This window comes from Mus caroli, unplaced genomic scaffold, assembly GCF_978045245.1.
Source record: "Mus caroli unplaced genomic scaffold, Mus_caroli_1 scaffold_12, whole genome shotgun sequence".
In the NCBI taxonomy this organism is placed as follows: Eukaryota; Metazoa; Chordata; class Mammalia; order Rodentia; family Muridae; genus Mus; species Mus caroli.
The window spans coordinates 11,828,148-11,900,236 of record NW_028227267.1 but is presented as its reverse complement, the minus strand read 5'-3'; the positions used below and the strand labels follow the sequence as shown (position 1 = coordinate 11,900,236).

Below are 72,089 nucleotides of genomic sequence, written 5' to 3'. Positions count from 1 at the left end.
CCCAGGCTGATCTGGAACTCGTGGTCTTCTTGCCTTAGTCTTCCCAATGTGTAAGATTCCAGGGTTTTTCCTGATGTCTCTACATGCTGAAAGTTCCACAAACCATCACTGTGTCTTAAATCCCCAACTTTAATATACTCTTCTATAACATGAGACCATGATAATAACTCCCTGTGGCTCTTGTGATGACTCCAAAATGTTGTTCTTTTGAAAGGGAGTTTTATGTGGAACATGTCAGTCTATTGGCTTCCTCATTCCAATTTCAAATAGTATACGACTTCCTTCATTTATCATGAGGAACACTGCTCCCAGCTGATCTGTGTGACAAAAAGTTAACAATCTGGCTCGTTTTATGACAACTTGACTCAAGCTAAAATCAGCTTAAAGGAAGAAAAAAATAAAACCTCAATTAAGAAATTTCCTCTAATCTGGGTGTGGTGGTGCGCACCTTTAATCCCAGCTTCTGGGAGGCAGAGGCAGGAGGATCTCTGAGTTTAAGGCCTGCCTGGTTTATAAAGCAAGTCTAGGACAGTGAGGGCTACATAGAGAGGGACCCTATCTCACCCCCACCCCTCCTGTACACACAAACATACACAAACACACACACACACACACCGAGAAAGGAAAGGAAAGGAAAGGAAAGGAAAGGGAAGGGAAGGGAAGGGAAGGGAAGGGAAGGGAAGGGAAGGGAAGGGAAGGGAAGGGAAGGGAAGGGAAGGGAAGGGAAGGGAAGGGAAGGGAAGGGAAGGGAAGGGAAGGGAAGGGAAGGGAAGGGAAGGGAAGGGAAGGGAAGGGAAGGGAAGGGAAGGGAAGGGAAGGGAAGGGAAGGGAAGGGAAGGGAAGGGAAGGGAAGGGAAGGGAAGGGAAGGGAAGGGAAGGGAAGGGAAGGGAAGGGAAGGGAAGGGAAGGGAAGGGAAGGGAAGGGAAGGGAAGGGAAGGGAAGGGAAGGGAAGGGAAGGGAAGGGAAGGGAAGGGAAGGGAAGGGAAGGGAAGGGAAGGGAAGGGAAGGGAAGGGAAGGGAAGGGAAGGGAAGGGAAGGGAAGGGAAGGGAAGGGAAGGGAAGGGAAGGGAAGGGAAGGGAAGGGAAGGGAAGGGAAGGGAAGGGAAGGGAAGGGAAGGGAAGGGAAGGGAAGGGAAGGGAAGGGAAGGGAAGGGAAGGGAAGGGAAGGGAAGGGAAGGGAAGGGAAGGGAAGGGAAGGGAAGGGAAGGGAAGGGAAGGGAAGGGAAGGGAAGGGAAGGGAAGGGAAGGGAAGGGAAGGGAAGGGAAGGGAAGGGAAGGGAAGGGAAGGGAAGGGAAGGGAAGGGAAGGGAAGGGAAGGGAAGGGAAGGGAAGGGAAGGGAAGGGAAGGGAAGGGAAGGGAAGGGAAGGGAAGGGAAGGGAAGGGAAGGGAAGGGAAGGGAAGGGAAGGGAAGGGAAGGGAAGGGAAGGGAAGGGAAGGGAAGGGAAGGGAAGGGAAGGGAAGGGAAGGGAAGGGAAGGGAAGGGAAGGGAAGGGAAGGGAAGGGAAGGGAAGGGAAGGGAAGGGAAGGGAAGGGAAGGGAAGGGAAGGGAAGGGAAGGGAAGGGAAGGGAAGGGAAGGGAAGGGAAGGGAAGGGAAGGGAAGGGAAGGGAAGGGAAGGGAAGGGAAGGGAAGGGAAGGGAAGGGAAGGGAAGGGAAGGGAAGGGAAGGGAAGGGAAGGGAAGGGAAGGGAAGGGAAGGGAAGGGAAGGGAAGGGAAGGGAAGGGAAGGGAAGGGAAGGGAAGGGAAGGGAAGGGAAGGGAAGGGAAGGGAAGGGAAGGGAAGGGAAGGGAAGGGAAGGGAAGGGAAGGGAAGGGAAGGGAAGGGAAGGGAAGGGAAGGGAAGGGAAGGGAAGGGAAGGGAAGGGAAGGGAAGGGAAGGGAAGGGAAGGGAAGGGAAGGGAAGGGAAGGGAAGGGAAGGGAAGGGAAGGGAAGGGAAGGGAAGGGAAGGGAAGGGAAGGGAAGGGAAGGGAAGGGAAGGGAAGGGAGAAGAGAAATTGCCTCTATAAGATCTGGCTGAAGGCAAGCCTTTTCTTAAATAGTAATTGACGGGGGAGGGGCCTGCCCATTGTGAGTGTGGTTCCATACTTGGATTGGTAGTCCTGGATTCTATAAGAAAGCAGGCTGAGTAAGCCATGGGGAGAAGGCCGGTAAACAGCATCCCTCCATGGCCTCTGAATCATCTCCTGCTTCCACCTTTCTGCCCTGTTTGAGTTCCTGTCCTGACTTCCTTCAGGGATGAACACTCCTCATTCCCCAATTTTCATTTTGGTCATGGAGTTTCACTGCAGCACTAGAAACCTTAACAAAAATACAATCCCTTTTTTCCCTTCTGGAGCCTTTAGCCTGGAAAACACATCTAACTGAACGAGGCATGTTTAGCACATTATTCATTCCATCCTGATTCTCCAACAGGTGTCACTGAGGCAGGAATATTAAAGGGACATGAGACTGAAAGGAAGCCCTTCAGTCTTGGAATCTGGTTTATTTCCATTGGTCGCTGAGAACACACTGCTTGCAAATGAGTATAATGTATGTTTTGAGAAAAATCTCACAAATCAGATTACGAGTCATATTTGCAGCTGAAACACTGAAAACACCTGCCTTGGGCTGGGGAGCTAGCTTAGTGCCAAGAGATCGGGTCTCCCAAGAATAAAGGAGTCAGGTACCCAGAAGTTGCTTTAAAAAGGCCTGGGTGCAGTGGGGCTGGGGTACCTAGACAGGTAGGGTTGCTCCCTGGGACATACTGGCCAGCCAGCCTAGCCTGCTCTGCAAGTCACTGCCTGAGGAATAATACACGAGGTGTCCTCCTGCCTCAGCACAAATTTGAACACAAATTTGTACACATGCATCCACACACAGGTATACACACACACCAAACAGGCACTGACACTGTAACCTAAGTAGATTATGAATCCCTTTGTCCTTTTCTGGACTATGCATCTTTTTTCAGTCTTGAAACACAGACAACATACTTGACATACCACTTTATAACCTCATTTATTAAAGAGAAGTTCTTTAAGTCAGATGTGATAGAACATGACTGATATCCCAGGACTCAGGAAAGGCGTGAAAATTACAAGTCCAGGGCCAGCCTGAGCTTCATGATGCCACCTCCAAAATAAAATAAAACACAACACAACAAAACAAAACAAAACAAAACAAAACCAAAGAAAAGTTTCATTTATAAGCATTTGTTCAGTTGGTAGAGTACTCATCTAGCATGAACTCGGGAGATGGAGACAGGAAGTCAATGTCTTCAGCTTCATAACAAGTTTGAGACTAGTCTGAGCTACAGGGAAATGGGCAGATGGGAGATCAACAATACTCTGTGTGTGTGTGTGTGTGTGTGTGTGTGAGAGAGAGAGAGAGAGAGAGAGAGAGAGAGAGAGAGAGAGAGAGAGAATTTTTTGTTAAGACATTTAGATGTGACTTTTTTTTTTTTTTTTTTTTTTGGTTTTTTGAGACAGGGTTTCTCTGTATAGCTCTGGCTGTCCTGGAACTCACTTTGTAGACCAGGCTGGCCTCGAACTCAGAAATCCACCTGCCTCTGCCTCCCGAGTGCTGGGATTAAAGGCGTGCGCCACCACGCCCGGCTTAGATGTGACTTTGATAACTTCTCTCTTGAGCAGTCCATGGGCACTGTGGAGGTCTGAATGCGAATAGCCCCCAAATGTTTGGGAAGGCTTAAGAGGTGGAGCCTAATGGAGGAGGTTCAAAAGCCCATAGCATTCCCTGTCACCTATCTGTGGATCAGATGTAAACTCTCAGCTACTGCTCCAGTATGATACCTGTCTGCTGCCATGCTCCCCACCATAGTAGTCATGGACTAGTCCTCTGCAACCATGAGCCCCAGTAGATGCCTTCTTCTATATGTTGCCTTTGACATGGTTTCTCTCCATAGCAATAGAAAAGTAACCAAGACGGAACCGTGATGTGTACAACTACCACACCCACACCCACACAATCATTCTCAGTAAACTCCATTTTTGTTTCATCCAGACTTATACTGAATTTCTCTTTTGTGGTGTAAGTTAAGAGTCTCATTTTTCAGTGAGTGGAAGTCCCCCTAAGGGACAGTTGCCAATGGTGAGCTGTGTCTTCCATTTCCACTGCCATTACTATGCAGCCCAGGACGGCTTGGGGACCTTTCCTGAAGTGCCTTCCCCAGCCTTCAAGTTTCAAAGGCCCTCTCTAGTCTCCTGGACTCCTGCGTCCCTGGTAGATGTCATGCTGGCTACTGAGTCACCTACACCTGCCTTCAGGCTCCTTCTGTGATTATTCTCAGGAGTCTCAGCACTTGGGTTGATTCTTGGCAACCGAGTCTCTTGGCTTTGGAGCTCTAAGCTGGAATCTGAAGTGGCTGGGTCCTACCACTCTATAGAGGGGCTCTGCTAGAAGTATTCTCAGGGGATCATAAGAGCTTGCTTTCCCATGCTGTTCCTGGCTTTTCCCCTGCACATTTGGAGGGAACCTCATACACTCTATTTCTTTAAAAGAAAATGTATTTATTTTCACGTTTATTTTAGGTGTATGAGGATTTTGCCCACAATATATGTCTTTGCACCATGAATGTGCTGTATGCATAGAGGCCAGAAGAGGATGTCAGATCCTCTGAAATTGGAGTTGCAGATGAATGATAGCCATTGTGTGAGTGCTAGGAACCCAACTTGGGTCCCCTGGAAAACAGCCAGTGCTCTTAACCATTAGCTGTCTCTCCTGCCCTGAATGTGCCATTTCTTGAACTACAACTAAATCTGTCACATTTTATATTAATTTTAGACTCAATTGTTTCATCCTCTTTCTGTGGAAAGGAGACCTCATGTTGGTTTGTTCTTTTCTCTGCATTGTTAACAATCTCACCCAGCAGTTATGGAATACTTTTTTCATAGTTTTCTATACTCATCTCTTTGTTAGCTGAATCATTGGTAATTATTAATCATTTTCTTCTCTTATAAGCAACAACAACTGTGTAGAGAATAAAAATTACATGATCTTACCATACTTTAGCCAAAAAGGAAAGAAAAAAATACATGCAATTATGGAATCCTGTTGCATATTAATATCCAGTAGCCATGTTGAGACATAACCTACCAATTCAGAAATTCTTATTTTATCATATGTACACTTTTTACATATTGGGCTTTAGGTACTTAAAATACTTAACAGTTTTTTATTTTTAATAATAACAATTTTTACTATTAGTAATGTGTGTGTGTGTTTGTGTGTGTGTGTGTGTGTGTGTGTGTGCGCGCGCGCAGAACATGCTATCCTGTATATGTGGGGGTCAGGGGACAATTTTGTAGCCTTAGTTCTCTCCTTCCACATTTATGTGCATTTAATGATCTATTTAACTGAAATCCTTAGGCTTGTGTGGCCCAAGCCTTTACCCACTGAGCCATCTCACCAGCCCTATATTGTGCTTTTAAAAAAAATCTGTCTTTCATTTTAAGATGACATTTAGATTTTTTTCTCTTGATAATTAGGTGAGATGAAGACAACAGGAAAATAAGGTCATTTGTAGAATTTACACCTTGAGTTATGAGCTGGAAGTAACAGTGCATGTGGGATGGGCATGGGTACATGCCTGCAGTCTCAGCCCCATGAAGAAAGAAGAAAAAGGAAAAGCTCCATTGTACTCCAAGAAGCACCATAGGAATGGTACTAAACCACACACCTAAAGCATAGCCGTAACTTCATTGTGAGCTCCACAGGGGCTTCAGAAAGTGGGACTGAGACCAGACTTCTCCTTCCTTGTGTCAGATGTATTATCAGTACTGAAATGCAATCTGCTTGTGAGCCTCCCTCAAGGGCAGTCCTCACTTTAGAGTCTTTATCAGATTATTTCCCTGGGAAAGTGTTCTTCTCCAGCATGTTCCACTGAAGTCTGGCTGGAAAGGTAGAAACTACTGGTTTTTGGTGTTTGAATGGGAGATACACATGCCTCTATTCTGGGGGATGCCTTCACCATGGTCTCCAGGGGCTGCATTAGAGGGAAGAAATAGCCCACACTGATGAGCATGGAAAAAAATGGAAACTGGTTGCCTGGAGCATGAATGTCAAAACTTATCAAGTACAGAGTGCATTGTGACAGATTGTTCTAATACACACACACACACACACACACACACACACACACACACACACACATATATTTATATGTATGTATATATATATATGCATGTATATATGTATATATATATATATATATATGTACAGTCATGTATAAATATCTCATCCACATGCTCATTTTACAAGGTTTCTTTTTGAAGGGTCTATGTTCTGGCCCTCTTAGTGTAGGTAAGGTTTTATGACAGTTTTAACTGACTCATTTGGTGACCATGATGCTATGTGACTTCTGAGACTTCAAAGGGCAGTGTGCATATATCTCTCTTTCTATCTCAGAATAAATCTTGGGACACCTGACCTTCGGTGTACAAAGTTCCGTTCAATACTGTGAAGCCAGCATGCTAGAACAAATGAGAGCCTGGCCTTGGAGCTGCAGATTCGTAAGAAGCCCTGCAAGTACTCAGAGTCCTGAGTCTCAAACATTAAGGACTACAAACTCCAGTCAGACAAGGAAATCTGGTGGATACTCGAAAATTCCAGAGCAGACACTTTCAGGGAGACACCTCCAGGATGCATGCTTTATTCCCTACCCTCACCCCTGAAAAAAGGCAAACAACAACAAAAACCAAACCAAACAACCAAAAACAAAACAAAACAAAAAACCTCCAAACTAAAGCAAACAAGGCCACTGAGGAGAACCACCCAGCAAAACACTACTAAGCATGCAAGAAAGCAAGCTGACACAAATGGGGCCCATATGTGCACCAATGGGAGAATTTATTCAGTCAACTATAAATAAAAGAAATATTTCTAAATAAAAGTGCTTAAAATGGTTAATGAGATGCTGGGCGTGGTGACACATGCCTTTAGTTCTAGCATTTGAGAGGCAGGGGCAGGTGGATATCTGTGAATCTGAGGCCTAATCCTAACCCTAACCCTGTCAAAGAGTGGCAGGTTACCCAGGGCTATGTAGAAAGATCCTGTTGTACATACATGCCCGCCCACCCAAGCCCACACACAGATTTAAAAGATAAATAAAAAACAAAGCATATTTAAAAAGACCTAACAGCTTTTTAAAAGAATGAAATGAAAGTTCTAGAGAGATTATCAGTTGAGAAGACAGTGGTTGTATTAAGAAATTAAGAAGCAGGCTAAATGGAGGCAGGAGGATTACTACAAATTTGAAGCCAGTCCCATCTCTGTGGAGACTCATAGGCCAACCACCAGAACTACGTAGCAAAACCTTATCCCAAAGGGCAAGAAATCAGCACTGACAACTGAACATAGTTGGAAACAAAATTAGGGAATTGGATTCTATATCAGAGAAAATTATCCAAGACACAGACACAAACAAAACAAAACAAAACAAAACAAAACAAAACAAAACAAAACAAACCATCTCATCATCATCATCATCATCATCAACAACAACAACACCAAAGAGGAGAACCGTGACAGAAAAATCGAGATTTGGAGGATAGTATAAAAATCTCTGTGTCAGATCTAGTTATAGAAACTAAAAATATACAATATTGCACAGAACAGGAATGAAGCAAAGTAACAGTTGAATTTAAAAAATTTTCAGTCTTCTGTTGAGGAACATCTGGGTTGTTTCCAGCTTAAGGCTATTATAAATAAGGCTGCTATAAACATAGTGGAGCATGTGTCCTTGTTATATGTTGGGGTATCTTTTAGGTACATGCCAAGTAGTGGTATAGCTGGGTCTTCAGGTAGATCTATTTCCAAATTTCTGAGGAATCTCGAGATTGATTTCAGAAGTGGTTTTACCAGCTTTCAGTCCCACCAGCAATGGAGGAGTGTTCCTCTTTCTCCATATCTTCGCCGCATCTGCTGTCACCTGAATTTTTGATCTTAGCCATTCTGATTGGTGTGAGGTGGAATCTTAGGGTTGTTTTGATTGGCATTTCCCTGATGATTGAGGATGCTGAACATTTTTTCAGGTGCTTCATGGCCATTCAGGATTCTCTGCCATTTGATAGTCCTCAGTTGAGAATTCTCTGTTTAGCTCTGTTCCCCATTTTTAATAGGGTTATTAGGTTCTCTGGAGTTCTTCTTGAGTTCTTTGTATAGATTGGATATTAGCCTTTGATAGGATATAGGATTGGTAAAGATCTTTTCCCTCTCTGTTGGATGCCATTTTGTCCCATTGACATTGTCCTTTGCCATACAAAGGTTTGCAATTTGTTGAGGTCCCATTTGCTGATTGTTGATATTATCTGCAGACACCAAACCCAGACACTATTGCTGATGCCAAGAAGCACTTGCTGACAGGAGTCTGGTATGGCTGTCCCCTGAGAGGCTCTGCCAGCTACAGACCAATACAGATGTAGATACTCATAGGCAACCATCTAACTGAGCATGAGGATACCAGTGAAAGAGCTAGGGGAAGGACTGAAGGAGTTGAAGGGGGTTGCATCCCCATAGGAAGAGCAATATCAACTAACTGGACCACCTCGTGCTCCAAGAGACTAAACCATCAACCAAGGAGTATATGTGGAGGGATCCATGGCTCCAGATACATATGTAGCAGAGGATGGTCTTGTTCGGCTTTCGTGGGAGGAGAGGCCCTTGGTCCTGTGCAGGTTTGATGACCTAGTGTAGGGGGATGCTAGAGGAAGAATTGGAGTGGGTGGGGAGTGGGGGGAGCACCCTCATATAGGCAAAGAGGAGGGGGCAGAAAGAGGGTTGGGTGGGGTTGGTTGTGGAAGGTTAATGGAGAAGGGGATATCATTTAAAATGTAAACACAAAAAATGATTAATTAAAGATCCACCCCGCAAACCCAAAAAACATTTTCAGATTTAAAGAAGGATTTATACTTCAGGGTAAAATGAATATCAATTTCATAAGAACAAACAAATAAACAAACAATCCTAAAACTAAAATCCACTTAGATTCAAACCATTAGTCCAAACACAAAATGAAAATATTAAAACTTGTTGGACAGAAACATAGTGGACTGAGAGTAGACATCTCATTGCTGGCCCTAGATGCCAACAGGTTGTTATGAAGGGTTGGTGTTAATCACTTTCCATGTAGAATTCTGTAGACAGTGAAATTATGATTTAGGCATAGGAGGAAATTATAATACAAGATTCAGAGGCCTTTGGTGAAAGAAACTGAAAAGCACATTCTCAGACACACACACACACACACACACACACACACACACACACACACCAGTGTCTGTAGAGGTCAATGAAGCAATGCCCCTCCCTGTCTTTTTTGTCTTGCATAGCAGAAGCTATATCACTTCCCTCCTCTGTATGAGGGCAAAGCCTTAGGAGGTGGATGGTAATGTGGAAGAGAGAACACACCCAACAATCTCCTAAAGTGTACTGTTCCCTGAGAAGGAAAGATGGTGAGGGGGAAGGGCAGCAGCAGCAAAGCTTTCCTAGATAGAGCCTTGTAGTCTGATTAAACCACACAATGAATGAAAACAGTCAGGCTAAAAGTAGTGCTCTTAGGATGGTCTGATAGTAGTGAGATCAAACTGTATTTTTAGGACATCCTTAAAACACAATGACTTGGAAAAGTTGAAAAACAGAACTAGTTATACTGTGCATGCAGGAATAAAGAGAACACTATTTTATTATACAAGACAGAATTTAATGTGATAAGACAATGGAGATGGTATTCTATTTCTTGCTTTATGTTTTGAATTATTTTATGTGTGTGTGTGCCTGCCTGTCTATCTGTGCACCATGTTCATGCAGGTACCTGAGGCCAGAAGAGGGTACTGGATCTTTTGGAACTGGCGTTACAGGTAGCTGTGAGCTGCCCAAGGTGGGTACTGGGCACTGAACGTGGGTCCTCAGGAAGAACACTGAGTGTTCTTAGTCACTGAGCCATCTCTCCAGCCCCTCCACCTACAAGACACCAGTTCCATTTATACAGAATCTGCTATCTTAACCAAACCCCTTCCTTAGGTGCACATGGAAGTGAGGACTTCAACAGGAACTGGGGAGATACCAACATTTAGACCATAGAAACAGCTGTATATGTAGTCATATTAATGAAGCAATCTGGAGTATAACCCTGGCTCTGGGAGTTACACAGGTCCCTGGGGAAGCTGCATTCTTCTTTTCCAGGATACTTAGGCAGCAGGCAAGAGGCCACTGAACAAAGTATAGTCACAAACAAAGAAGACCCAACTTTCCAAGGGCCCTTTTACAGGGAGATTCAGGAATGCAAATCTAGGCAGTCAAGTCATAGAAAGTGAGGGCTGGAAACCATCCAGTGGCTCAGCTCTCTCCACAATCCTTAGGTGACCTTTATAGGTGTAGCTTCAGTGGAATATTAGCCTGGGAAGTTAGTATGACTTGGGAGCATGCTGGATCAAGTAAGTATTTTGATTTTTCGGTTTCAAAACTTGTGAATGCATCTGTCTACCAGACTAAGGGCCAGGAGATGGTGCTGGCAGGAGTCTGAAGTCCATGAGAGAGGAAATGACCCATGCAAATGCAGTCACTGCTCTCTTTGCAACCTGATGGAAACAGTCTCCACTGCTAGTAAAGAGGATTTCAATTAAGATGATTTAAAAACTTGCTCGTTGCAATTTTTATTTTCTTTTTCCCAGAGAGAAGCAGGAGAGACAGTTGGCATTTAAGCTCTCTCTCTGAACTGCCCCTATCCCTAATTTGAGTTGAGTGCTCACAGGTGACCACAGACTGGCTCCTTAGCTGGTTTTCTTTCCAGGAAATCTTTCAGCCATAGAAAATGAACAAAAGCAGGGCTCCCCAGACAGCCCAGCCAGACATCCCAGCTGCCAGAATAGGTGCTTGGGAGTGGCTCATGGGTGTGATGCACAGCCTTGCTCTGTTGAAGCCAGGTACTGTCCTGGGCAATTGGTTCCAGTTTCAGCTCCGGAGGAGGCGCTGGGGGCTACAGGCACCCATGGAGAGGGATGCCAAAAGGAAGGGTGCCAGGTCCTGCTAGCCTCTGGCGAACTACTCGCCCCCAACATCTCCCAATGCTCTGGGGAGCTGATCCCTCGGGAGGCTGCCTCTTTTACCTGTACCACAGCCAGCCAGTGACCACTCCTTGGCTGCTTTCAGTTATGTGCCTTATATGGCCTGGCAGGGGGTCACAGGCATCCCTGGACGCCTGCCGGGAGGGGTCGCTGGGGAATGGGCGGAGGGCGGGAGAAAAGGGGAGGGAGTCCGAGGCGGAGACTGGAGAGAGAGGGGGCGGATTCTGGGGCTGTGAGAGGTGGTGGCCGCTTGAGGAGCCAAGCTCTCACCACTGCACCTTGGAGCTGCACTCCCGTGGCTGCCGAGGTGCTAGCAGAGGAAGGGATCGGTGCGGAGGCGGGCGAGCGCGGCGGAAGCCAGAGAGCGCGGGAGGGCCTGTGAGTGGCCCGGGGCAGGAGCCTGGGCCGCAGCGACCGCGATCCCAGCGAGGGAGGCACAGCCCGCAGCGGCAGAGGGCGCCCGTGTCCGTGCGCTCCGTCGATCAGCGGGCGCGGGCCGGCGCGATGGAGCCACAGCACGTGTGCCCCGTGCTTGGAGCCCAGAGCCCCGCCTGGGAGGAACCGGTGGGTACCGCGCCCGCGCCCACCCCTCCCGCTTGTCCTTGCTCCCTGCCTCCCTCTCCCCGCCCAGGTTCCGTTCAGGAAGCGGTCCGGGATGAGGTCTCCAGCTGCTTCCCAGCCGGGGCAGCGCTTCCACCGGGGCCCGGGCTCCTCCTTGCTCGCCGCCCGAAGCGCCTTTGTCCGGTCGACCTCTCGCGACGGTCCTGAGAGGACGGTTTCCGTGCTTCATCCTTTTCTCAGCTTTGCACTTCATTCCCGAGTGTTGCACAGTGGCCCGGGGAGTGGAGGCGACTGGGCTGCGCGGTCAGCGGGTGGCGCCGGGAGGAGATGGGGCTCACCTCTTGACCGCGCCCTGGCAGTCACCTGGGCACGCAGGTTCCTGAGGACCGCCGCCTGGGGAGGCCGGTGGCTGCCAGAAGTCCAGAGCCACGCCTCAGACTCGGGTGGCCTTGGCCTCCCTGAACTGTTCCCAGGGTCAGGGACCTGGCCCGGGATCCAGCCCCAGCTAACTTCGCTTTCGCCTGGATCTCACAGCACGCGCCATGCACAGATTGAGTCAGTTTAGGGGCTCAGAGTGTTGCGTGTGAGAAGATGAGAGTCGGGGTCTTTGGATTTATTCCCTAAACTCCTTTAACTTATTTCTTGCACCACAAACTGACCTGTGTGTTATCAGTCCATCCCTTCAGGGATTCCTCACAGGAATCCCCGTCCCGCTTAAACCCTTATAATCTTGAGTGGGAAATGAATTTTGGCTCTGCATACCCAATCTATGTATTTCTTACTCCTTTTTGATTGAAGTTTTGGACCGTCTCAAAAGCCTGGTCCAAAATTTCTGGCTTCATCCATGCTGAGGTGCTGTTCTGATGACATTTTCCCAGGGACTTCCTGAGTCTCCTCAGGTGGGCCCTCTGCCTGTTGAGAGCTTGTAGGTCAGGTGCCAGGCTTGCTTCTCCTTTTCTTACCCTTAGACTTCCAGCCCTTTGCCAGGGTAAGATTCCCTGCCTCCTGCTTCCTAACCTTTCAGGAGTGTCCTTCGACTTTGATCCATCTGCAACTGCATTTGCTTTTGTGAGTTTGCACAATAGGTAGCCCATCTGCTCGTGTTCTATTGCCATCATTATTAGGGAGTAAGCTATTCTTGGTTAAAAATACAATTCAGTCTTGACATTTAAGATCATTGGTAATTAAATCCAGCGACCTGTTTTGAACTTTACTATATAAAATCCTATCAGCTTCCACCACTTACAGTGGGAAGCTCCAATGTTATGTGTAGTGGTTTTTGGGTGCTGAATGTTAGGACTTCACCGCAGTTAGAAAATTAGAAAACCTCTGGCTTTCTTCTCCAAAGTGCTAAGAAACAAAGTGCTTTCTTATTCTCCTAGAAAATCATCAGTACTCATCTCGCCACATGAACGTTTAAAGCTAAAACCTTCACAGAGATGCGAGATGGAGCAGGAGCAGTGGCTAAATGTTGAACGCTTCAAAACTTGGCCCATGTAAGTGGTAAGGCATTTTATTAGTTCAGCAGATATTCTTATCCAACACCTATCGTGTTCTGAGATTGTTGGGTAAGCTGTTAACTCTCAGACAAGCGTTGTCCCCAAGAGCCTTACTTTATAGCTGGAGACTGACATCTATCCATGTATGTGTCATAAAAAGTTCTCCCGAGGGATTTTAATCAGAACTTTGTGTAATGACTACAACATGTAAGGATTTTTCAAATGCTCTGTATAACTATTTAAAAAGTTGAGTTACCTGAAGGAATAAAAGAGGAGTGTATTCAAGAGAAAGCAAGAATGCATTAAAGGAAACAGCTTTAAATGTTAAATATTTCTGGCTTGGGCAGCAATGGGGTTGACGATTTAATCTAAATATGTTTTGAAGGAACACTGGGTCCATCTGAATCCGTGTTTATGTTTGGGACAGAGCGTCACACTGTAGGCTAAGCTGCTGTGGGATTTACTCGGTAGGCCAGGCAGGCCTGAAAATGCATGCCCTGCTCTTGCTTCAGCAGAGTACAAGGCATCATCAAATTATTAAAAATCAGAGTCTTTAACTTTGATTCAGGGATTTCAAGAATCTGAACGAAGTGAGTTCTGGTTTCCCTCAAAATGAATCAATATGACTGCCATGTGGTACGCTATACTTAGAACATTAATTGCTTGTCTATATACCTTTAAGAAGCCACAGTGTCTGTCTGCCTGTCTGTCTGTCTCTCTCTCTCTCTCTCACTGCTCCTGCTCCATCTCGCATCTCTGTGAAGGTTTTACCTTTAAATGTTCATGTGGCGAGACTAGTAATGATGATTTTCTAGGAGAATAAGAAAGCACGTTGTTTCTTAGCACTTTGGAGAAGAAAGCCAGAGGTTCTCTAATTTTCTAACTGCGGTGAAGTCCTAACATTCAGCACCCAAAAACCACTACACATAACATTGGAGCTTCCCACTGTAAGTGGTGGAAGCTGATAGGATTTTATATAGTAAACTTCAAAACAGGTCGCTGGATTTAATTCCCAATGATCTTAAATGTCAAGACTGAATTGTATTTTTAACCAAGATTTGCTTACTCCCTAATAATGATCGCAATAGAACAGGAGCAGATGAGCTACCTAACGTGCAAACTCACAAAAGCAAATGCAGTTGCAGATGGATCAAAGTCGAAGGACACTCCTGAAAGGTTAGGAAGCAGGAGGCAGGGAATCTTACCCTGGCAAAGGGCTGGAAGTCTAAGGGTGTGAAAAGCAGAAGCAAGCCTGGCACCTGACCTACAAGCTCTCAACAGGCAGAGGGCCCACCTGAGCAGACTCAGGAAGTCCCTGGGAAAATGTCATCATAACAGTACCTCAGCATGGATGAAGGCAGAAATTTTGGACCAGGCTTTTGAGACGGTTCAAAACGTCAATAAAAAAGGAGTAAGAAATACAGAGATAGGGTATGCAGAGCCAAAATTCATTGCCCACTCAGAGAGAGAGAGAGAGAGAGAGAGAGAGAGAGAGAGAGAGAGAGAGAGAGAGAGAGAGAGATATCAGATCTAAACAGTAGAATCACAGTTTTATTGAAGCCCAGACTGTGTGTGCTCAGAGACTCTCATTTTCAAGTCCTGTGTGTCCCCTCCCCTCATTGCTTCCTAGTAGGTGGCATAGAACAGGCAGGTGGTACATGCTCTGGCAAACACAGCTAGAGCCCCAGCTCCATGCCTTTCCCATCAAGATACATTTATCCTCTGAGCCAAAATAAATCCTTCCTCTCTTAAAACAAAATGAAACAACAGCAAAGAAAGCAAACCTGTTTTCACTGGGATTCCAGTTCTGAGTTGTTTTTTTTTAAATGTTCTTAAAATTTAAATATAGGCAATTTAATATTTTACTATACAAACTTGACTAAATGGGATTACTGTGTTGTTATGGCATGTGGCAACATGCATGCAAGAATTTGGTGTTTCTCTCCCTCTCTCTCTCCCTCTCTTCCATCTATGATCTATTTTTCAGTGAACACAGTTTGAGTTTCAAGAAGATTGGATCTTGTAACAAAGGGTATATTTTAATGTTTGAAGCTATATGTGACCACATTGACTAACAGCCCACATGTGGTCTAGGCTTCACAAGAGAAGGACAGTAAAAGAGCCACTAGCTAGAATCAGAGTACCTTCTGCCCTGCTTTCTATTGTAGGTAGGGACCAAAGAAAATGTTGGGACACAAGTTGAAGTAGGGGAGAGAAAGGAGGTGAGGGGAATGCCTGACCTGGTTCTGCCTGCGTTTATTTTCAGCGCTTGGGAGTATGGCTGACACAAGTAGATATCTGTGAGTTCAAGGCCCTGTAGGCTCTTCCTGGGTGTGCTTCGAAGCATCACTACTTGAGGCAGGTGTTCCTTCTTCATCCATATTCGTCCTGATCTAAGTTTTCAGGAGTATTTTATTTCACATTTATATAAGTAGGGAAATTTTGAGAAAGAAATGAAACATTCCTGGGTAAATTTTTGAAAATAATCAGTTCCCCATGGGGGAATTAGTAATGAGTTTCCAACCAATCTGCTGGAGGTCTTTGGAAGGAGGAAGTACTGAAAGGATTAACACTTCAGTGTTAGGAGTGGTTCCTGGAAAGTGCAGCATGACTTGTGAGGAGAGCTACTTAGCATGGTTGTAGTGTCAGTTCCCCATGACATCAGCAGTTCATTCCCTAGACATTCTTTTGTATCCTGGAGAGGCCTGGCATGGTTTGAGATGTCACCAGTGTTGTGGCAACACCAACTACTCTTGGACCACTTTATGCACTGCTTTCCTAATCACCCATAGATATGTTGGCCAGAGCAAGAATGCTACTTAGGAGAAAGAATGGACACAAGTGAGAGGAAGAAAGATGACCCTTGACCCTCAGACTACAGCATTAAGAAATAAATGGTCCTTGAAAATGCACCACCATAAGTATTGGTGAGAAGATGGGAAATTTTCTGAAGGAGACCACAGTCTGTTTCTGGGTCTTCAGGAATTGGGACTCAGGAGTTAGTCTCTCTGGGAAGCTTCTGGCCTTGCCTGCTTGTCATGGATCCTGAATTTGCCAATGATCCCAGGACATTAGTTTTTCCCAGATCAATGAAGTTTTCAGGCCAAAGCTGTTGTCCTGGGAGTTTCAGGCTTCTCCTCTTACAGGGGAAATGGGTTTGAATGGGACAAAAGTGAAAGCAGCAGCAGGCAGAGGACTGTGAGTGAGATGTCAGCACCTCAGGGCAGGGCATCACTGTCCTTTACCCCAGGGACTCCATTAGGTGAACTGTCTGTCCAGCTCTCCTAAGAAGGAAAGAAATTGGCTTCCCAGGGAAGACCTTTCTTTTCTCAGACGTCACAGAAGAACATCTCTGAACAGTGTTCCCTGAAAGTTGCCCATATAGGTAACAGGTGTGGGTATCAATTTGCTCTCTAGTCTAGCCATTGGACTGTCAAAATAGTGAGCCAAGGTAGAGACTGGTGCTTTCTTGACAACTCTGGGCACACTGGGCTCTCACTCAGTTGACTTGGTGAGTCTGGGAACATGTTGTGCTCCTGCACTCTCTCTCCATCTATAGTCATTTCTAGAGTCACCTGACAGGAGATATGGGCATCTCCACACCATCTTGGTGCTTGTGGACTATGATAATTTCCTGATGGTTTCTATAACCACAGGCTTATGGACGGTACTGCCTAATTAAATCATATGCAGCTATGAATAAGCCTGAGGATCCTGTCCTTGGTCACGTGATGCATGTGCTAAGGAAGCAAAAGAGGTATGACTGGGTCACAAGCATTCCTGTTTTGTTAAATGTCTGTATAGGACCCAGTGTTCTGTCAATGCTCTGTGCCTGGTCAGTATACATATTCACTTGTGTTCATCTACCCATAGGGGCTGCTGGGGTACCACCATCATCCCCAACACTCCTGTTCAGAAGATGGGGGAGGAAAGGAGAGAGCCTAACCACTCAGCCCATGACCAGTGGGAAAAATGAGGTACAAGATCACCTGATCTTCATCAGTGAGAAAGCTTTGCACAAGAGGTATTCGTTCATTCTGTCAAAAACCAAGGTCAATTTCTTGGGTCTATGGTATGGCCTACAATTTATTCTTATTAAATTTTATGGTATTGGGAGACTATAACTCCAGGTTGTCACTGTGCAGAACCTTGTCTCCCTAAACATTCTCAGAGGCTGAACTTGAAGTCTGAGCAGGAGTGAGCTGCGGACATGGGCTATTCTATTTCTTTTATATGAAAATGAAAGCCTACAACTCAGGGATTGAAGAGGCTATGATGTCTCAGCATGTATTAATAGAGGCACTGACATGTGAGGGTTTGAGTGAGAAATTAGCTGCTGTGAGGTTTTGTTTGATTGTTTGCTTGCTTGAGTTCTTTGTTTGTTTGCTTGTTTGTTTGTTTGCAAAGCTTTGTTATTGTCTGGCAGGTGTTGCCTGCTGAAGCTTGCTATATCACCAGGAAAGCTTGGTCCCATTTGGTCCATCCTGATACATGATGGAAGGTCTTGGGCTCATTAATACTCTTCTCAGGTTTTGGGCCTTATAAACAGAATGTCCTCTGCATTTCCTCTGGATTCTATTTCAAGTGTAGTCTCTCATTCTCCCTGCAACACACCCTGAGTCTGTGTGCATGCATGTGTGTGTGTGTCTCCCTCTATATTCTGACCATAAGGGTATGTGGTGGGACCTGAGGAATTGCCTGCTTTACAGTCAGCTGACAATGCCAATGCTTAGGACTGGAAACCATACTTCAAGCAACAATGCACTTGCATTATGTGTTCAACTTGATGAAATATCTGTGGTGAATTCACCATGACCTACTTATGCTGGGTTATTCTCCCAGTCCAAATTCATAGGACTAGGCCAAGGATCAAGAGTCCGTGTTCTGAAAAAAGAAGGGATAAATGTCCTCTCAGTTTCTGGTATACCCACAGCCGTGCCATAAACTATTGAGAGCTTAGAGACCTAGTCTGTCCTTCCAGGCCTATGCGCGAGGTCAAACAACCAGAACCCTAACCACCTGGATACCCCGCCTCTGGAGACCTATGGACAAGATAGCAAGATTAATCAGCTTAGATGATCCTAGTACATAGGAGGTAGAAGGTAACATACTGTGAGCTTGGATAATTCAGAATTCATCCTGGATTCAGGTAACCCTTGAAGCCTGTATTCTTGGGACTCTTTGCTCTTGGGGCCAGGCCCAACCACAGATCAAATCCTTACTATGAAGAATTGAAAGTGGACACTAAGCAGGTAATGTTGGGCGTGCAGAGCTTACAGTATGTGCACACTGAGGCCTCAGAGACATGTGAAGGCCTGGCAAAGAGAAAGACTTCTATAGGTAACTGTCTGCCTTGCTTGGGAGCACATCAGGTGTAGAATTGCATCTCTGCATTTGATCCTGCACAGGAGACTCTGCAGCTCTGGTTCTAGCTTTCTGCCACTTCATACAGAAGCCTTTCGATTTGCTGTTGTTAACCTGTGGGTTGAAACACTTTGGGGGGTGAGTGTCAAAGGACCCTTTCACAGAGGTTGTGTATCACACAATCCTTTATCTCAGATACTTCTATAATGGCTTATAAGAGTACAAAAATTATAGTAACTAAGTAGCAATGAAAATAATCTTATTTTGGGAGGGCACTGCATTAAAGCATCCACAGCATTCGTAGATTGAGAAACTCTCCTCTAGACAGAAGAACTATTTGTATCATGTGCGGTCTTCTTGACCCCTAGGGCTGAGTCAGGGTCTGTAGAGAGGTGGTTACCAGCAGACCCTTATATAGCAAGACTGCCCCTTGTTTCTGTTTTTCCAATTCATAGTGCCTTTGCCCATTCCTTTATGATGATTCTCCATTAGGATGGACAGATAAGGACAACTGTAGTCCACTTCTTGTTTTTAGGAAACATGGTTCCCTCTTGGTGTTGGGACTTTTGGAAGTAGCATGAGTGTTTCTGGAGTTTGCTGTTCTCTAGTTTTTGTCTTCTGAGTGCAGCTCACCTAGGTGTTCTGGGTTCTTATCTAGGTCTTCCTGAGAACCAGGATCTGGTGGGGTTGATGGTGTTTCTTTATAAGTTAATAGGAAAAGGATAGCAGGGGTTTTCTATGCAAAGGGTGTTTGCAGAAACCTGCACAGCCACCTTCTGATGGAACTGAATCAGCTCAAGAAGAAAGTAGCCATGCTGAGGAGGCACAGGAATAAGAAACTGCTGGAAGATGAGGCACTGGTGCAGCAGTACTTGTGGGACTTAAAGGGGCTCCATAAGGACCAACAGGAAGAGACCAGTGACTTCCAGAGTCAGGAACAGCAGGTTTGTTAGGCAGCTTTGTCAGGCTGATGTTTAGCTCCATCTGCCCTGATAACTTCTAGACCTGCTCATCCACCTACCCGTGCTTTCATCCATCATCTTACTCATCCACACACCTATCCAAGTTCCTACCTCATGACAGCCAATTGTTCAGGTCTATGTCCAAGCACAAATATTTCTGGGGAATGAGCTTCTTGTGAGCAAGTGGATTATCAGCAAGCAAATCCACCTCTGCTTAATGCTTCAGCCCAAAGATGAGTACAGTTCAATAAGACACCACACACCTACAGGGTTCAGTGCACCGAGCTTTAAGTGAGTGAAGTCAGGGCTTGTGGCTGATTTGCTTGGCATCAGTCATATAAGTTCACATGTGAGAAACAGCTTGCAAGGGCGGGTGAATCCCTTTGCAAATGCCAAATGAGTAATTCTTGATGTCATCTTTTTGGGGTGATATGTGGGATTTCTCCTCTTTGCTGTCTACATTTCAAGGCAATATTTTTAATCTACCCAGGACAGACTCACACTGACAGAACTCTGACTAGCAGAGTGTTAGCCATGTTTTTTGTGAATGAGGCTGGAGTACTCTCCTTTTCTGTAGATTGCATTCTCCGGTTGACTGGATGACTACGGATGTGGGTAGGGATTCTGACAAGCTAGGGACATGGTGTCAGAGATTTAAGATTGCAAAAGGAAATTTGATGCACCCACTTCAGCATAGTCTGGCCAAGCATAGCATGCTCACCATAGCAATTGTATCTTCCACCTTTTGTTTAGCATAGTGAGTGTAAGATACTGCTCAAGAACTGGTATGCTATAACTAAACGAATGTTTTCTTGTAGCACGAGGTTGCTTTCTTTTCTGTATTTTGCTCTCATTTACATACTCTGTGTGTGGTGCATAGGCTCTGGATATGTGTGTGTTTGTTTGTGTATGTTTTCTTTTTTGTATAGTATAGGTATGTGGTATTTTTTTCATGCACTTTCTTCATTTTCTTGAAGATCTCATTGGGTTTCATTCTCAGCCTCTGTCTTGAAATATTGTTTGCTCTTCCCCCAGAAGCTGGCTGCTTTGCTTGCCTGGCTGATCATCAACCACTGGTATCCTTTGTAAACACTTGCATTTTTATTACAGTGTATGCATGCTTTTTATACCCTCCACTAAGAACACATGCTCTCATTATCAGGAACAGGAAAGTCTGCAGCAAAGGCTATAGTACTGCTGAGCAGAAGGACCTGGTCATGCAGAAGAACAAGCAAAAAAAAATCTGGTCTTGCTTGGTTGTCTCTCAGATGAAGGAGGAACAAAGCCTGGGGGGATCCTGTGGAGTGACTTTTGTGGGCTTCTTTCTGCCCATGGACAACCTGATGGTTACAGCCAGAAAAAGAACACATCAGAGTTTATATGGATCTCGTGTTCAGGAACTTCTGTCCAGGCAACAATATGTTTGATACTCAGTGGGTGTCTTCCTCCCTTCCAAACTCTCTGATCTGTTATGAGCTTGCTGTTTTTGAACACACAGAGGTCCTCCTGCTTCTAACTTTTAAGTGGTGGGATTTAAAGAGTGTATAACCGTGACTGGAAGAAACTACACTTTTATTTAGAAACACTGCCTGTAGAACTGAGATTGCCACCCTTGAACACTGGTCTCTGCAGTTTTTGCCTATTTCTAGTGACTAGTGTTCACTGGATAGAAAAGATTTAGGAGATATCAGGATGAACACAGGCAGATGCCTCTGCTGCACGGATGCCTAGAACACTTCAGGGGAGTGTTCTGTAACAGAGTCCCAGAAGAGCCAGCCTACAGTTCTCCAGATCTAGTCCTAACTATTACACATCATAATTAAAGTTATTTCTTAACAAACATGATCACTTTCCCTCCCAGGTCCTTCCCTCCCTCCCTAACATGGTAGGGGGGAGTTGGGGTGGGGAGAGGGAAACCTGATCTGGTATTGGGTGAGAGAAAAAGACTGAAGCCCTGATGTCTGGCAGAAAGAATGTAAACAGGCAACCTCAGAAAAACTGAACCCCCCAGAATGCACTAGAGGCAGTGTCTTTTGCTTTGCAATTTTATGAGGTCCCATTTGTCGATTCTCTATCTTACAGCACAAGCCATTGCTGTTCTATTCGTGAACTGTTCCCCTGTACCCTTATCTTTGAGACTTTTCCCCACTTTCTCCTCTATCAGTTTCAGTGTCTCTGATTTTATGGGGAGTTCTTTGATCCAGTTAGACTTGAGCTTTGTATAAGGAGATAAGAATGGATCAATTTGCGTTCTTCTACATAACTGCCAATTGTGGCATCACAATTTGGTGAAAATACTGTCTTTTTCCCACTGGATGGTTTTAGCTCGCTTGCCAAACATCAAGTGACCATAGGTGTATGGATTCATTTCTGGGTCTTCAATTCTATCCCATTGATCTACCTGTCTGCCATTGTACCAGTACCATGCAGTTTTTAGCACAATTACTCTGTTGTACAGCTTTAAGTTAGGCATGGTGATTCCCCCAGAGGTTCTTTTATTGTTAAGAATAGTTCCTGTTATCTTAGGTTTTTTATTATTCCAGATGAATTTGCAAATGGCCTTTTCTAACTCAGTGAAGAGTTGAGTTGGAAGTTTGAATCTGTAGATTGCTTTGGCAGGATAGGCATTTTGAGTATATTGATCCTGCCAACCCATGTGCATGGGAGATCTTTCCATCTTTTGTGATCTTCCTCAATTTCTTTCTTCAGAGACTTGAAGTTCTTATCATACAGATCTTTCACTTCCTTAGTTAGAGTCACACCAAGGTATTTTATATTGTTTGTGACTCTTGTGAATGGTGCTGTTTCCCTAATTTCTTTCTCAGCCCATTTATCCTGTGTGTAGAAAAAGGGCTTTCATTTGTTTGAGTTAATTTTATATCCAGCTACTTCACTGAAGCTCTTTATCAGGATTAGGAGTTCTCTGGTGGAATTTTTAGGGTCACTTATACATTCTATCATATCATCTGCAAATAGTGATAGTTTGACTTCTTCCCTTCCAATTTGTATCTCCTTGATCTCCCTTTGTTGTTGAATTGCTCTGGCTAGGACTTCAAGTACTATATTGAATAGGTAGGGAGAAAGTGGGCAGCCTTGTCTAGTCCCTGATTTTAGTGAGATTGCTTCCAGCTTCTCTCCATTTAGTTTGATGGTGGTTTTCTGTAGATTGCTTTTATTATGTTTAGGTATGGGCCTTGAATTCCTGATCTTTCCAAATCTTTTATCATGAATGGGTGTTGGATTTTGTCAAATGCTTTCTCAGCATCTAACGAGACAATCATGTGGTTTTTTTTCTTTGACTTTGTTTATATCGTGAATTACATTGATGGATTTCCGTATATTAAACCATCCTTGCATCCCTGGGATCAAGCCTACTTGGTCATGATGGATGATTGTTTTGATGTGTTCTTGGATTCGGTTTGTGAGGAATTTATTAAGTAGTTTTGCATCCATGGTCATAAGAGAAATTGGTCTGAAGTTCTCTTTCTTTCTTGGATCTTTGTGTGGTTTAGGTATCAGAGTAATTGTGGCTTCATAGAAAGAATTGGGTAGAGTACCTTCTGTTTCTATTTTGTGGAATAGTTTGAGTAGAGTTGGAATCTGGTCTTCTTCCAAGGTCTAATAGAACTCTGCACTAAACCCGTCAGTCAGGTCCTGGCCTTTTTTTGGGTTTGGAGACTATTGATGACTGCTTCTATTTCTTTAGGGAAATGAGAGTGTTTAGATCGTTCATCTCATTCTGATTTAATTTTGGTACCTGGTATCTGTCTAGGAAGTTGTCCATTTTATCCAGGCTTTCCAGTTTTCCTGAGTATAGCCTTTTGTAGTAGGTTCTGATGATGTTTTAGATTTCCTCAGGTTCTGTTATTATGTCTCCCTTTTCATTTTTGAGTTTGTTAATTAAAATACTGTCCCTGTGTTCTCTAGTTAGTCTGGCTAAGGGTTTATCTATCTTGTTGATTTTCTCAAAGAACCAGCTCCTGGTTTGGTTTATTCTTTGAATAGTTCGTTTTGTTTCTACTTGGTTGGTTTCAGCCCTGAGTTTGATCATTTCTTGCCGAGTACTTCTCTTGGGTGAATTTGCTTCCTTTATTCCTAGAGCATCTAGGTGAGCTGTCAGGCTTCTACTTTCATTTGCTCTCTCTAGTTTCATTTTGGAGGCACTCAGGGCTATAAGTTTTCCTCCTAGGACTGCCTTCATTGTGTCTCAAAGTTTGGGTATGTTGTGGCTTTATTTTCATTAAACTCTAAAAAGTCTTTAACTTCTTTCTTTATTTCTTCCTTGGCAAAGTTATCATTGAGTAGAGTGTTGTTCAGCTTCCATGTGAATGTTGGCTTTCTATTATTTATGCTGTTCTTGAAGATGAACCTTAGTCTGTGGTGATCTGATAGGATGCATAGGATAATTTCAATATATTTGTATCTGTTGAGGCCTGATTTGTAACTAATTATATGGTCAGTTTTGGAGGAGGTACCATGAGGTTCTGATAATAAGGCATATCCTTTTCTTTTAGGATACAATGTTCTGTAGATATCTATTAAATCCATTTCTTTCAAATCTTCTGTTAGTGTCCATGTGTCTCTGTTTAGGTTCTGTTTCCAGGATCTGTCCATTGGTGAGAGTGGGGTGTAGAAGTCTCCCACTATTTTTGTGTGAGGCACAATATGTGCTTTGAACTTTACTAAAGTTTCTTTAATGAACGTGGCTGTTCTTGCATTTGGAGCATAAATATTCAGAATTGAGAGTTCACCTTGGTAGATTTTACCTCTGATGAGTAGAAGTGCCCCCTCTTTGTCTTTTTTGATAACATTGGGTTGAAAGTCAATTTTATTCAATATTAGAATGGCTCCTCCAGCTTGTTTCTTTGGGTTTGGTAACTGTATATAGGAATGATCTGCAGGTGGGATAGTCTCAGGATGGCCTTTCCTTGAGTCTCTGCTCTACATTTTGTCTCCATATTTCCTCCTGTGAGTATTTTGTTTCCCTTCCTATGAAGGACCAAGTTATCCACACTGTGGTTTGTCTTTTTCCTGAGCTTCATGTGGTCTGTGAATTGTATCTTGGGTATTCAGAGGTTCTAGTTTAATACCCACTTATCAGTGAGTGTATACCATGTGTATTCTTTTGTGATTGGGTTACCTCACTCAGGATGATATCCTCCAGATCCATTCATTTCCCTAAGAATTTCATAGATTTAGTGTTTAAATAGCTGTGTAGTAATTCAATGTGTAAATGTACCACATTTTCTGTATCTACTGCACTGTTGAGGGACATATGGGTTCGTTCCACCTTTTGATTATTATAAATGAGGCTGCTATGAATATAGTGGATTTGTGTCCTTATTAGATGTTGGGCCACCTTCTTGGTATAGGCCTAGGAGTGGTATTTCTGGGTCCTTAGTTAGTACTATGTCCAAATTTCTGAGGAACCACCATACTGATTTCAAGAGTAGTTGTACTCTTCTCATCAATGGACTCAATTCCTGAGTAAAATGACAGATTACAAGACTGGATACATAAAGAGCACCTAGCCTTTTTTGCATACAGGAAATTCACCTCAGTGACAAAGACAGATACTACCTCAGAATAAAAGGCTGAAAAACAATTTTCCAAACAAACAATCCCAAGAAACAAGCTGGAGTAGCCAGTCTAATATTGAACAAAAGCAAATTCCAACCTTAAGTTAACAAATAAGTTAAGGACGGACACTTCATACACATCAGTAGAAAAAACTATCAAGATGAACTCTCAATTCTGAACATCTATGCTCCAAATGCAACAGCACCTGGAGTCATAAAGGATAACTCATTAAAGCTCAAAACACACATTGTACCTCACAAAATAATCATGGGAGACTTCAACACCCCACTCTCATCCATGAACACCTCATGGAGACAGAAACTAAACATAGACAATGAAACTAACAGAAGTTATGAACCAAATGGATTTAACAAATAACTGTAGAACATTTCATCCTAAATCAAAAGAATACACCTTCCTGTCAGCACTGTGTGGTACCTTTGCAAAATTTACCATATAATTGGTCACAAAAGAGGCCTCAACAGATACAAGAAAATTGAAGTAATCTGATGCACCTTTTCAGATCACCAGGGACTAACATCAAAAAGATCAGAAAGCCCACATACACATGGAAGCTGAACAAGGCTCTACTCAATGATAACTTGGTCAAGGAAGAAATAAAGCCAGAAATGAAAGACCTTTTAGAGTGTAGTATAAATGAAAGTACAAAACACCCAAATTTATGAGACCCAATGAAAGCAGTGCTAAGAGGAAAACTCATAGCTCTGAGTGTCTCCAGAAAATAACTAGAGAGATCATACACTAGCACTTGACAGCACATCTGAAAGCTCTAGAACAAAGAAAGCAAATAGACCCAAGAGGACAAGATTGCAGGAAATAACCAAACCAAGGGCTGAAATCAACCAAAGAAACAAAACGAAGTATAAAAAGAATCAACCAAACGAGGAGCTGATTCTTGAGAAAATCAACAGGATATATAAACCCTTAGCCAGACTAACCAGAGGGCACAGAGATAGTATCCAAATTAACAAAATCTGAAATGAAAAGGGAGAAATAACAACAGAAACCAAGGAAATAAACTAAACAAACAAACAAACAAACAAACATCAGATCTTACTACACTCTTACTATACTCAACACACCTGGAAAGCCTGGATGAAATGAACAATTTTGTAGACAGACTAGGGACCAAGATTAAATCAGGATCAGATAACCATGTAAGCAGTCCTATAACCCCTAAGTAAATAGAAACATTCATTAAAGTCTCCCAAACAACAATCCTCAGAACCAGATGGGTTTAGTGTACAATTCTCTCAGACCTTCAAAGGAGACGTAATTACCAATAACCTACAAACTATTCCACAAAATAGAAACAGAGGAACACTACCCAATTCTTTCTATGAAGCCACACTTATGGGGATATAAAAACCACACAAAGACCCAACCAAGAAAGAAAACTTAAGAACAATTTCTTTTATGAATATCAATGCAAAATTATGCAATAAAATTCTTGCAAACGAATTGCAAGAACAAATCATTAAGATTATTCATCATTACCAAGTAGACTTCATTCATGGGAATCAGGGATGGTTCAATATACAGAAATGCATCAGGATAATCTACTCTATAAACAACCTCATAGGAATCATGATCATTTCATCAGATGCTGAGAAAGCAGTTGACAAAATTCAATATCAGTTTATGATAAAAGTCTTAGGAAGAACAGGAAGCCAAGGCCCATACTTAAACACAGAAAAAGCAATACACAAAAAAAATCAATAGCCAATATCAAACTAAATGAAGAGAAGTTAGAAGCAATCCCACTAAAATCAGGGACTACCCAAGGCTGCCCTCTCAGTCAATACCTATTCAATATAGTACTTGAAGTCCTAGCCAGAGAAATTAGACAACAAAAGGAGGAAAAACAGATACAAATTGGAAAGGAAGAATTCAGAATACCACTATTTGCAGATGATAGGATCATATATTTAAGTGACCCCAAAAATTTCACCAGAGATTTCATTTCATTTTCTTTTAGTATTTTTCCTTATTTATTTTAAACACTAGATTTTATTCCTCTCTTGATTCACCCTCATACCACATCTAATACTTCCTCCCAACCCCTCCATGCCCAGGAGGATGTCCCCACACCCACAGCACCATTCTAAAGTCCACAGGACTTCCATTCTATTTTAGGTTAGGGGCATTTTCTCTGACTAAATCCAGACCCAGCATTCTTCTGCTCTAAATGTTTTGGGGCCACATTACAGCTGCTGTATGGTGCCCAGTTGATGTTGCAAGATCTGAGAGTTCCAATAGTCCAGGGTCATTGATTCTGCTGGTCCTAGTACAGTGTTGCCCTCCACCTCAGCTTCATTTAGCTTTCCTGTAATTCAACCACAGAGGTTAGCAGCTTCCCATAATTCAATCACAGGTCAGCACACAATCAGTGTTTTAGAAGTTCTGACCACCAGAGAATTTCTAAACCTGATATACAACTTCAGCAAATTGGCTGGATATAAAACTAACTATCCTTCCTTTATTCAAAAATTATAAAGAGGCTGAGGAAGAAATTAGGGAAATGACACCATTCTAAATAGTTACAAACAATAGACAATATCTTGGTATGACTAACTAAGCAAGTGAAAGGTCTGTATGACAAGAACTTCAAATCTCTGAAGAAAGAACTTGACAGAGATCTCATATGCTGGAAAGATCACCTATTCTCATGGATTGACAGGTTTAATACAGTAAAAATGATCATCATGCATCTATAGATTCAGTGAAATCCCCATCAAAATTCCAAATCAATTGTTCTGAGGCTTACAAAAGCAATTTGCAAATTCATTTGGAATATCAGAAAACCTTCTTTGAAGGGTGAACATAATAGTCACAGGAGGAAATGTGGAGACAAGGTGTGGAGCAGACACTGAAGCAAAGGCCACCCTGAGCCAGACACTATGGAAGATGCCAATAAGTGGTTTCTGACAGGAGCCTGCTATAGCTGTCTTCTCAGAGGCTCCACCTGAGAGTGACAAATACTGAGGCACATTTTTGCAGCCCCTCTTTGGATGAGCATAGAGCCCCCAGTGGAAGAGTTGGAGAAAGAACTGAATGAGCTATAGGGGTTTGCAACCATAGGAAGAACAACAATATCAACCAACCATATCCCCTAGAACCCCCAGGACTAAACCACCAATCACACATGGAGTGACCCATGGCTCTAGGCACATGTGTGCCAGAAGAAAGCCTTGTTGGACATCAATGGGAGGATAGGCCCTTGGTCCTTTAAAGGCTCAATACTCCAGTGTAGTGGAATGCCAATGTAGCAAGAGAGCACTGTGTGGGTGTGTGGAGGAGCACCCTCATAGAAGCAGGTGGAAGGGGCATGAGTTAAGTGGGTTCTAGGCAGGAAACGGGGAAAATGGCTAACAATTGAAATATAAGTTTAAAGCGTTTTAAAATAGAAAAAAAAATGAATTGAAGACCCAGAAATTAAACTAGACTTATGGACACTTGATCTTGGACAAAGTCAAAAATATACAATGCAAAAAGAAACATCTTCAATAAATGTTGCTGGTCTAACTGGCAGTAAGTACATAGAAAAATGAAAGTAAATGCATATTTATCACCTTGAACAATACTCAAGTCCAGGTGGATTAAAGATCTCAACATAAAACCAGATTCACTGAATCTAAGTGAAGAGAAAGCAGGAAAGAGCCTCAAACTCATGGGAATGGGGATAAACGTAATAAACACAACTTCAATAGCTCACGCTCTAACATCAAAAATTTATAAATGGGCCAGAAGAAATTGAAAAGCTTCTATAAATCAAAGGGCATAGTCCATAGGCCGAATTGGCAAACTACATATTTGGAAATAATGTTTACCAACCCCCCATCCAATGCAGGGCTAATATCCAAAATATATAAACAACTCAAGTAGCTAACCACCATAAGAGTTAAGAACACCATCTAAAAATAGGGTATAGAACTAAACACTACATTCACAACAACTAATCTTGAATGGCTGAGAAACACTGAAGAAGTGTGCAACTATGAAAATAATGGAGCTAGTGCAGATTGGAGTCAATTGATATACTACATAGCCTATAAATCAATGTTGTTACCTGACTTACAAGGGACACAGCAAGTCAGACTCATCTTTCATTTGGGGACAATAAGACCTGAGTGTAACTTTCTGGATGTGTCAAGGTTAAGGCAAGCTTAAGTAGAGGAGGAAAAGGGAAGGTGGCTGCTATCAGTCTGCAATCAGTTGACCCCTAGAAAGGTTGTTATTAATTAAGTGCTATATGCCTCTACAAATCCTAGTGTAAGGGGTCAGATTAACCCTGCAATGGAAAACATTACCAAAGCAGGAATGTGCTATGCAGAGCACTCACAGAGAGTTATGAGGAGCTGCCTAAGGCTCCTTCTACAGCAAGAAAAAATAGATGTAGAGATCAAATAAATAACCCAACACCACACAGTGATAAAACTGACAACTGTAGTTTGCACTGAGTATCAGGGAGTTTAGTTTCTTGTGCATCTACAGATTGCCATGCAACATCTGCATCAGGAACAATACATAAGGAGGTGCCTGCTCAATGGCATGACAAATAACCAAGAAGTGCCATAGCCTCTACCCCTCTGCTCTGGATGCTGACACTTAAAAGTCTTAGTTTGTCACCACCTCTCCCAGGACTACTGGCATCTATTCTTCCATACGTTTACTCTAGCACTTGTCTACCTTGGGTACAAACCCAGGCGACACTCCCATAGCCCCCAGAGGAGGTTCCAATAGTAGGCACTCAGTCTATTACGACCAGGATCTTAGAATCCCAGGATCCCAGAATCCCAGGAGTTAGTCACACAAGAATCTTAGAGTCTCACAGGCAACTTGACTCCCAGGAACTCTGACACACCCAGAATCTCAGGATCACAGGATCCCGGAATTTCACACCTGTATCCTTAGAGCTTTAATGATCAATGACAAGGATGCAGCTGGGACTGAGGGTGTGAAGAAGATACAGGGCATGTTCAAAGCTGACATCCTGTTGTCTAGACATTCTTAAGCACTGCAGATGTGGGCTCACAGATGCATCTCTGCACTCAAATGACATATACTGTTTTAAAAATTAGAATTACCTTTGATCTTGCTTTTTCCTTAGAGAAGTGAGGTAGGATTTTTTCCTGCAGGAAACAATATTTCCATGCTTTCTTAAGCACTTTACTTTTACTTTGAAATCTTTTAAAATGACTTCTTGAAGATGCACAAACTCTGATTCACTAGGCTCATGTTGAATCTCCTTCAAAGACTTGTCAGCAGATTGATCTAAGAGTAGGGACAAGATGTCATATTTCTGATTAGGTTTATACTTTAATCCTTTTCTGAAGATGTGCACATGGAATTTTTTTTGGGGGGGGGCTTGTTTTCAAAATAACTCTGCCTTTATATATTACAATGTATGGATGAAGAAATTGGGTAACTCCTTACTATTTCTCAGTTAAATATCTTCTGATATGTTCCTCTGCTCACACAATCACTAGCAATTGTTAATCAGTCAAAATTGTTTATTTTAGTCTAGAATGGAATAAAACCATAAACCAATATACTTAGTTTACTATTGATTACTATGTTGATTACAATAAATAAATGGATGATAGGACTGTCCAGAGCATGGGCTTAATTTTCTGGGTCCAGTGCATATAGCTGGGAGAGTTCAAAACAAAACCAATAGAAAAAAGCAGGAATACTAGCCAATCCCAAAGATCCATTATTCTCCTCAAGTCTAAGTTTTTTTGCTCACCTTTACCAGAACTCTGGAGACCTCTGTTCATCCAGGTCTCAGGGCTCATCCAAAATACAGTCCTGAACCAGCTGTGGCCAAGTGTTCCCATGTTGTTGGCTGACCTCTGCCTCAAGCTTCAGAGACACTGGAGGGGCAGCCTAGGCCTCAGGCTGCAGCCATTCCAGGTCCTCTGCAAGCTAATGGAGTCTTCCACAGAGGCCTGTCATCTCAAAAATAGAAGTTTGGGTATTCCAAAGATTGGGATGCCACTCTACAGTCATGATGAGTTGGTTATGTGAGACCATACAAGTTAACTAATGTCTGTATGACTGTTTTCCTTATTTGAAAGTTAGTAATGAGATCATCTGAGGTTGCTAAGAATAAAATCACTGATTAACATGAATGATAGGACTGTACAGAGCATGGGCTTAATTTTCTGGGTCCAGTGTAAATAGCTGGGAGAGTTCAAAACAAAACCAATAGAAACAACAGGAATACTAACAAGTATTTTTTAAAAAAACATTCTGAATAATGGGATTATAGGCATGTACCAACTCTGGTTAACTCTTGTTTGTATTTATGATAAACAAAACAAACAAACAAACAAACATCCCTATTCCAGTTCTAGCAGTTGTATCAGAGAGAGATGTGGGATACTGCATGCTGCTTCCTTTCCCCAGATAGCTTAGGTCTTCAGTCCTATTCCAGGTCAGCTGGACCTAAGATAGTGTAGCTGACCTTCTGGCTGCCATGGCATAATTCTGCAATAATCCTTTTCCTGGTAAAACTGAGCCTGTATAGAGTAAGAGCCTTGTTGGTGGATCCAGGACCCTTTAAGCCAGGAAATATAGAAGCGACCCTTAGTGAAAGAGAAAAGGAAAAATCATATTTGAAAAAATATGAGCCATAATTGGAAGAAAAAGCCTTCTTCTTTGAAGCCATCACCCATCTCCCCTTGATTTTTGAGCTCTGCGTATTGATATTGTGTGGCTCAAGAAGGTAGTGAATTTCAGATGTTTTCCCAAAGAAGACATACATGATTTTTCACTCTTATACAGCTGCCAGCAGGGCTTCCATAGCATGCAGCACATGGGTGAACAACCAAACTCCCTTTAAGTTTCCTAGGTGGGAACTTGCCACCTGGCTTTAACCTTGCTCCAAGACATGCTCTGAAGGCTAGACAAGTGTTCCAGAACACACCCTAGCTGTCTCTTAAACCCACCTCAGGAATCCCTACAGCACCTTCCAGCCCCCTGCACTAGGCCAGGACCCATAAAGGCTGTGCCCCTGCGCCCCTCCTCCAGACACCACTTCCAGGGATCTCCCAGAGAATTCCCTCTGCCCACAGCCTTCTTGCAAGCCGCAGCCGAGCCTTACCTTGGTCCCCATCAGTCCAGAGGTGGACACTTTAGGGATCAGCTTCTGGGGCCCCTCCTGATCCAATTCACTGTTGGAAGAATCCTCTCTGGGTCCTGCAGCAGTGGGATAAACCTGCTGGCCCCAGCAACAGCTCCCTTTCCTGCAAAGCACTGAGGGTGGTGCTGGCTGCCAGCCCAGGCATCCTCTCTGATTCCTGCAGTGATACCGCAGCGCCCCTAGGGGCTGTGGTCAGCTGCTGGCCTCTGCCAGAAAGTCTGAGCCCCGTGCCTAGCTGGCACCATCTTCCCTGATCCCCTCCAAGTAGCTCCCTGGACCTGGGACCCTGGATCACAAGCTGTTCCTGCCAAGACCTCTTGGGTCCTCTGCGTGCTTCACTCCTGGGCACCCAGCCTTGGGATGTTCTGGTGTTGCTGACCCAGGATATGACCAGACCCTGAATGAGAGGATGGAAGTCGAGATAAGCCTCGAAAGACCTCCCTCTTACTCCTCCTAGGGTCTGGAGTGCTCAGAGGGAATGGAGAGTAGAGATAGGCAGGGGCATGCTGCAGCAGGTCAGCAGTGGAGATCCTCCTCCCCTTGTTCTAGGTGGCAGGAGTGAGGAGAAGGCTCCTGAGGGAAAGGGGGACACGGAGCTATCTCCTGTGTTCTGGGGTGCACCTCTGGACCCCGAATCCCTCCACATACTCGGACCATGAGGTACAATTCCAGCTAAGTAAACGTTCCCTCTGCCCGGGAGAAGAACTGGGTCTCACGGACCTCAGCACCATTGCTAGGATCTTACCTCCCTACCTGTGCAAGGGGCTTCGGGTCCTTTAGGCCACCTCTACAGTGCTGTTTAGTTTTGGGCACACCACCATCCAGCGCAATCGGAAGAGAAGAGCAATTTCCGGGAGTTTCAGCTCAACTCTGAGAGCTTTTGGTTCAGAAAGAGCGATTCCCTTTGACTAACAGGAAGCTGTGAAGGGCATGGAGAGGATGCAAAAACGAGAGAGGACACACAGCCCAAGATGACAATACGCTGAAATAAATGTCTTGGCAAAGAGCCCATCCAGAACGCCTGGAAGAATGCACTCAACTACGTGAACAAAGTATAAAGCAAAGAATATATATACACACATCCACAGGAGAGAACGCCACTCCCTGGTCAGGACTAAAGTCTGAGGAAAGAGAATCCACAGGCTGGAGCCTCAGCTCCCAGTCTTCCCTGGCCAGCTGCTTAAGCACAGCCACAGGGAAGAGCTACCTCCCAGCAGCTGTGCAGAATGCACATTCAACCTCAAAATCCTACACAAGTGGGGGAAGAGGGGCTGAGGGAGAGGGTAAGAACAGGACAGGCTTCCTGCTGTCCACCTTAGAAAACTTCACACTGCTGTTAGTGATTTCCCAATTGTGAAGTCCCTACCAACTGGGGTGGGAGGGGGGGTGAAGGGGGAAGGCTCTCCTAAGGAGAACAATCCTTTTAGCCCTTGCCCTTCAGGTTCCTCCCCTAGATTGTCACTTAGCCTTGACCTTGAAAATTCCTGGAAACTAAGATTTGGGGTTTTGATTCTTTCAGGTTTCAGCTACAACCGTAAGCCAAGCAATGATCTGCTGCCAGCTCTAAGAGATTTTAACTACACTGAAAATGTGAAATCCGTTTCAGTCATTTCAGCATGAGAGCGCGGCCATGTTTCTGAAACACAGAATCAGCCTCTCTTTTGCTTCAGTTATTCCCTTTAGCGAAGGAAAACATGGGGTGAAATGGACTTCAAAAGTCATTCTGGCCCTATAATATGAAATTCTGTACATACAAGAACACACTGCTGAGAACTCTCTAAGAAACAATAGCATTAAATAGCCTTGGCCCATAATCCAGATCAGTGCCTAGAGTATAGAAGGCCCATCACGGCTAAAAACAAAATAACGCCCTTGCCCTTTTAGTGTCCTTTGTCTTAGTCTGACTATTAGGTCACAGACAAGTCAAGAGAAAGACCCCTAGTAAAGGGCCTAACACAGTTCAGACTTTTCCTTTTAATGTAAAGAAGACAGAGGGCACAAGCTGGGACTAAAATGTGAGTCTGATTCTAATGTTCTCTTCCCCACACTCTATATAGCTAAAGGTCACTTTGGCATCTATCCTGTATTTCAACCTGCACATTAAACTTTCAGGTTTTCTATAGCAACATTTCCCAGAATCCAGTCAAGGGTGACTGAAGTGAAAGGTGGTGTAAGGCCCATGCCTATTTGGTGAAGAAGACAGGTTCCATTTCTTACTCTTTGAAAGGATGCTGATTGCTTAAAGACACATTGCACAGCTTCACATCCAGGAGCCAGGCAATTAATTCCTCAAACTGCAGGTGTCCTTTACTTATAAAATCCTAGCCTTGCAGCCTGCTCTGGTCAACACAGAATTCAGTAGCCAGCTCCTAAAGCTTGTAACTTTGAAAAGCAAAGCCAGTCTAAGCCAGTTCCTGCTAAGTAAATGACTGCAACTCTACAGCATGCAGATGTAGAGGAAACCCAGGAAGGGTGAAAATACTGTGTAGGCAAAGAAAGGAAAGCTGCCTCATTTCCCACTAATGTCAGCTCAGGGGAAAACCCTGGTGGAAGACCATTGCTTCTGAGAACCTTTCAAGGAATCCCCAATTTAAAATAGTATCTCACCTACTAACTGCTTCTCCTAGTTAAAAGCGTTCAAAATGGTTATCTGACCTAAGGGACATGCACTTGCCTTTTCTTTGTTCAGTTTGTTTCTTTGTTTTGAGGTAGTCCCCTAGCACACCTCAGGCCCAATCTGACTTGGAATTTAAGGCAGGTCTCCTGCATCAAACTCTATTTCTCAAAATGGCTACTACAAATTCAAATACATGGCATATCGTCTCATTTGGTTTATAAAAAGTTCCTTGACTTTCTTTAGTGTTTTAGATTTTCAAATAATTTCTCCCCTGCTGCTCACAAACTCCTTTTTATTACTGTTACTTTGAGATCTTCATTGGTGAGCCATTGTAGTGCACACCTTTGGATACAGAATTCCAGAGGCAGAGGCCAGCGGGCCTCTGAAATGTGAGGCCAGCCTGGGCTATACAATGAAACTTCCATGTAGAACATATCACTAATCTTGTTGAAAGCTTGCATGTTGGAGTTTAAGGTATGAGTGCTGCCAAGAGCTGGAAGCCAGTCTGGGCTACATTGTAACAGGCCTGCAAGGGCTACACAGCAAGATCTTGATTCAAACAAACAAACAAACAAAAGCAACAAAGTGTCTTGGCTATACAGTCTATAGATGCTACAATCAGGGTTAAACAGAAAGGAGTAAAGCTGACCCCCTAGTCAGTTTTCCACTTAATAAGGTGCCATACCCCCTCCACAAAGTACAAGAGAGATAAGTCAAAGCTGACTAAAACTTCATGAACACTCTATTACTACTTACCTATTTGAGTCTCTTTAAGTGTCTAATTCCATGTTCTACGGTTTTACCTTCAATCTTGATAGAACTTATGAGTTACGTGTCATACCCTGAAAACCATGAGTATGTACTTGAGAAGCCATGGTCCAGGGCTCATGTTCCTGATCAGTCCAGATCCAAAGGACTACAGATGGAACCAGCACAGACTGGGAGGATGCCCTGACAGCAATATGGAACTGATTCCGCAATCACTATGTATTCCATAGTCAGAACTTAACATTCAAAAAGTTTGCCCTGTGTCAATTTTCTTAGTTCTTACCCAGATAACAAAATATTCCGTGAACAACAGAGCTGTCGATTACAGGAACTTACTGTGGTCCTAGCCCACATGGACAAAGCCTCTCACCATCCAGGCAGAAAGTGGAACTGTACAACCTCTAACTTGTATTGTGGCCTTTTTGCTTTGAAACACTTCCCTTTCTAAGTGTCCATTAATTCTGGACTATTAACTAGTATACTGTCGAAAGCTAATGCCAACAGGTATAGAACCATTTGAAAATAAAAACCAATTTTAGGCAATGAAGTATAGTCAAGCCTCCCTCCACTTAAAGTATTTTGTAAATACTCCCACATTTTTAAACTGAGCTAGAATTGTAACTATCTATCTGCTACCCACTCCCACCCATGATTAAGGACTGCTTTGCTAAATATCTTCCTACCTGCTCATTCCCAACAGCAAAACGCTTTGATTCTCCTTACTTATTTACTTTAGTGATGCTAGGGCAAGCCTTGCACTGGAATATGCTCAGTCCCAGATCTATATCCAAGCCCCCATTCTTTTCTTCTCTTGTCTCCGGATGCAGAGTCTCAATATGTACCTGATTCTGGCTACACAATCTGGGTCCTCCTTCCTCACCTAGTTGTTGTGAATACAGGTGTGCAGCACCACACCCCATTCCCCAAATACTTTTTGGACTAAAATTTAAATTATGCCTATATTCACTGACACTGGACTATATCCCAAAGCTAGCACCCAAGAAAACCAAGTAACTTACTATGCTAGCAAATATCTTCTTTTTTTTTTTTTTTTTTTTTTTTTTTTTTTTTTGGTTTTTCGAGACAGGGTTTCTCTGTATAGCCCTGGCTGTCCTGGAACTCACTTTGTAGACCAGGCTGGCCTCGAACTCAGAAATCCGCCTGCCTCTGCCTCCGGAGTGCTGGGATTAAAGGCGTGTGCCACCACGCCCGGCTGCAAATATCTTCTTTAGGCTCAAGACTTAGCCAGAATAACACTAAATAAAGCTAATATGTATCCAAATTTAGCTAATTAACTTAATTTCACTCCCTCACAGAGAGAACGGCAGGAAGTCCCAGAAAATGGGGAAAGATAATGGGTGTCACCGGGCAGTAAGCAGAGTGTAAAGTGAATAAATGAAAAGATATTAATACAAAAATATTTAATTATTTAACAAAATGGGACAAAATGTATTGTTCTAGTAACTCTAGTGTGTATACACAGGCAATCACTTTAACACCCAGAGAGACTAGGTATTGTAAAGTAGGGTGCCTTTGTTTTTGACATGAACTATATACATAGCAAAGATAAATTAAAAAAAAAAAAACTTGCATCCAAAAGATCCATTATTCTCCTCAAGTCTAAGTGTTTCTGCTCACCTTTCCCAGAATTCTAGAGACCTCTGATCATCCAGGTCTCAGGGCTCATCCAAAATAGAGTCCTGAACCAGCTGTGGCCAAGTGTTCCTGTGTTGTTGGCTGAAATCTGCCTCAGGCTTCAGAGATACAGGAGGGGCAGTCTTGGCCTTCAGGCTGCAGCCATTCCAGGCCCTCAGCCAGCTAATGGAGTCTTCCACAGAGGCCTGTCATCTCAAAAATAGGAGCTGGGGTATTCCAAAGATTGGGATGCCACTCTACAGTCATGATGAGTTGGTTATGTGAGACCATACAAGTGAACTAATGTCTGTATGACTGTTTTCCTTATTTGAAAGTGAGTAATGAGATCATCTGAGGAGTGTTTGCTAACAATAAAATCACTGATTAACGTGAATGATAGAACTGTAGAGAGCATGGACTTAATTTTCTGGGTCCGGTGCAAATAGCTGGGAGAGATCAAAACAAAAACAATAGAAACAACAGGAATACTAACAACAACAATTTTTTAAAAACCCTTCTGAGTGCTGGAATTACAGGCATGTCCCAACTCTGGCTAATTTTTGTATGTATTTATAATAAACAAACAAACAAACATCCCTATTCCAGTTCTAGCAGTTGCATCAGAGAGAGCTGTGTGACACTGCATGCTGCTTCCTTTTCCCAGATAGCTCAGGTCTTCACTCCTATACCAGTTCAGCTGGACCTAAGACAGTGTAGCTGACCTTCTGGCTGCCAGGGCATGATTCTGCAACAATCCTTTTCTTGGTAAAACTGAGTCTGTATAGGGTAAGCGCCTTGTAGGTGGATCCAGGACCCTTTAGGCCAGCAAACACACAAGCCACCCTTAGTGAAAGAGAAAAGGAAAAATCACATTGGAAAAAATATGAGCACTAATTGGAAGAAAAAGACCTGTACTTTGAAGGCATCACCTATCTCCCCTTGATTTCTGAACTCTGCATATTGATATTGTTTGGCTCAAGATGGCAGTGAAATTCAGATGGTTTCCCAAAGAAGACATACATGATTTTTCACTCTTATATCTCTGAGGTTAGGGGGCATTACAGCACAGATTCAGCAAACCCAGCATCAGAACACAGAAGCCAGAGATGATAATGCCAAAGGGACAGCATCCTGAACTTATAGACACATTAAAATTGAGGTTTCATCTCAACTCAGTCCATTGCACTCCCTGCCCTACCTCCTGAGTCTGATATTTGCTGTGAATACAGTATCATGGTACAACCTGCAACCTCCTCATTGCTCAACTTCACAAGTCAGGAGAAGTAATGGCTATGAGGCTACAATGTAGTAATGTACAGTGCAGGATGACCTTTGCTCTCTAATGCCCACTTAAATTGTCTGGTTGTATTTGAGAACAGGAGCATGTGCAAGATAATGTTTTGAAGATGGGACAGCAAGTTTACTATTTATACTTGCCCTGTAGATGATCCCCTATGTTTCAAAGAAAAGTGAGTTTTCCTTGTAAAGGATAGGATTGTAAACCAGAGATTTTGTGAAACACATGGATATATATGGAAAGAATGCCCACTATCAAGGAATGCACAGTTTGAAAATATTATACAGGTTTTATACAATTAAATATATAGGAGAATGACATTTGCCTCTGTGAGACAGGAAAACCTTGGGAAATTGGAGTGTATGTCACAGGAATTGACTCAGGTGGTATACTTATTTTTGTGAAAAATTTATGACATCCACAGTCCCTAGAGGTTTGGGTGCTAACAAAAATCTCTTAAGCATGTCAGAGTCCTAACCAACATTCCCCATCAAAAGCACATGACTTCTAATGAAGCACTTTGAATTCTCTAGCTTTGGAAGGAGATGTTTCAAAGGGTATCCCATGGGTCCATGCGGGGCTCCAGGAAAGGCACCACAGAAAAGGACCAGGTTGGGGAGAACGAGTTAGCAGGTAGGTCATGGCAGTTCCTAGTGACATCATCAGTAATGCCTTCCTTGGACAATCTCTTGTATCTAGGAGAGAACTAGAATCTTCTGTGATGTCATCTCTGTGTTGTGGTAACAGCAACTGCCTGTGAGTCATCCCTTCGTTTGCTCTGGGTTCAGCAACAGGGATGTTTTCCTGGCTGTTCAGGCTATGTCAGAAAGGGAATGGAGATGAAGGAGAGACCAGACCAACACAGAAGGAAGAGGAAATCCTCTCTCTTAAAAAAGGAAGAAGGAAATCATTCTGGAGAAGGCACAGTGAGTCCTAGGCAGAGTTGGGGAACTTCCTGGTAGATTTAGGCTTGAGCTGGGCCTTCCAGGAGTAGGTCTTACAAGCTGAAGCCTTGGACTTTGTCAATGTCAGACAAAGAGTCAAGAATTTCTGATGATTCGTTTGACAGAGCCAGGAATTGACAAACCTGCAGCTACTTTTCTGGGAGCTATTTAATTTCATTGTGAGTGACAAAGAATGCCAGGAGTGGGCACTATGAGAATAAGAGTGTGTTATTCCTTTCATAGAAGGGAGTTGAAGAACTTCATCTTCCAGATTACTGTAGCTTACATGAGTCTCTGAAGAAAAGAACAGAGAAGGATGCTCGCCTGGTCATGTCATGTGGTGAGGTCTCAGACACTTTGGATTTGAAGACACACAATTAATTAGGGCTTTATAGTGCTAAGCACGATGAACTTCAGGATTTCCCTGCATCACATCTGATATGACCTGACAATGTTCCCTGTATCTTTATTTCTGAGGCATCTTACAGATTTCAGGGCAAGGGGGCCTGGAATAGGGAGTGTGGCATATGTCTGATAATGATGGTTAGGAAGAAGAACATAGCTTGGCAAACCAGCTGGAAGAGAGCTTTTCTGCTCTTTTAGGGATTCACCCTGTCTTTACCTTTTCTCTCCCTCAATCTTCTTCTTGGGACTCAGAATGGTCTCCCCTGCCCCTGGGCCATCAAGTATGCAAATTCATTTTTGTTTTTCATTCTCCAGGGTCTGCTTCATCTGAAAATTCCAACATCACTAATCAGACATCAAATATAAATGAAGTAGAAGAACTGAAATTGTATATGAGGAAGATCAGCAATGACATGGAGGAAATGTATGGAGTCCTGGAACTTTACAAGTGTGACGATTTGAACTACAGGTAGTAATTATGCCCAGTACCCTGTTGACTGTATTGTGCCATCTGTTAACCCAATTTCCTTCCATGAATGGAGTGTGTTATCTCCCATCATTCCATAAAGTAGCCTTGACAGGTGTTTCATTGTTGGATAAAGAAGGTGCTGTGTGTTTATTATCATCTTCTTTTGTACTTGACCTTGGGGTGCTTGCAATCTGATTCTTGTTGTAAAGAGCTGAAAGGACCTGCTCACACTTGCTGCCTCTCAGTGTGTGAATGCAATGCCTGCAGGCTATCATGGCTTTACTCTGATATTGTTCATTATATTCTGAGAGATGGCACCTCCCTGGATTTATTTGGCATTCTAATTGTGTCTGTGTGTGTGAATGTAGTTGTGTGTGTTTTGTTCAGGACTGGGGCTCTGGGACCTTTGATGGGGTCTGAGGACTTCTGTGATGCACAGTTTGCAGGTCCTGAATAGTGTTGAGTCCATAAAGGCCCAAAGTGATCACCAGGGAAGTTTGCTCCTGGTGTTTCCTTGCAGTCACACAAGAATCCCCTGGGGGTGGAGGTGTGATAAAGCCTTTGTCCTGTAAATACTAGTGGTGTGCTCTGGGAATTCCCATAACAACAGGAACCAAACAAAGGAATGAGAATCCCTGCCTTAAAAATAAGAGGAAAGCCATTACTGATATCTACTGGGCCCATGCCTGTGGCATAGTGTAGTGGAAAATTGTCATAGAAGTAGTCTATTCCTTCATGCTTGCCCTGGAAGCTCTTGAAGGTCAGCTACCTCCATTTGGTCCCGTGGCTCTGCTGTCCTCTGCCCAGGATAGTAAGTTTAATTAGCATCAAGTGGACCCAGTTTGAATGAGCCAGGATGTGGCATGCACTTGGCTTGGGTAGCCTGTTTGCACATGATTATTGAATCCTTAATTCAGCAGATTATTTACTTCTTGGGCCATGCCCTAACACAGGATGAACACTGAATTCAACATCATTAAATCACAACATGAGAAGACAATGGTGGATATGGAGAAAATGACCAAGTCCATAAAGGGTGCCATGGACTACTCCAAGGAACTGATCGAGGATAACTATTCTTACAGGTGAGTCAGTTCCACAACTGAGACCTCCTCAACTAGGCAGGGAATGCTTCTGTCCTTTTAGGACTTTGAACAAAAGCAAGGGCTCTGGATCCATGCTATGTGTTTTTTATCCAGGAACCCTGCCCGAGGCTAGGGTCTTGGATTTGTACCTCTTGGACTCAGTTTTCCTAAGTGTGAAGAGTGTCCAAGACACTCCAATCTTTATTCTTTCAAATTCAAGATCCTCTACATAGAAAACTTTTCCACCGTGCTGGAATATCCAGGAACCCTGAACCTCTAGTATTCTGACCGCAGATTAAAAGATGTAGGATTCCTGACAAAAATGGAAAGAGTGTACACCTGTTGGGTCTTCTCAACTCTCTCAGAGGGGTAAGCCCTCTACCTGCTGAAGGTTTTTTTGGTACCACAGACCTATAATCAACCATGAGGAACATTTCCTCTTCTGTGATGTATAGGGAGCACTCTTGGTGTCAGGGTTTTCAGAAGTTTGTTGAGTCCTGTGGAATAGGGCTGGTATCTTGATTTCACTTGCCTCTGTTTGGTGCTGCTATGTATAGTGTGGACTCTTCTGTGGCTGTCTGGGGATCAGGGCCCTTGCAGGGATCATGGGACTTGGAGGAGGGGTAAGCAAATGGAATCTGGCTGGGAATCATCCAATTTTGCTTTGTGGATCAGCATCAAGGAGCAACACCTCTTTCGTGAGTGCACTCAACTCAATGAAAAAGTAAGGATATTACTGAATGAGAACACAAAGCTGCTGGTGGAGCAGGCTGGAACAAAAGTGTCCTGTGGGGAAGAAAAGAGGTTCTGTGAGGAGGCCAGCAAGAACATCTGTGTCCCAAGTGCCAAGGAGCAGCAGGTAGGAAAATATATATCAGAGGCCGATTGCCCTCATGTATAACCATAAACATAGACAATCCAATGTAACAGTCCAACAACTTCTCCAGGCACTCACCTATGTCTCCTCCAAGTGTTTTTTTATGTGATCATCTACAGGCCTCTCTGTGGAGGTAGCCTGGTTCAGGAAACTGCAAGTTTGGCACAATAGATACCTCATTGTTTTCTGCTCAATTATGATTTTATGTGAATAAGTCTGTGTGTGCTTGTGTGTGTGTCTGTGTCTGTGACTGTGTGTCTGTGTGTTTCTTTTTGTGTATACATGGTTTTCCTGATTTGTGTCTCTCTCGGTGTGTTGGGAGGCCCTTCAATGACATCTGGATTGTCCACTCATTCTCTATATTACTTCTTTGAGCCTTGGACTCTCAATAAACGTGACATTTCCTGTTTTGTTCTGTCCAGTAGTCTTGGCATCTCTTGTCCACTATCAGGAGGCATTCCCTCTCTTATTTATTTCAACAAACTGATAAACAATACAGCTATTTTAAAAATAAGTTTTAGATTTCTTTACTTTCCCTGCATAGAGTTATCTCCCTGGGAGATATCGGTTTGTCTTATTGGCTCCACCATGAACATGCACAGAATCCTACAGCTCATCCCTCAGCTAACATGGTTTTTGCTCACTATATCCTGGGCATGGCTTTGTTTCAGGATAGATTCCCCCTCATAATTGGCACAGCACTGCATTTAAGAAATGTCACAGCATGTCATTTCATCAGCTTTCTTCTGACTGATATTGAGGAAGATTTAAGATCACATGAACTGTAATAGGTTCAAAAGTTCCTGGGTAGTGACCAAAAGTCACTGTCTTCTTCTGATGCTACCAAGGATCCTGTGTAGGTATAGTGAAGCAATACCTACACAGAGAGTCAACATGGGGCTTGCTGGAGGCTTTTCTTAGGAATCTCTTTCTTGGGAATTTGGTACTGGGTTTTCCAGGTTATCTGTGCAGAGCTTGTAACTTCCTTGGAGGACCAGCAAGTATCTGGATAAAAAACTTTCTGAAGAGGAATTAATTACAGATGAGGGTGGCGGCAAAGACTACCTGAGTCTAAGAACCTTATATATATACACATCAGAGGTCCTAGAAGGTGCTCATGCAACAGGAAATGTGCTGGGCGAGAGTAACATTTTCATTGATTTGTGTTTGTGTGTCTCTGTGTGTGTATTGTGTGGTGTGTATGTTTGTGTGTCTTGTGTGTGGTGTGTGTGTTTGTCTGTGTGTGTTTGGACCACCTGTGGCTGAGCTTGTTTATACTAAAGTTGTGTGTTTGTGTAATACTAGGTAATCTTGTGTTTGTGATATGGGTTCTTGTATATACAAATATGTGTGTATGTGTTTGTGAGTTCGTGTGTGATTGTGCATAAATGCAGCTGTGTGTGTCTCTAGAGACCAAATTTCATGAGAAATGCACTCTGAGGTTTTAGTTTGCACCTATGAAATATCAAATACAGCAGTCCAATTATTCTGCATGCTCACCTAACTCCCAAATAAAAAAGAACACAAAAATTATTTTAGGGTCAGATTTTTAACTTACTAGAGACAAAACTTTTGATTCTCATTGAAATCTTTAGAGCAAATAAAAGAGATATGGTATATGGAGGGAAGGAGGAGGTTGCTGTATAAAATCTATGTGTTTATGTCCCTTTTCTGCTCTTGGTGAATTGTGAAGGACCACCTGAAGGTCAGGTGGCTCAATGTGTCTTCTAAGCATTCCAGGTTGTTTTCCTCATTTCTTGCCACCATTACATTTCCTGCTACCTCTGCTCAGTAAAGCTTTGCCTTGTAGTTTGTCTTGGATTTTACTCATTGAGAGATTGAGTTGCTTGGAGCTGAACTTGCATCCAGCAGAATTCCCATAGCTGTGGAGCAAAACCAGGCCTGTTTCAGGAGCCCATTGAGGGTCTAGATAATCTAAAGTCCTCATGCTATCTTATCTGTGTAGCATTCGGCATGACTTTTCTTCAAAATCATTTTCTCAGAGTTAAAATCAGCCTCAGTGGAGTTTGGGAGAAATGAGGACCTTCAGACAGTTCTGGTAGTATAAAATTGAGTATGTTTGTTGGAAGCCATGTTCAGAAAGTGGGAAAGAAGTCCTCTTTGACCCAGTGCTTCCAGAACAGGGAGGAGATATCCACAGAGTCTAGGGTGCTCAGGGTTGTAGTGGTCCTCAGAGCAGCCCTGAAGGAAAAGGTATCCTGATGTCCATTTGCTGAAGAATGGAAAGATACTGTGTGGTGTAGCCCTTCCATGAACTCAGTGTGAGATAATCCATGCAAGCATATGTCCTTTAACTAGTCAGCCGTATCTTACTCAAAATAGACCTGACACAATCACATTCTGGGGAGAAAATGGTTCGTTTGGATCCTAGTTATAGATAGTTCATATTACTCTGGGCTCATACCATTGGACACCAAGTCAGTCAGGTGATGGAAAAGGGAGATCCTATTGGAAGAAACTGTTTACTTTGGGACAAGTCTGAAACAGTGAACAAGAACAAGAGGCTGGTCCACCACCAACATGTGACCCTAGGCTGGGAAACAAACCTATTCTACACAGCCTTAGGAACTTACTGAGTCAGATTGGATAATAGGACGAGTACCCTGAATCCCAGACCAGTTTAGGAGTGGAAAGCATATCACTGACTGAGCTGCCTATATGCTATGCCCAGTAAGTACCTTTCCCATTCAAGATTTGCTTCTTTTAGGCCTCCAAAGCATCCTGGGAGATTTTTATATTAGTATTAACCGGGAAACTAAATAGGTCACAGTAATACAATATGCTTGTATTGCAAAACACAAATATTATGTGTGTTTGAGGGTGTGGCCTACAATAATCATAGATGTACAGGGGTGTTGTTCTGTTTCTTCATGACCATCACTTTTAAGGTTCATTACCTAGCCTTGTGAATATATTTATTTAGCAAACTTTTGCAGGTTCTAGGATCTATGAAGTACCCATGGGTTTTGTGTTGTATTTTTTCTATGGTTATTTGTAGATAGAGGGATTGACAAGAGGAACCCTGTGAGGTTCCTGCACTGGAGAAAAAATCATAGCCTTCACTTCAGTTCAGGGCATGCTCCCACCCCATAAGGATCCACATGGTTTTCTTGGTTGCACACATCTCTCTTGAACTCACATTCAGACATTGCTACAATGTTATTACTCAATATAATAAATATGCACAACTGGGGAAATGTGGTGTTTTTTAAAACTCCAGTATAATGTGTAGTTGACAGTTCAGTTTCTAGCAGCTTTTAAATGGTGAGAAATAATTTCAAGCTCAGATGCTCTATGACAATTGGGATGTACGGAATGATCTCAGCTGATATGTCATGTTGTTTTGTCCAGCTGAATACAGCTGTTCTGGGAGGGACAGCTGAATTGACAAATGCTTACCAGGCCTTTGTTTCTTCCTTCCCTAAGTGTGAAATACTCCAACAGACACCGGAACATGGCACAGACCACGATCTCCCTCAAAGAGAAGTGCTGGAGGAGGAGCACTGAGAGTGCACCTAAAATACACCACTATTGCCTCTCATCCCTAATAACCATGGCTGTAATGGGCTGTATGCTCTTCCTTTATTTTGGTTTCTTTCGTATGAACAGGCCTTAATTTCATCTAGCCTCTGGCCCAGGAAGAGTGCACATTTAAAGGGACTCAGAGAAGTGCTGAGGCTCATCAACTGCTACTGGGCATCCATGAAGACTCTGAGTGCAAATTTATCTTTTCCTGATGGGTCATCATGAATAATTACATGGAGATCAGTCAACCAAATTGTATAAACTGGGACGCAAGTCTACAACATCTTTTCTGTTTTGACTTGGGAGGCCATATCCTTCAGACCCACACTCTAAAAGGAGAGTGTTGCTTAAATTTCTCCTGCAAAGATTGCTATCTCCAGTAACTGCTTTTCTATTTAGTTGCCAAACAGCCATAGGATGTAAGTCTGTGCTACAAAATGTGCAGACAAAAATTTTGTGTTACACAATTTTTGTGGTTTCATTTTGATTTGAGTTTTGATTAGTTTAGTTATTTGGTTTTTCATGTTTTCATTCCAAGTTTTGTTATATATTGGTTGTTTATTTGTTCTTGTAATTAATTTGATATTTTGATAAGGCTATACATAGTACATATTGACTGTCAGCTTTGAGTTACAATTGAGTTCATTGCATTTATTCTTATGACTAATACAGTGATCTCCAACTCTTCACTCTTAAGAACCTTATTAATCAGGGGTGATCATAAAATCCCACAGATATTAGTCCCAGATGGATCTCTGCATTCTTCATGGGACTTGGGCCCCATAGTTTCTTCCCAGACAGACTGAACTACAAAGTCCATCATACATTCAGTGTGGAGAGTGTGTCAAACTCGCTAGATAGGAACTTAATGTTGGAAAACTTACCCATGCTGCATTCTTGTTGTGAAATACTTAGCTGCTGTGAAAATAATGTGGATGAAGGTGTTGAACACATTAATGGCAAATACATCAGTATTTCTGTAATAGCTCTCATTAAGTCAAAGTAGAGTCTAAGGGAATAAAAAGCTGTCAGAAAACACAACAGTGTATGCTTCTGCTTTCCTTCAAATATACAGTCACTGGTAAATGCAAGTAGAGATAATAAATTCCAAAATTTTGGGGGGCAGGTTTCTGTGGGGGTTCTTCAATGTTCATTTTATTACTTTATGATGCACCTGTGTCTGCCCAAAGACATCATTCAAAAATGATGAAGATTGTAATTAGGTATCAGCTTATAAAGTCCTAACAAATGCCTTTTTCTTTGATATTTTCTTTACTTACATTTCAAATGTTAAACCCTTTCCTAGTTTCCCCTCTGAAGATCCCCTTTTTTCTACCCCCAACCCCTGATCCCCAACCCACGCACTCCCTCTTCCTGGCCTTGGCATACCCCTCTACTGGGGCAAAGAACCTTCCCAGGACCAAGGATCTCCTCCCAGTGATGACCGACCAGGCCTTCCTCTACTACATATTTAGCTAGAGCCATGAGTTCTACCATGAGTTTTCTTTGGTTGGTGGATTAGTCTCAGGGATCTCTGGAGCTACTGGTTAGTTCATATTGTTTTTCCTCCTATGGGGCTGCAAACCCTTCAACTCCATAGGTCCTTTCTCTAGCTCTTTCACTGGGGACCCTGTATTCTGACCAATGGATGGCTGTGAGCATCTACTGCTGTGTTGGTCAGGCACTGGTAGAGCCTCTCAGTAGACAGCTATATCAGGCTCCTGTCAGCAATCTCTTGTTGGCATCCTTAGTAGTATCTTCCCATAATTCAATCACAGGGTCAGCACCCAATCAGTGGTTTAGAAGCTCTGACCAGCAGAGAATTTCTAAACCTGATATACAACTTCAGCAAATTCGCTGGATATAAAACTAACTCGATGAAATCAGTATCTTTCCTTTATTCAAAAATGATAAACAGGCTGAGAGAAATTAGGGAAATGACACCATTCTCAAGAGTCACAAACAATAGAAAATATCTTGCGGTGACTAACTAAGCAAGTGAAAGGCCATCCTGAGCCTTCCCCACCTGGTGATCCATCCCACATTCAGATACCAAACCCACACACTATGGAAGATGCCAATAAGTGCTTTCTGACAGGAGCCTGCTATAGCTGTCTCCTCAGAGGCTCCACCTCATAGTGACAAATACCAAGGCACACTTTTACAACCCCTCTTTAATGAGCATAGAGTCCCCAGTGGAAGAGTTGGAGAAAGGACTGAATGAGCTATAGGGGTTTGCAACCGTAGGAAGAACAATAATATCAACCAACCATATGTCCTTGAACTTCCAGGGACTAATCTTCCAATCACACATGTAGTGACCCATGACTCTAGGCACATGTGTGCCAGATGACAGCCTTGTTGGACATCAATGGGAGGAAAGGCCCTTGGTCCTTTAAAGGCTCAAACCCCCAGTGTAGGGGAATGCCAGGGTAGCAAGAGAATTCTGTGTGGTTGTGTGGAGGAGCACCCTCATAGAAGCAGTTGGAAGGGGCATGAGTTAAGGGGATTCTAGGCAGAAAACCGGAAAAATGGCTAACATTTGAAATGTAAGATTATAGTGTTTTAAAATAGAAAAAAAATGAATTGAAGACTCAGAAATTAAACTAGACTTTTGGACATTTGATCTCCTACCAACTCAAAAATATACAATCCAAAAAGAAACCTCTTCAATAAATGATGCTCGTCTAATTGGCTGTAAGTATGTAGAAAAATGAAAGTAGATGCATATTTGTCACCTGGCACAATACTCAAGGCCAGGTGGATTAAAGAACTCAACATAAAACCAGATTCACTGAATCTAACGGAAGAGAAAGCAGGAAAGAGCCTCAATCTCATGAGAATGGGGATAAATGTCATAAACAGAATTCTAATAGCTCAGGTTCTAACATTAAAAATTTATAAATGGGCCACAAGAAACTGAAAAGCTTCTATATGACAAAGGGCATAGCCAATAGGACAAATTGGCAAACTACATATTGGGAAAAACAATGTTCACCAGCAATGTCAAGGTCTGTCTGATCCACAGTCAGGACTATGGAGCGCAACCCTATCTCAGAAAGCAAAGCAAAACAAAAATAAAAATAAATGTTTGCCAAGAAAGCTCTAGGTTGAAAAGTACTCTTGTCTGTCTGAAATGCCCAAACGTGGTGGTGTGTGCTGTAGATTCAGCTACTCAGGAAACTGAGGCAGGAGGATGGTTTGAGGCTAGGGATTAGGTGGGAAGAACATAACAGACCCCATCTCCTTATAAAAATAACCCAAATAACTAGGCAGTAGGAGTGAGGAGAAGGCTCCTGAGGGAAAGGGGGACACGGAGGTATCTCCTATGTTCTGGGGTGCACCTCTGGACCCCGAATCACTCCACATACTCGGACCATAAGGTACAATTCCAGCTAAGTAAAAGTTCCCTCTGCCCGGGAGAAGAACTGGGTCTCAAGGACCTCAGCACCATTGCTAGGATCTTACCTCCCTACCTGTGCAAGGGGCTTCTGGTCCTTTAGGCCACCTCTACAGTGCTGTTTAGTTTTGGGCACACCACCATCCAGTGCAATCGGAAGAGAAGAGCAATTTCCGGGAGTTTCAGCTCAACTCTGAGAGCTTTTGGTTCAGAAAGAGGGATTCCCTTTGACTAACAGGAAGCTGGGAAGGGCATGGAGAGGATGCAAAAAACGAGAGAGGACACACAGCCCAAGATGACAATACGCTGAAATAAATGTCTTGGCAAAGAGCCCATCCAGAATGCCTGGAAGAATGCACTCAACTACGTGAACAAAGTATAAAGCAAAGAATATATATACACACATCCACAGGAGAGAAAGCCACTCACTGGTCAGGACTAAAGTCTGAGGAAAGAGAATCCACAGGCTGGAGCCTCAGCTCCCAGTCTTCCCTGGCCAGCTGCTTAAGCACAGCCACAGGGAAGAGCTACCTCCCAGCAGCTGTGCAGAATGCACATTCAACCTCAAAATCCTACACAAGTGGGGGAAGAGGGGCTGAGGGAGAGGGTAAGAAAAGGACAGGCTTCCTGCTGTCCACCTTAGAAAACTTCACACTGCTGTTAGTGATTTCCCAATTGTGAAGTCCCTACCGACTGGGGTGGGGTGGGGGGGGGGTGAAGGGGGAAGGCTCTCCTAAGGAGAACAATCCTTTTAGCCCTTGCCCTTCAGGTTCCTCCCCTAGTTTGTCACTTAGCCTTGACCTTGAAAATTCCTGGAAACTAAGATTAGGGGTTTTGATTCTTTCAGGTTTCAGCTACAACCTTAAGCCCAGCAATGATCTGCTGCCAGCTCTAAGAGATTTTAACTACACTGAAAATGTGAAATCCGTTTCAGTCATTTCAGCATGAGAGCGCGGCCATGTTTCTGAAACACAGAATCAGCCTCTCTTTTGCTTCAGTTATTCCCTTTAGCGAAGGAAAACATGGGGTGAAATGGACTTCAAAAGTCATTCTGGCCCTATAATAAGAAATTCTGTACATACAAGAACACACTGCTGAGAACTCTCTAAGAAACAATAGCATTAAATAGCCTTGGCCCCTAATCCAGATCAGTGCCTAGAGTATAGAAGGCCCATCACGGCTAAAAACAAAATAACGCCCTTGCCCTTTTAGTGACCTTTCTCTTAGTCTGACTATTAGGTAACAGACAAGTCAAGAGAAAGACCCCTAGTAAAGGGCCTAACACAGTTCAGACTTTTCCTTTTAATGTAAAGAAGACAGAGGGCACAAGCTGGGACTAAAATGTGAGTATGATTCTAATGTTCTCTTCCCCACACTCTATATAGCTAAAGGTCACTTTGGCATCTATCCTGTATTTCAACCTGCACATTAAACTTTCAGGTTTTCTATAGCAACATTTCCCAGAATCCAGTCACGGGTGACTGAAGTGAAAGGTGGTCTAAGGCCCATGCCTATTTGGTGAAGAAGACGGGTTCCATTTCTTAGTCTTTGAAAGGATGCTGATTGCTTAAAGACACATTGCACAGCTTCACATCCAGGAGCCAGGCAATTAATTCCTCAAAGTGCAGGTATCCTTTACTTATAAAAACCTAGCCTTGCAGCCTGCTCTGGTCAACACAGAATTCAGTAGCCAGCTCCTAAAGCTTGTAACTTTGAAAAGCAAAGCCAGTCTAAGCCAGTTCCTGCTAAGTAAATGACTGCAACTCTACAGCATGCAGATGTAGAGGAAACCCAGGAAGGGTGAAAATACTGTGTAGGCAAAGAAAGGAAAGCTGCCTCATTTCCCACTAATGTCAGCTCAGGGGAAAACCCTGGTGGAAGACCATTGCTTCTGAGAACCTTTCAAGGAATCCCCAATTTAAAATAGTATCTCACCTACTAACTGCTTCTCCTAGTTAAAAGCGTTCAAAATGGTTATCTGACCTAAGGGACATGCACTTGCCTTTTCTTTGTTCAGTTTGTTTCTTTGTTTTGAGGTAGTCCCCTAGCACACCTCAGGCCCAATCTGACTTGGAATTTAAGGCAGGTCTCCTGCATCAAACTCTATTTCTCAAAATGGCTACTACAAATTCAAATACATGGCATATCGTCTCATTTGGTTTATAAAAAGTTCCTTGACTTTCTTTAGTGTTTTAGATTTTCAAATAATTTCTCCCCTGCTGCTCACAAACTCCTTTTTATTACTGTTACTTTGAGATCTTCATTGGTGAGCCATTGTAGTGCACACCTTTGGATACAGAATTCCAGAGGCAGAGGCCAGCGGGCCTCTGAAATGTGAGGCCAGCCTGGGCTATACAATGAAACTTCCATGTAGAACATATCACTAATCTTGCTGAAAGCTTGCATGTTGGAGTTTAAGGTATGAGTGCTGCCAAGAGCTGGAAGCCAGTCTGGGCTACATTGTAACAGGCCTGCAAGGGCTACACAGCAAGATCTTGTTTCAAACAAACAAACAAACAAACAAACAAACAAACAAAAGCAACAAAGTGCCTTGGCTATACAGTCTATAGATGCTACAGTCAGGGTTAAACAGAAAGGAGTAAAGCTGACCCCCTAGTCAGTTTTCTACTTAATAAGGTGCCATACCCCCTCCACAAAGTACAAGAGAGATAAGTCAAAGCTGACTAAAACTTCATGAACACTCTATTACTACTTACCTATTTGAGTCTCTTTAAGTGTCTAATTCCATGTTCTACGGTTTTACCTTCAATCTTGATAGAACTTATGAGTTACGTGTCATACCCTGAAAACCATGAGTATGTACTTGAGAAGCCATGGTCCAGGGCTCATGTTCCTGATCAGTCCAGATCCAAAGGACTACAGATGGAACCAGCACAGACTGGAAGGATGCCCTGACAGCAATATGGAACTGATTCCGCAATCACTATGTATTCCATAGTCAGAACTTAACATTCAAAAAGTTTGCCCTGTGTCAATTTTCTTAGTTCTTAGCCAGATAACAAAATATTCCGTGAACAACAGAGCTGTCGATTACAGGAACTTACTGTGGTCCTAGCCCACATGGACAAAGCCTCTCACCATCCAGGCAGAAAGTGGAACTGTACAACCTCTAACTTGTATTGTGGCCTTTTTGCTTTGAAACACTTCCCTTTCTAAGTGTCCATTAATTCTGGACTATTAACTAGTATACTGTCGAAAGCTAATGCCAACAGGTATAGAACCATTTGAAAATAAAAACCAATTTTAGGCAATGAAGTATAGTCAAGCCTCCCTCCACTTAAAGTATTTTGTAAATACTCCCACATTTTTAAACTGAGCTAGAATTGTAACTACCTATCTGCTACCCACTCCCACCCATGATTAAGGACTGCTTTGCTAAATATCTTCCTACCTGCTCATTCCCAACAGCAAAACGCTTTGATTCTCCTTACTTTTTTACTTTAGTGATGCTAGGGCAAGCCTTGCACTGGAATATGCTCAGTCCCAGATCTATATCCAAGCCCCCATTCTTTTCTTCTCTCTTTTTTTTTTTTTTTTTTTTTTTTTTTTGTTTTTGAGACAGGGTTTCTCTGTGTATCCCTGGTTGTCCTGGCACTCACTTTGTAGACCAGGCTGGCCTCGAACTCAGAAATCCGCCTGCCTCTGCCTCCCGAGTGCTGGGATTAAACCTCTTTTCTTCTCTTGTCTCTGGATGCAGAGTCTCAATATATACCTGATTCTGGCTCCACAATCTGGGTCCTCCTTCCTCACCTAGTTGTTGTGAATACAGGTGTGCAGCACCACACCCCATTCCCCAAATACTTTTTGGGCTAAAATTTAAATTATGCCTATATTCACTAACACTGGACTATATCCCAAAGCTAGCACCCAAGAAAACCAAGTAACTTACTATGCTAGCAAATATCTTCTTTAGGCTCAAGACTTAGCCAGAATAACACTAAATAAAGCTAATATGTATCCAAATTTAGCTAATTAACTTAATTTCACTCCCTCACAGAGAGAACGGCAGGAAGTCCCAGAAAATGGGGAAAGATAATGGGTGTCACCGGGCAGTAAGCAGAGTGTAAACTGAATAAATGAAAAGATATTAATACAAAAATATTTAATTATTTAACAAAATGGGACAAAATGTATTGTTCTAGTAACTCTAGTGTGTATACACAGGCAATCACTTTAACACCCAGAGAGACTAGGTGTTGTAAAGTAGGGTGCCTTTGTTTTTGACATGAACTATGTACATAGCAAAGATAAATTTAAAAAAAAAAAACTTGCATCCAAAAGATCCATTATTCTCCTCAAGTCTAAGTGTTTCTGCTCACCTTTCCCAGAATTCTAGAGACCTCTGATCATCCAGGTCTCAGGGCTCATCCAAAATAGAGTCCTGAACCAGCTGTGGCCAAGTGTTCCTGTGTTGTTGGCTGAAATCTGCCTCAGGCTTCAGAGATATTGGAGGGGCAGTCTTGGCCTTCAGGGTGCAGCCATTCCAGGCCCTCAGCCAGCTAATGGAGTCTTCCACAGAGGCCTGTCATCTCAAAAATAGGAGCTGGGGTATTCCAAAGATTGGGATGCCACTCTACAGTCAGGATGAGTTGGTTATGTGAGACCATACAAGTGAACTAATGTCTGTATGACTGTTTTCCTAATTTGAAAGTGAGTAATGAGATCATCTGAGGAGTGTTTGCTAACAATAAAATCACTGATTAACGTGAATAATAGAACTGTAGAGAGCATGGACTTAATTTTCTGGGTCCGGTGCAAATAGCTGGGAGAGATCAAAACAAAAACAATAGAAACAACAGGAATACTAACAACAACAATTTTTTAAAAACCCTTCTGAGTGCTGGAATTACAGGCATGTCCCAACTCTGGCTAATTTTTGTATGTATTTATAATAAACAAACAAACAAACATCCCTATTCCAGTTCTAGCAGTTGCATCAGAGAGAGCTGTGTGACACTGCATGCTGCTTCCTTTTCCCAGATAGCTCAGGTCTTCACTCCTATACCAGTTCAGCTGGACCTAAGACAGTGTAGCTGACCTTCTGGCTGCCAGGGCATGATTCTGCAACAATCCTTTTCTTGGTAAAACTGAGTCTGTATAGGGTAAGCGCCTTGTTGGTGGATCCAGGACCCTTTAGGCCAGCAAACACACAAGCCACCCTTAGTGAAAGAGAAAAGGAAAAATCACATTGGAAAAAATATGAGCACTAATTGGAAGAAAAAGACCTGTATTTTGAAGGCATCACCTATCTCCCCTTGATTTCTGAACTCTGCATATTGATATTGTTTGGCTCAAGATGGCAGTGAAATTCAGATGGTTTCCCAAAGAAGACATACATGATTTTTCACTCTTATATCTCTGAGGTTAGGGGTATTACAGCACAGATTCAGCAAACCCAGCATCAGAACACAGAAGCCAGAGATGATAATGCCAAAGGGACAGCATCCTGAACTTATAGACACATTAAAATTGAGGATTCATCTCAACTCAGTCCATTGCACTCCCTGCCCTACCTCATGAGTCTGATATTTGCTGTGAGAACAGTATCATGGTACAACCTGCAACCTCCTCATTGCTCAACTTCACAAGTCAGAAGTAATGGCTATGAGGCTACAATGTAGTAATGTACAGTCCAGGATGACCTTTGCTCTCTAATGCCCACTTAAATTGTCTGGTTGTATTTGAGAACAGGAGCATGTGCAAGATAATGTTTTGAAGATGGGACAGCAAGTTTACTATTTATACTTGCCCTGTAGATGATCCCCTATGTTTCAAAGAAAAGTGAGTTTTCCTTGTAAAGGATAGGATTGTAAACCAGAGATTTTGTGAAACACATGGATATATATGGAAAGAATGCCCACTATCAAGGAATGCACAGTTTGAAAATATTATCCAGGTTTTATACAATTAAATATATAGGAGAATGACATTTGCCTCTGTGAGACAGGAAAACCTTGGGAAATTGGAGTGTATGTCACAGGAATTGACTCAGGTGGTATACTTATTTTTGTGAAAAATCTACAACATCCACAGTCCCTAGAGGTTTGGGTACTAACAAAAATCTCTTAAGCATGTCAGAGTCCTAACCAACATTCCCCATCAAAAGCACATGACTTCTAATGAAGCACTTCGAATTCTCTAGCTTTGGAAGGAGATGTTGCCAAACGGTGTCCCATGGGCCCATGAGGGGCTCCAGGAAAGGCACGGCAGAAAAGGACCAGGTTGGGGAGAACGAGTTAGCAGGTAGGTCATGGCAGTTCCTAGTGACATCATCAGTAATGCCTTCCTTGGACAATCTCTTGTATCTAGGAGAGAACTAGAATCTTCTCTGATGTCATCTCTGTGTTGTGGTAACAGCAACTGCCTGTGAGTCATCCCTTCGTTTGCTCTGGGTTCAGCAACAGGGATGTTTTCCTGGCTGTTCAGGCTATGTCAGAAAGAGAATGGAGATGAAGGAGAGACCAGACCAACACAGAAGGAAGAGGAAATCCTCTGTCTTAAAAAAGGAAGAAGGAAATCATTCTGGAGAAGGCACAGTGAGTCCTAGGCAGAGTTGGGGAACTTCCTGGTAGATTTAGGCTTGAGCTGGGCCTTCCAGGAGTAGGTCTTACAAGCTGAAGCCTTGGACTTTGTCAATGTCAGACAAAGAGTCAAGAATTTCTGATGATTCCTTTGACAGAGCCAGGAATCGACAAACCTGCAGCTACTTTTCTGGGAGCTATTTAATTTCATTGTGAGTGACAAAGAATGCCAGGAGTGGGCACTATGAGAATAACAGTGTGTTATTCCTTTCATAGAAGGGAGTTGAAGAACTTCATCTTCCAGATGAAGTAGGTTACATGAGTCTCTGAAGAAAAGAACAGAGAAGGATGCTCCCCTGGTCATGTCATGTGGTGAGGTCTCAGACACTTTGGATTTGAAGACACACGATTAATTAGGGCTTAATAGTGCTAAGCACGATGAACTTCAGGATTTCCCTGCATCACATCTGATATGACCTGACAATGTTCCCTGTATCTTTATTTCTGAGGCATCTTATAGATTTCAGGGCAAGGGGGCCTGTAATAGGGAGTGTGGCATATGTCTGATAATGATGGTTAGGAAGAAGAACATAGCTTGGCAAACCAGCTGGAAGATAGCTTTTCTGCTCTTTTAGGGATTCACCCTGTCTTTACCTTTTCTCTCCCTCAATCTTCTTCTTGGGACTCAGAATGGTCTCCCCTGCCCCTGGGCCATCAAGTATGCAAATTCATTTTTGTTTTTCATTCTCCAGGGTCTGCTTCATCTGAAAATTCCAACATCACTAATCAGACATCAAATATAAATGAAGTAGAAGAACTGAAATTGTATATGAGGAAGATCAGCAATGACATGGAGGAAATGTATGGAGTCCTGGAACTTTACAAGTGTGACGATTTGAACTACAGGTAGTAATTATGCCCAGTACCCTGTTGACTGTATTGTGCCATCTGTTAACCCAATTTCCTTCCATGAATGGAGTGTGTTATCTCCCATCATTCCATAAAGTAGCCTTGACAGGTGTTTCATTGTTGGATAAAGAAGGTGCTGTGTGTTTATTATCATCTTCTTTTGTACTTGACCTTGGGGTGCTTGCAATCTGATTCTTGTTGTAAAGAGCTTAAAGGACCTGCTCAGACTTGCTGACTCTCTTTGTGTGAATGCAATGCCTGCAGGCTATCATGGCTTTACTCTGATATTGTTCATTATATTCTGAGAGATGGCACCTCCCTGGATTTATTTGGCATTCTAATTGTGTCTGTGTGTGTGAATGTAGTTGTGTGTGTTTTGTTCAGGACTGGGGCTCTGGGACCTTTGATGGGGTCTGAGGACTTCTGTGATGCACAGTTTGCAGGTCCTGATAGTGTTGAGTCCATAAAGGCCCAAAGTGATCACCAGGGAAGTTTGCTCCTGGTGTTTCCTTGCAGTCACACAAGAATCCCCTGGGGGTGGAGGTGTGATAAAGCCTTTGTCCTGTAAATACTAGTGGTGTGCTCTGGGAATTCCCATAACAACAGGAACCAAACAAAGGAATGAGAATCCCTGCCTTAAAAATAAGAGGAAAGTCATTACAGATATCTACTGGACCCATGCCTGTGGCATATTGTAGTGGAAAATTGTCATAGAAGTAGTCTATTCCTTCATGCTTGCCCTGGAAGCTCTTGAAGGTCAGCTACTTCCATTTGGTCCCCTGGCTCTGCAGTCCTCTGCCTAGGATAGTAAGTTTAATTAGCATCAAGTGGACCCAGTTTGAATGAGCCAGGATGTGGCATGAGCTTGGCTTGGGTAGCCTGTTTGCACATGATTATTGAATCCTTAATTCAGCAGATTATTTGCTTCTTGGGCCATGCCCTAACACAGGATGAACACTGAATTCAACATCATTAAATCACAACATGAGAAGACAATGGTGGATATGGAGAAAATGACCAAGTCCATAAAGGGTTCCATGGACTACTCCAAGGAACTGATAGAGGATAATTATTCTTACAGGTGAGTCAGTTACACAACTGAGACCTCCACAACTAGGCAGGGAATGCTTCTGTCCTTTTAGGACTTTGAACAAAAGCAAGGGCTCTGGATCCATGCTATGTGTTTTTTATCCAGGAACCCTGCCCGAGGCTAGGGTCTTGGATTTGTACCTCTTGGACTCAGTTGTCCTAAGTGTGAAGAGTGTCCAAGACCCTCCAAATTTTATTCTTCCAAATTCAAGATCCTCTACATAGAAAACTTTTCCACCGTGCTGGAATATCCAGGAACTCTGAACCTCTAGTATTCTGACCAAAGATTAAAAGATGTAGGATTCCTGACAAAAATGGAAAGAGTGTACACCTGTTGGGTCTTCTCAACTCTCTCAGAGGGGTAAGCCCTCTACCTGTTGAAGGTTTTTTTGGTACCACAGACCTATAATCAACCATGAGGAACATTTCCTCTTCTGTGATATATAGGGAGCACTCTTAGTGTCAGGGTTTTCAGAAGTTTGTTGAGTCCTGTGGAATATGGTTGGTATCTTGATTTCACTTGCCTCTGATTGGTGCTGCTATGTATAGTGTGGACTCTTCTGGGGCTGTCTGGGGATCAGGGCCCTTGCAGGGATCATGGGACTTGGAGGAGGGGTAAGCAAATGGAATCTGGCTGGGAATCATCCAATTTTGCTTTGTGGATCAGCATCAAGGAGCAACACCTCTTTCGTGAGTGTACTCAACTCAATGAAAAAGTAAGGATATTACTGAATGAGAACAGAAAGCTGCTGGTGGAGCAGGCTGGAACACAAGTGGCCTGTGGGGAAGAAAAGAGGTTCTGTGAGGAGGCCAGCAAGAACATCTGTGTCCCAAGTGCCAAGGAGCAGCAGGTAGGATAATATATATCAGAGGCCGATTGCCCTCATGTATAACCATAAACATAGACAATCCAATGTAACAGTCCAACAACTTCTTCAGGCACTCACCTATGTCTCCTCCAAGTTTTTGTTTATGTGATCATCTACAGGCCTCTCTGTGGAGGTAGCCTGGTTCAGGAAACTGCACGTTTGGCACAATAGATACCTCATTGTTTTCTGCTAATTATGATTTTATGTGAATAAGTCTGTGTGTGTTTGTGTGTGTGTCTGTGTCTGTGACTGTGTGTCTCTGGGTTTTTTTTTTTTTGTGTGTATACATGGTTTTCCTGACTTGTGTCTCTCTCGGTGTGTTGGGAGGCCCTTCAATGACATCTGGATTGTCCACTCATTCTCTATATTACTTCTTTGAGCCTTGGACTCTCAATAAACGTGACATTTCCTGTTTTGTTCTGTTCAGTAGTCTTGGCATCTCTTGTCCACTCTCAGGAGGCATTCCCTCTCTTATTTATTTCAACAAACTGATAAACAATACAGCTATTTTAAAAATAAGTTTTAGATTTCTTTACTTTCCCTGCATAGAGTTATCTCCCTGGGAGATATCGGTTTGTCTTATTGGCTCCACCATGAACATTCATAGAATCCTACAGCTCATCCCTCCGCTAACATGGTTTTTGCTAACTATATCGTGGGCATGGCTTTGTTTCAGGATAGATTCCCCCTCATAATTGGCACAGCACTGCATTTAAGAAATGTCACAGCATGTCATTTCATCAGCTTTCTTCTGACTGATATTGAGGAAGATTTAAGATCACATGAACTGTAATAGGTTCAAAAGTTCCTGGGTAGTGACCAAAAGTCACTGTCTTCCTCTGATGCTACCAAGGATCCTGTGTAGGTATAGTGAAGCAATACCTACACAGAGAGTCAACATGGGGCTTGCTGGAGGCTTTTCTTAGGAATCTCTTTCTTGGGAATTTGGTACTGGGTTGTCCAGGCTATCTGTGCAGAGCTTGTAACCTCCTTGTAGGACCAGCAAGTATCTGGATAAAAAACTTTCTGAAGAGGAGTTAATTACAGATGAGGGTGGCAAAGACTGCCTGACTCTAAGAACCTTATACACATACACATCAGAGGTCCTAGAAGGTGCTCACGCAACAGGAAATATGCTGGGCGAGAGTAACATTTTCATTGATTTGTGTTTGTGTGTCTCTGTGTGTGTATTGTGTGGTGTGTATATTTGTGTGTCTTGTGTGTGGTGTGTGTGTTTGTCTGTGTGTGTTTGGACCACTTGTGGCTGAGCTTGTTTATACTAAAGTTGTGTGTTTGTGTAATACTAGGTAATCTTGTGTTTGTGATATGGGTGCTTGTATATACAAATCTGTGTGTCTGTGTTTGTGTGTGTGCCTGTGTGATTGTGCATAAATGCAGCTGTGTGTGTCTCTAGAGACCAAATTTAATGAGAAATGCACTCTGAGGTTTTAGTTTGCACCTATGAAATATCAAATACAGCAGTCCAATTATTCTGCATGCTCACCTAACTCCCAAATAAAAAAGAAAACAAAAATTATTTTAGGGTCAGATTTTTAACTGACTAGAGACAAAACTATTGATTCTCATTGAAATCTTTAGAGCAAATAAAAGGGATATAGTATATGGAGGGACGGAGGAGGTTGCTGTATAAAATCTACGTGTTTATGTCCCTTTTCTGCTCTTGGTGAATTGTGAAGGACCACCTGAAGGTCAGGTGGCTCAATGTGTCTTCTAAGCATTCCAGGTTGTTTTCCTCATTTCTTGCCACCATTACATTTCCTGCTACCTCTGCTCAGTAAAGCTTTGCCTTGTAGTTTGTCTTGGATTTTACTCATTGAGAGATTGAGTTGCTTGGAGCTGAACTTGCATCCAGCAGAATTCCCATAGCTGTGGAGCAAAACCAGGCCTTTTTCAGGAGCCCATTGAGGGTCTAGATAATCTAAAGTCCTCACGCTATCTTATCTGTGTAGCATTCAGCATGACTTTTCTTCAAAATCATTTTCTCAGAGTTAAAATCAGCCTCAGTGGAGTTTGGGAGAAATGAGGACCTTCAGACAGTTCTGGTAGTATAAAATTGAGTATGTTTGTTGGAAGCCATGTTCAGAAAGTGGGAAAGAAGTCCTCTTTGACCCAGTGCTTCCAGAACAGGGAGGAGATATCCACAGAGTCTAGGGTGCTCAGGGTTGTAGTGGTCCTCAGAGCAGCCCTGAAGGAGAAGCTATCCTGATGTCCATCTGCTGAAGAACAGAAAGATACTGTGTGGTGTAGCCCTTCCATGAACTCAGTGTGAGATAATCCATGCAAGCATGTGTCCTTCAACTAGTCAGCCGTATCTTACTCAAAATAGCCCTGACACAATCACATTCTGGGGAGAAAATGGTTCGTTTGGATCCTAGTTATAGATAGTTCATATTACACTGGGCTCATACCATTGGACACCAAGTCAGTCAGGTGATGGAAAAGGGAGATCCTATTGGAAGAAACTCTTTTTTTGGGACAAGTCTGAAACAGTGAACAAGAACAAGAGGCTGGTCCACCACCAACATGTGACCCTAGGCTGGGAAACAAACCTATTCTACACAGCCTTAGGAACTTACTGAGTTAGATTTGATAATAGGACAAGTACCCTGAATCCCAGACCGGTTTAGGAGTGGAAAGCATATCACTGACTGAGCTGCCTATATGCTATGCCCAGTAAGTACCTTTCCCATTCAAGATTTGCTTCTTTTATACCTCCAAAATATCCTGGGAGATTTTTATATTAGTATTAACTGGGAAACTAAATAGGTCACAGTAATACAATATGCTTGTATTGCAAAACAGAAATATTATGTGTGTTTGAGAGTGTGCCCTTCAATAGTCATAGATGTACAGGGGTGTTGTTCTGTTTCTTCATGACCATCACTTTTAAGGTTCAATATTTAGCCTTGTGAATATATTTATTTAGCAAACTTTTGCAGGTTCTAGGGTCTATGAAGTACCCATGGGTTTTGTGTTGTATGGTTTCTCTGGTTATTTGCAGATAGAGGGATTGACAAGAGGAACCCTGTGAGGTTCCTGCACTGGAGAAAAAATCATAGCCTTCACTTCAGTTCAGGGCATACTCCCACCCCATAAGGATCCACATGGTTTTCTAGGTTGCACACATCTCTCTTGAACTCACATTCAGACATTGCTACAATGTTATTACTCAATATAATAAATATGCACAACCGGGGAAATGTGGTGTTTTTTAAAACTCCAGTATAATGTGTAGTTGACAGTTCAGTTTCTAGCAGCTTTTAAATGGTGAGAAATAATTTCAAGCTCAGGTGCTCTATGACAATTGGGATGCACGGAATGATCTCAGCTGATAGGTCATGTTGCTTTGTCCAGCTAAATAGAACTGTTCTGGGAGGGACAGCTGAATTGACAAATGCTTACCAGGCCTTTGTTTCTTCCTTCCCTAAGTGTGAAATACTCCAACAGACACCGGAACATGGCACAGACCACGATCTCCCTCAAAGAGAAGTGCTGGAGGAGGAGCACTGAGAGTGCACCAAAAATACACCACTATTGCCTCTCATCCCTAATAACCATGGCTGTAATGGGCTGTATGCTCTTCCTTTATTTTGGTTTCTTTGGTATGAACAGGCCTTAATTTCATCTAGCCTCTGGCCCAGGAAGAGTGCACATTTAAAGGGACTTAGAGAAGTGCTGAGACACATCAACTGCTACTGGGCATCCATGAAGACTCTGAGTGCAAATTTATCTTTTCCTGATGGGTCATCATGAATAATTACATGGAGATCAGTCAACAAAATTGTATAAACTGGGACCCAATTCTACAACATCTGTTCTGTTCTGACTTGGGAGGCCATATCCTTCAGACCCACACTCTAAAAGGAGAGTGTTGCTTAAATTTCTCCTGCAAAGATTGCTACCTCCAGGAACTGCTTTTCTATTCAGTTGCCAAACAGCCACAGGCTGTAAGTCTGTGCTACAAAATGTGCAGACAAAAATTTTGTGTTACACAATTTTTGTGGTTTGATTTTGCTTTGAGTTTTGATTAGTTTAGTTATTTGGTTTTTCATGTTTTCATTCAAAGTTTTGTTATATATTAGTTGTTTATTTGTTCTTGTAATTAATTTGATATTTTGATAAGACTATACATAGTACATATTGACTGTCAGCTTTGAGTTACAATTGAGTTCATTGCATTTATTCTTATGACTAATACAGTGATCTCCAACTCTTCACTCTTAAGAACCTTATTATTCAGGGTTAATCATGAAATCCCACAGATATTAATCTCAGATGGATCTCTGCATTCTTCATGGGACTTGGGCCCCATAGTTTCTTCCCAGACAGACTGAACTACAAAGTCCATCATACATTCAGTGTGGAGAGTATGTCAAACTCTCTGGATAGGAACTTAATGTTGGAAAACTTACCCATGCTGCATCCTTGTTGTGAAATATTTAGCTACTGTGAAAATAATGTGGATGACGGTGTTGAACACATTAATGGCAAATACATCAGTATTTCTGTAATAGCTCTCATTAAGTCAAAGTAGAGTCTAAGGGAATAAAAAGCTGTCAGAAAACACAGCAGTGTATGCTTCTGCTTTCCTTCAAATATACAGTCACTGGTAAATGCAAGTAAAGATAATAAATTCCAAAATTTTGGGGGGACAGGTTTCTGTGGGGGTCCTTCAACGTTCATTTTATTACTTTATGATTCACCAGTGTCTGCCCAAAGACATCATTCAAAAATGATGAAGATTGTAATTAGGTATCAGCTCATAAAGTCCTAACAAATGCCTTTTTCTTTGATATTTTCTTTACTTACATTTCAAATGTTAAACCCTTTCCTAGTTTCCCCTCTGAAGATCCCCTTTTTTCTACCCCCAACCCCTGATCCCCAACCCAAGCACTCCCTCTTCCTGGCCTTGGCATACCCCTCTACTGGGGCATAGAACCTTCCCAGGACCAAGGATCTCCTCCCAGTGATGACCGACCAGGCCTTCCTCTACTACATATTTAGCTAGAGCCATGAGTTCTACCATGAGTTTTCTTTGGTTGGTGGATTAGTCCCAGGGATCTCTGGAGCTACTGGTTAGTTCATATTGTTTTTCCTCCTATGGGGCTGCAAACCCTTCAACTCCATAGGTCCTTTCTCTAGCTCTTTCACTGGGGCCCCTGTGCTCTGACCAATGGATGGCTGTGAGCATCTACTGCTGTGTTGGTCAGGCACTGGTAGAGCCTCTCAGTAGACAGCTATATCAGGCTCCTGTCAGCAATCTCTTGTTGGCATCCTTAGTAGTATCTTCCCATAATTCAATCACAGGGTCAGCACCCAATCAGTGGTTTAGAAGCTCTGACCACCAGAGAATTTCTAAACCTGATATACAACTTCAGCAAATTGGCTGGATATAAAACTAACTCAATGAAATCAGTATCCTTCCTTAATTCAAAAATGATAAACAGGCTGAGAAAGAAATTAGGGATATGACACCATTCTCAAAAGTCACAAACAATAGAAAATATCTTGGGGTGACAAAGCAAGTGAAAGGCCATCCTGAGCCTTCCCCACCTGGTGATCCATCCCACATTCAGACACCAAACCCAAACACTATGGACGATGCCAAAAAGTGCTTTCTGACAGGAGCCTGCTATAGCTCTCTCCTCAGAGGCTCCACCTGAGTGTGACAAATACCAAGGCACATTTGTACAACCCCTCTTTGGAATGAGCATAGAGTCCCCAGTGGAAGAGTTGGAGAAAGGACTGAATGAGCTATAGGTGTTTGCAACCGTAGGAAGAACAATAATATCAACCAACCATTTGTCCTTGAACTCCCAGGGACTAATCTTCCAATCACACATGTAGTGACCCATGACTCTAGGCACATGTGTGCCAGATGACAGCCTTGTTGGACATCAATGGGAGGAAAGGCCCTTGGTCCTTTAAAGGCTCAATGCCCCAGTCTAGGGCAATGCCAGGGTAGCAAGAGAGCACTGTGTGGGTGCGTAGAGGAGCACCCTCATAGAAGCAGTTGGAAGGGGCATGAGTTAAGTGGGTTCTAGGCAGAAAACCAGAAAAATGGCTAAAATTTGAAATGTAAGATTATAGTGTTTTAAAATAGAAAAAAAAAATGAATTGAAGATCCAGAAATTAAACTAGACTTTTGGACATTTGATCTCCTACAAACTCAAAAATATACAATCCAAAAAGAAACATCTTCAATAAATGATGCTCGTCTAACTGGCAGTAAGTATGTAGAAAAAATGAAAGTAGATGCATATTTGTCACCTGGCACAATACTCAAGGCCAGGTGGATTAAAGAACTCAACATAAAACCAGATACACTGAATCTAACTGAAGAGAAAGCAGGAAAGAGCCTCAATCTCATGGGAATGGGGATAAATGTCATAAACAGAACTCCAATAGCTCAGGTTCTAACATTAAAAATTTATGCATGGGCCACAAGAAACTGAAAAGCTTCTATAAGACAAAGGGCATAGCCAATAGGACAAATTGGCAAACTACATATTGGAAAAAACAATGTTCACCAGCAATGTCAAGGTCTGTCTGATCCACAGTCAGGACTATGAAGCTCAACCCTATCTCAGAAAAGCAAAGCAAAACAAAAATAAAAATAAATGTTTGCCAAGAAAACACTAGGTTGAAAAGTACTCTCATCTGTCTGAAATGTCCAAACTTGGTGGTGTGTGCTGTAGATTCAGCTACTCAGGAAACTGAGGCAGGAGGATGGTTTGAGGCTAGGGATTAGGTGGGAAGACATAACAGACCCCATCTCCTTATAAAAATAACCCAAATAACTCAAACAACATCCTCATTCCTAAAACCAAAAGCCCCAGAGTGTGAAGTAAGTGCATTTGTGTGTCTGTGTGTGTGTGTGTGTTAGAGAGAGAGAGAGACAGAGAGAGAGACAGAGAGAGAGACAGAGAGAGAGACAGTGAGACAGAGAGACAGAGACAGGCAGAGACAGAGATAGAGAGACAGCGAGAGAGAGACAGAGAGGTGGTGCTAGCCCAGGGGAGCTTAGAAATCGTGACCATGTTTATTTCAGCTTCTAGAATGCTGGTTTTAGCCGCACGGCCATCACATTCATTTGAAAATGTTTTCTGTACCACACATCACCGTTTTTGAAATCTTTTTTAAACAGGAGGATCTTATAAAGCTTCTGTAAGCGTGGAGTTTCTGCTGCTTCGTAATTTCAATGTTTCGCATATCACGTGTTTAGAATGCACTCAACACCTCAGCTTTGTCAACCAGGTTGTCAGTGGTTCTTTCTCAACCTGTGGATCACAACCCTTGTACAGGATACCTTGCATATCAGACATTTACATTAAGACTCATAACGGTAGCAAAATTACAGTTAAGATGTAGCCGTGGAAATAATTTTATGGTTCGGGTCATGAGGAACTGAATTAAAGGGTCGCAATTATAAAGGTTGAGAACCACTGCTCTGGTCAATCATATCTGACTCGTGTCTGTTCCAAGAGCAAGGCAGGTGCTTTGTAAATGTGTGCCTGTGTCATTCTGCCCACTTCCTCTGTTTCTCTCTCCGGTTTAATTCTGTGTACTGTTCTTTTTCTTTTGTTCTACACACTCTGTGTCAGGCTTTGTTTTGGTAAAATATGGACAGGCGACTGTGATCTAAGAAGACTATGTGGATCAGGCAACATGTTCAGATAGGGCACACCATGTGTTCTCCTGGACATTTTCACAGTACTGGTGAGGGATGAAGTAGATGTTCTCTTCACATCCATCATAACAAACCCAGAGGGTACCATGATGACACCCTCTCCTGTAAGGCCCATAGAGAATTCAGATATCAACTGAGTGACAGCTGCCACTCAGGGGATCTAAGTGAGACACTTTTAGTTCTGGGTAACATTGGAACAAAAGTGCAAGCAATTCTTGGTGGCTTGGTGGATCAGAGGGAAATGATGAGACACTTGTATAACAATGTTTGAAAGCATGTTTAGACGGTTTCACAATGAATATGTTATTGTGAGAACAGTGTTGATACCATGAGCCCCTGAATAATTCTTTTGTTATTTCAGTGTATTTGGGTTTCCCCTTTCCCTTCCCTCCTTCCATTTACCTCCATCTCTCCCTCCCTCCCTCCCTCCCTCCCTCCCTCCCTCCCTCCCTCCCTAACTCCCTCCCTCCCTCCTTCCTTGCTTCCCTTTCTTACTTCTATGAGCTTATATAAAGGAGGAACAGAGCAAGGAGAAAGAGTGGAGGATTCAAAGAAAAGCAGTGATGTCACACCTCACATTTTCACTTCTGTTTATAAACTAGTATGTAAATTATTCATGATGGACTCTAGTCTTTTTTTTACATTTTAATGTTCACAATTGTATTACAAACATCCTTAAAAAGGAGATACTACTAGTATGAATGCCTTTGAAGTTGGCCGTGTTACCACATGCAAGACATTAAAGAAACTACTAAGTATTTATGAACACTCAACATCAAAATGTTAAAAATCTAACTATATAATAGCCCCCAAAAAAACCTACAGCTTGCAAATCAGGGTGGAGTACACCATTAATCCATCACCAAGGAGGCAGAAGCAGGTGGATCTGTGTGAGTTTAAGCCTAGCTTGATGACACAGAAACTGTTTCCAACAAACAAACCAACAAATAAACACACCCAGAGGGAGGGGTAGCTACAGACTGTATTAAAAACTTCTTTCTCTACCACAGTACTAGGGATTGAACTCAGGACCTTGTGAATATTAAGTTAGTACTCCAAGCACCCACTACTGAGCTACATCCTGATAACATACAATAAAAACCATTCATATGTGTATACAATGTATTTTAGTTGTAGTCATTCCTTATTCACTCCCTCTAGCCTTACCATCACCACCTCCTGCCCCAACCTGTTTCCCATACCTTTTGACCACCACCCTTCCCTCAACAAGTCTCCTGTATCCCTCCCAACTTCAAGTTGTTTCATAAAATAACCCACTAAGTCCAACTGGTGCTGCCTGTATATGTGCATGCCTGCTGGGTCATACACAGGGGTGTGGGAAACCTGCCAATGGCTACCTTTCTCAAAGAAAAGTGGCTCTCTGTCCTTTAGCAGTTATCAGTTGCCATTAGCAACTCAGCAAGGGGAGGGTTGGGGTATTGAGAATCCTTCCCCCTCCACAATGGAAAGTTCAACTCTCTGGATCTTGTGAAGGGCTTGCACAGGTATACACAGCTGCTGTGAGTGTGTGTGTGTAACAGCCATGGTGTGTTTAGAGGCCAGCATCTTACAGTGTTCCTCTCCATTCTTCATATTTTTACACTCACTCTTTCCATAGCTACTTCAACTGCTTCCTGAGCCTTGAAGTAGGTAGGGATCATATAAAAAACAAAAAAAAAAACTGTATGATATTTATACAGAAGTCAGTGTTAAGCTGTACTTAAGTTTCACATTTGTAATGAAATAAGTAACTGGTATCTGTCTAGAAACTTCTCCATTTCATCCAGGTTCTCCAGTTTTGTTGAGTATAGCCTTTTGTAGAAGGATCTGATGGTGTTTTGGATTTCTTCACGATCTGTTGTTATGTCTCCTTTTTCGTTTCTGATTTTGTTAATTAGAATGCTTTCCCTGTGCCCTCTAGTGAGTCTGGCTAAGGGTTTATCTATCTTGTTGATTTTCTCAAAGAACCAGCTCCTTGATTGGTTGATTCTTTGAATAGTTCTTCTTGTTTCCACTTGGTTAATTTTGCCCCTGATTTTGATTATATCCTGCCGTCTACTCCTCTTGCGTGAATTTGCTTCCTTTTGTTCTAGAGCTTTTAGGTGTGTTGTCAAGCTGTTAATGTGTGCTCTCTCTAGTTTCTTTTTGGAGGCACTCAGAGCTATGAGTTTTCCTCTTAGAAATGCTTTCATTGCGTCCCATAAGTTTGGGTATGTTGTGGCTTCATTTTCATTGAACTCTAAAAAGTCCTTAATTTCTTTCTTTATTCCTTCCTTGACCAAGGTATCATTGAGAAGAGTGTTGTTCAGTTTCCACTTGAATGTTGGCTTTCTATTATTTATTTTATTATTGAAGATCAGCCTTAGTCCAGGGTGATCTGATAGGATGCATGGGACAATTTCAATATTTTTGTATCTGTTGAGTCCTCTTTTGTGACCAATTATGTGGTCAATTTTGGAGAGGGTACCATGAGGTGCTGAGAAGAAGGTATATCCTTTTGTTTTAGGATAGAATGTTCTGTAGATACCTGCCAGATCCATTTGATTCATAACTTCTGTTAGTTTCACTGTGTCCCTGTTTAGTTTCTGTTTCCATGATCTGTCCATTGGTGAAAGTGGTGTGTTGAAGTCTCCCACTATTATTGTGTGAGGTGCAATGTGTGCTTTGAGCTTTACTAAAGTTTCTTTAATGAATGTGGCTGCCTTTGTATTTGGAGCATAGATATTCAGAATTGATAGTTCCTCTTGGAGAATTTTACCTTTGATGAGTATGAAGTGCCCCCCCCCCTGTCTTTTTTGATGATTTTGGGTTGGAAGTCAATCTTATCAGATATTAGAATGGGTACTCCAGCTTGTTTCTTCATACCATTTGCTTGGAAAATTGTTTTCCAGCCTTTCATTCTGAGGTAGTGTCTATCTTTTTCTCTGAGATGAGTTTCCTGTAAGCAGCAAAATGTTGGGTCTTGTTTGTGTAGCCAGTTTGTTAGTCTATGTCTTTTTATTGGGGAGTTGAGTCCATTGATATTAAGAGATATTAAGGAAAAGTAATTGTTGCTTCCTGTTATTTTTGTTCTTAAAGTTGGCATTCTGTTCTGGTGGCTGTCTTCTTTTAGGTTTGTTGAGGGATTACCTTCTTGTTTTTTCTAGGGCGTGGTTCCCGTCCTTGTATTGGTTTTTTTTCTGTTATTATCCTTTGAAGGGCTGGATTCGTGGAAAGATAATGTGTGAATTTGGTTTTGTCGTGGAATACTTTGGTTTTTCCATCTATGTTAATTGAGAGTTTGGCTGGGTATAGTAGCCTGGGCTGGAATTTGTGTTCTTTTAGTGTCTGTATAACATCTGTCCAGGATCTTCTGGCTTTCATAGTCTCTGGTGAAAAATCTGGTGTAATTCTGATAGGCTTGCCTTTATATGTTACTTGGCCTTTTTTTCTTACTGCTTTTAGTATTCTATCTTTATTTAGTGCATTTGTTTTTCTGATTATTATGTGTCGGAAGGTATTTCTTTTCTGATCCAGTCTATTTGGAGTTCTGTAGGCTTCTTGTATGTTCATGGGCATCTCTTTCTTTAGATTTGGGATGAAATGGAGAAGTTTCTAGACAGATACCAGGTACCAAATTTGAATCAAGATAAGGTTAATGATCTAAACAGCCCTATATCCCCCAAAGAAATAGAAGCAGTCATTAATAGTTTCCCAACCAAAAAAAGCCCAGAACCAGATGGGTTTAGGGCAGAGTTCTATCAGACGTTCAAAGAAGATCTAATCCCAGTTCTTCACAAACTATTCCACAAAATAGAAGCAGAAGGTACTCTACCCAACTCATTCTATAAAGCCACAATTACTCTGATACCTAAACCACAAAAAGACCCAACAAAGATAGAAAACTTCAGATCAATATCCCTTATGAATATTGATGCAAAAATCCTCAATAAAATTCTTGCTAACCGAATCCAAGAACACATCAAAACAATCATCCATCCTGACCAAGTAGGTTTCATCCCAGGGATGCAGGGATGGTTCAATATACGGAAATCCATCAACGTAATCCAGTATATAAACAAAATCAAAGACAAAAACCACATGATCATCTCGTTAGATGCAGAAAAAGCATTTGACAAGATCCAACACCCATTCATGATAAAAGTCTTGGAAAGATCAGGAATTCAAGGCCCATACCTAAACATGATAAAAGCAATCTACAGCAAACCAGTAGCCAACATCAAAGTAAATGGTGAGAAGCTGGAAGCAATCCCACTAAAATCAGGGACTAGACAATGCTGTCCACTCTCTCCCTACCTATTCAACATTGTACTTGAAGTCCTAGCCAGAGCAATTTGACAACAAAAGGAGATCAAAGGGATACAAATTGGAAAAGATGAAGTCAAAATATCACTTTATGCAGATGATATGATAGTATATATAAGTGACCCTAAAAATTACACCAGAGAACTCCTAAACCTGATAAACAGCTTCAGTGAAGTAGCTGGATATAAAATTAACTCAAGCAAGTCAATGGCCTTTCTCTACACAAATAATAAACAGGCTGAGAAAGAAATTAGGGAAACAACACCCTTCTCAATAGTCACAAATAATATAAAATATCTTGGCGTGACTCTAACTAAGGAAGTGAAAGATCTGTATAATAAAAACTTCAAGTCTCTGAAGAAATTATAGAAGATCTCAGAAGATGGAAAGATCTCCCATGCTCATGGATTGGCAGGATCAACATTGTAAAAATGGCTATCTTGCCAAAGGCAATCTACAGATTCAATGCAATCCCCATCAAAATTCCAACTCAATTCTTCAACGAATTAGAAAGTGCAATCTGCAAATTCATCTGGAATAACAAAAAACCTAGGATAGCAAAAACTCTTCTCAAGGATAAAAGAACCTCTGGTGGAATCACCATGCCTGACCTAAAGCTTTACTACACAGCAATTGTGATAAAAACTGCATGGTACTGGTATAGTGACAGACAAGTAGACCAATGGAATAGAATTGAAGACCCAGAAATGAAGTCACACACCTATGGTCACTTGATGTTTGACAAGGGAGCTAAAACCATCCAGTGGAAGAAAGACAGCATTTTCAACAAATGGTGCTGGCACAACTGGTTTTTATCATGTAGAAGAATGCAAATTGATCCATTCCTATCTCCTTGTACTAAGGTTAAATCTAAGTGGATCAAGGAACTTCACATAAAACCAGAGACACTGAAACTTATAGAGGATAGAGTGGGGAAAAGCCTTGAAGATATGGGCACAGGGGAAGAATTCGTGAATAGAACAGCAATGGCTTGTGCTGTAAGATCGAGAATTGACAAGTGGGATCTCATGAAACTGCAAAGCTTCTGCAAGGCAAAAGACACCATCAATAAGGCAAAAAGACCACCAACAGATTGGGAAAGGATCTTTACCTATCCTAAATCAGATAAGGGACTAATATCCAATATATATAAAGAACTCAAGAAGGTGGACTCCAGAAAATCAAATAACCCCATTAAAAAATGGGGCTCAGAACTGAACAAAGAATTCTCACCTGAGGAATACCGAATGGCAGAGAAGCACCTGAAAAAATGTTTAACATCCTTAATCATCAGGGAAATGCAAATCAAAACAACCCTGAGATTCCACCTCACACCAGTCAGAATGGCTAAGATCAAAAATTCAGGTGACAGCAGATGCTGAGGAAGAAGGGCATATATCCAGAAGATTCTCTAACAGGTAAGAAGGTC

General features: G+C 42.5%; 2 pseudogenes; both read left to right on the top strand.

The window, feature by feature from the left end:
• The first annotated feature begins 39,305 nt into the window (after positions 1 to 39,305).
• Positions 39,306 to 46,241, top strand: LOC147001632 (uncharacterized; annotated as a pseudogene).
• Positions 46,242 to 55,643: 9,402 nt separating this feature from the next.
• LOC147001631 (uncharacterized) lies at positions 55,644 to 62,431 on the top strand (annotated as a pseudogene).
• The last annotated feature ends 9,658 nt before the right edge of the window (positions 62,432 to 72,089 follow it).